At 38.0% G+C, this 72,089-nt stretch overlaps 4 protein-coding genes across 4 annotated transcripts; 2 read left to right on the top strand and 2 right to left on the bottom strand.

The window, feature by feature from the left end:
- Positions 1 to 23,542: 23,542 nt before the first annotated feature.
- LOC143560458 (F-box protein At3g12350-like) lies at positions 23,543 to 28,685 on the top strand. The gene is made up of 2 exons (XM_077048757.1): positions 23,543 to 24,439; positions 27,962 to 28,685. Exons 1-2 carry the CDS (start codon positions 23,555 to 23,557, stop codon positions 28,409 to 28,411), a joined length of 1,335 nt encoding a protein of 444 aa, XP_076904872.1. The 5' UTR covers positions 23,543 to 23,554; the 3' UTR covers positions 28,412 to 28,685.
- A 549-nt stretch (positions 28,686 to 29,234) lies between these two features.
- LOC143560436 (LIM domain-containing protein WLIM1-like) lies at positions 29,235 to 30,391 on the bottom strand. Its single transcript, XM_077048737.1, has 5 exons — positions 30,211 to 30,391; positions 30,005 to 30,101; positions 29,876 to 29,916; positions 29,678 to 29,767; positions 29,235 to 29,591 (listed from the first exon to the last, which is right to left on the bottom strand). The coding sequence occupies exons 1-5, from the start codon at positions 30,343 to 30,345 to the stop codon at positions 29,391 to 29,393; spliced, it is 564 nt and encodes a 187-aa protein (XP_076904852.1). The 5' UTR covers positions 30,346 to 30,391; the 3' UTR covers positions 29,235 to 29,390.
- A 2,912-nt stretch (positions 30,392 to 33,303) lies between these two features.
- LOC143560457 (SCY1-like protein 2 A) lies at positions 33,304 to 54,541 on the bottom strand. The gene is made up of 14 exons (XM_077048756.1): positions 53,914 to 54,541; positions 53,231 to 53,335; positions 53,031 to 53,141; positions 52,760 to 52,942; positions 52,543 to 52,669; positions 52,391 to 52,452; positions 52,210 to 52,296; positions 52,030 to 52,116; positions 51,772 to 51,885; positions 50,434 to 50,562; positions 50,269 to 50,331; positions 50,025 to 50,186; positions 49,810 to 49,928; positions 33,304 to 34,263 (listed from the first exon to the last, which is right to left on the bottom strand). Exons 1-14 carry the CDS (start codon positions 54,397 to 54,399, stop codon positions 33,465 to 33,467), a joined length of 2,634 nt encoding a protein of 877 aa, XP_076904871.1. The 5' UTR covers positions 54,400 to 54,541; the 3' UTR covers positions 33,304 to 33,464.
- Positions 54,542 to 60,716: 6,175 nt separating this feature from the next.
- Positions 60,717 to 63,825, top strand: LOC143560443 (protein FAR1-RELATED SEQUENCE 5-like). Its single transcript, XM_077048744.1, has 6 exons — positions 60,717 to 60,734; positions 60,877 to 60,883; positions 61,299 to 61,976; positions 62,140 to 62,402; positions 63,266 to 63,276; positions 63,501 to 63,825. The coding sequence occupies exons 1-6, from the start codon at positions 60,717 to 60,719 to the stop codon at positions 63,823 to 63,825; spliced, it is 1,302 nt and encodes a 433-aa protein (XP_076904859.1).
- The last annotated feature ends 8,264 nt before the right edge of the window (positions 63,826 to 72,089 follow it).

Below are 72,089 nucleotides of genomic sequence, written 5' to 3'. Positions count from 1 at the left end.
GAATTGAGGTTTAGGCTGGAAGGATTGATTCATCGGTCCTTTTTTTGAATTCGGGTAAGGGTTGAGTGTTACCTTCCGTCTTTCCAGCTGAAATTCGGGTGGTTTCTCCATCCTGGATTGTAGTTGTTGCTGAAAGCGTTGTTTTGTCGAGCGATGAAATCGACTTCTTCCGTGGCCATGATGACTTGTTTGCAGTCACTCGTCTTATGATTTCCTCCACAAGTGTCACAGGTGAGTCTGGTTTTTGATAGCTCGGCTTGAAGTTGTTCAAATTTTTTAGAAAGGGCTTCAAGCTGTGCTGTGACAAGAGTGTTGGAATCAACGTGGTGTATTCCTTTGTGGGTAGGTGTAGGTGGGTTGTAAGCGAAAATCTTCTTTGCGGCCTTCTCCAGGACTTCAAATGCTTCGTTAGGTGATTTGGATCCCAGGTCTCCACCAGCGATCTGGTCGATGGCCTGTTTGTTTTGACTGGATTGTGCGTCAAAGAAAGTTTGAACTTGTAACCATACGCTCAGTCCATGGTGTGGGCATCTTCTTAGAAGACTTTTGTATCTCTCCCATGCTGCGTGTAACGATTCATCATCATCGGTCCGGAATCCGGTAATGCTGGCTCGGTATTTGGCAGTTTTATTGGGCGGAAAATATTTGAGGAGAAACTGTTCAACCATCTGGTCCAAAGTGGTAATGGAACCAGAAGAAAGAGATTCTATCCATTCTAGGTCTTGGCCCCTTAGAGAGAAAGGAAAGAGTTTGAGTTTGATTTGATCTTTTGAACAGTTTTGGATTTTAAAGGTTCCGCAGATTCGTAAGAATCGAGATATGTGAGGAAGAGGGTCTTCGTCGAGGAGACCATGAAATTGAACTGAATTTTCCACCATATGAATGGTGCTTGATTTGATTTCGAAATTTTCGGTGATTTTGGGTGGAGCCACTCCATTGCCGTAGCCTTCAAGAGTTGGCTTGGCATACTGGCTCATGTTCGGCTCATTGTTCTGGGCCGCCATCATTTCTTCGGTTTGATTTTCGCATGATGTGGTGGCGTCTACTGATTCGTCTTTGATTGCTTCGGCGGTTTCTGTTGTCCGTTTACGTGCTCGTCGACGAAAGAGTCGTTCCGGTTCAGAAATTGAAGAAACAAGCTCAGGCTCAAAAGTAGAGGACATACATGGGACTAAATCAAAATTAAACACTAAAGTAAAAGTTAGCTAGGATTAGTCTAAGTTAGTCTAATATTAAACTACAAGTTATGCTACGCTATTTTAAACTAAACTAAGCTAATGTCTAAATTAATTAAGCTAGAGTAAGGTAAGGTAAGTAAAGATAAAAAGTAGGCTAGCCGTAAAATTTATATATTTTAATATTTAATAAAAATAAAGGTAAAACAAAATAAAATAGAAGTTAAAACTTTGTACAATTACAGCCCCGTGTTTCCCAAAATCACAGCCCCGTGTTTCCCAAAAGCACAGCCCCGTGTTTACAAAAGCACAACCCCGTGTTTTCTGAAGCACATCCCCATGTTTCCTGAAGCACAGCCCCATGTTTTGCTGTTTTCTTTGGTTTTTCTTTGTTTTTTTCATTCGTTTCTTCGTTTGAGGCTTGGATTCACCTGAAAATACATTTTAACATGATAAGTAGTTATTTTAACTATATTATACGATAGAAGTTGCAGTTTTTAGAGATTATTTGATGCTAAAAAGATGTATATTTTTATATACATACTCGTCATACATATTTCCTTCGGTGACGGATTCGTGTTGAGCATCGAGAATACGCTTTTCGAGATCATTTTGTACAAGAACACAAGTAAGAAGTATCGATTTGAATGGCTTCTTACGACTGAGAGCGTCGACCACGACATTCGCCTTTCCAGGATGATAGCGAATTTCGCAGTCGTAGTCGCTAAGCAACTTGGCCCATCGACGTTGTCTCATATTGAGTTCTTTTTGGTCAAAAATGTGTTGGAGACTCTTATGATCGGTATACACCACACACTTCGTACCATAGAGATAATGTCTCCAAATTTTCAAGGCAAATACGACAGCACCAAGTTCGAGATCATGCGTCGTATAATTTTTCTCGTGAACCTTGAGTTGTCTCGAAGCGTAAGCGATAACCTTGCCTCGTTGCATGAGAACGCAACCAAGACCATGGTTAGAAGCGTCGCAGAAAACGATAAAATCTTCATTTCCTTCCGGAAGAGCAAGGATAGGAGCATTGCAAAGCATGTCCTTAAGAGTTTCAAAGGCTTCTTTTTGCTTTGACCCCCACACAAAGGTTTCACCTTTGTGTGTTAAAGCGGTGAGGGGCAATGCGATCTTGGAAATGTTATGAATGAAACGACGGTAATAACCCGCCAAACCAAGAAAAGAACGAACTTCGGTGGGAGTCGTAGGCGGATTTCAATTCTTAACAACTTCGATCTTTGCAGGATCAACATGAATACCCTTTTCGTTTACAATGTGGCCCAAAAACTGAACTTCTTTCAACCAAAACTCGCACTTAGAAAACTTGGCATACAATTGCTCCTTTCGAAGCAGATCAAGAATGGTATGGAGATGATTCTTGTGGTCGCTCTCGGATTTAGAATAGATCAAAATGTCATCGATGAAAACAATAACGAACTTGTCCAAATAAGGTTTACAAACACGGTTCATGAGGTCCATAAACACCGCATGTGCGTTTGTCAACCCAAAAGGCATAACACAGAACTCGTAATGACCATAATGAGTACAAAAGGCAGTCTTGGGAATGTCATCATCACTAACTCGGAGTTGATGATAACCCGAACGGAGATCGATCTTCGAGAAGCATGCGGCTCCTTGAAGTTGATTGAAAAGATCGTCGATTCGAGGGAGCGGAAAACGATTCTTAACGGTAAGCTTGTTAAGTTCACGGTAGTCAATGCACATGCGGAATGAACCATCTTTCTTCTTGACAAATAGCACAGGTGCGCCCCACGGAGAAGAACTCGGGCGAATGAAACCCTTGCACGAAAGTTCTTGGAGTTGGCTCGAGAGTTCTTGCATCTCGGAGGGTGCAAGACGGTAAGGGGCTTTAGCTACGGGGTTAGCTCCGGGTATAAGATCAATTCGGAATTCGAGTTGACGAACCGGAGGAAGACCAGTGACATCATCGGGAAAAACGTCAGGAAAATCGCGAACAACCGGGATATCGGATAATTTCTTCTCATTTCGCTCTCTCTCTACCACGAGTGCTAGGAAGGCGACACATTTCTTGCGCAAATAACGTTGAGCTTGAAAGCACGACATGAGGTTAATCTTGGACGTTGGAGTATCACCGAAAACCTTAAGAATACGACCGTTTTTGAGAGGTATACGAATGAACTTATCGAAACAAACAACTTCCGCACGATTAAGAGTTAACCAATCCATCCCTGCGATTACGTCGAAACTACCCATTTGCATCGGAATGAGGTCAATTAGAAACTCGACTTTGTTAAGAACTATGACGCAATCCCTGATTACTGAGTCAATCATAATAGAATTTCCATCGGCTACTTCTACGGAAAAAGGTCTAGACAACTTATCCCGAGGCTTATCAATAATATATGCAAAATCCAAAGAAATAAAACTCTTATCGGCACCCGTATCAAACAAAACCGAAGCATGATGATTATCAATGAGAAACGTACCATTCACCACATCGCTAGAACTCTAAGCTTGATTCACACTCATCATAAACGCACGACCATTGGACCCTTGAGGGGTTTGAGCAACTTGGTTCAAAGGAGGAGCTTGAATTGTAGGAGCTTGTGTTGATGCCGATTGAGGAGCCATGAGCTGACGTACAGGAGGTGCATGGGTTTGGGGTGCATAGGCTTGAGGTTGGTAGGTTTGCACTTGGTAGGCTTGGGCAGTGTAGTACGGTGCATGGTATACTTGGGCTTGTGGTGCAGGCATGACATGGGCTTGGTTAGCATGGGTGAGTAATGGGCAGGCATTACGGAAATGATTAGGGTCTCCGCAGTGGTAGAAAGCTCGGGTATTAGGAACACCGGGCTATGCAGGGTTAGCAACAGGTTTAGCAGTAGGGGGTGCAGACCGGGTTTGGACAACTTGAGAACTAGGCGGTGTACGACAAGTATTGGCAAGGTGGCCGTAACGGTTGCATTGAGTATACAACCTGCAACGGGATTGGACCGGGTGATGGCGGTTACACCTGGCACAAAGGGGATGTGGGCCAAAGTAAGCTTTCTTGTTTGAGGCATTAGGGTCATTTGGGGCTTGGTTGTTGGATTGGTTGACGGAGTAGTTTTGTTAGTTGGGCTTAGGTTTTTGGTGGTTCTTGTTGAAGCGGTTGTTGTTGTTGTTAGAGGGTTTGGCCTCAGCTTTGGCATCGGTAGAGGAGTCGATCTTTGTCTTGTCGGGTGTGGGATTGGAATCCTTGCGGGTCAAGGCTCCATCCCGAACGTGACTATTAGTGAGGGAGGCAGCTAGGTCCATTGCCTCACTGATGGTTAATGGGTTACGACTCATTACGGCATCACGAAAAGCGAGCGGGAGACCGCGAATGTATTTCTGAATTCCGCGGGTTTCGGGAGTTACCAGATGCGGCACAATAAGGCTTAGTTCGCGAAATCGGCTAGAATAAGTGGAGTTATCGCCCCCGATTGCTTAAGATCCCAAAACTCCGATCCAACCTCTGCAGTTCATGTTCTGGGAAAAAATCCTTTTTCATCGCCTCCTTTAGTTCCTCCCAAGGCATAGCCACGACCAAATCCAACCCTTGGTCGTTCCTTAGGGCATTCCACCATACAACAGCTTGAAGCAAATTTGGTCCGTTTGACATCCGGACATTCACAGTGGATAAATATGTTCTCCATTTCTTCAAACCATTGGAGCAAGGCGGTGGCATTTTCCTCACCATGATAAGATGGAGGTTTGGTGCTCAAGAAGTTACGAAAATCATAGTTGTTGGGTGTGGCCGAAGTGGCTGAACCATTAGAATTGAGGCTTTGGATTTGGGTGACAATAGCAGGCATAGCAGCATCAAACTCTCTCGTGATTCTAGCAGCCAGACGGCGATCACGTGAGCCAGATGATCGTTGGTGTTGACGGTGATTTCTGAGTGACGACATTCTACGGGAAAATAAGAGTAAAGATTTATGAGTTGGGGGATCATATGTGTAAATATTTATGGGAAAACAAAGTTAGTTTAAGACATTAAGTTTTTGTTAGGTTAGTTTCACAAAAATATAACGAAATGCATCTAGGGACGTTGGCCTCCCATGAGCTTTCCATGGCAATTTGAATGGCCCAACAATAATTAACGAATAAACATTTGAGTTGGACAGCCCATGAGCGTTACATGGCAATTTGATTGTCCCAACTAATTAACGAATTATCAATGCAATATAGTTTTTCGGCCCAATGGCGTCTTTGACCGACCAAACTAAATAACGAACTATCGAAATAAAATATGGGCAGTCGGAGTATCTTGTGGACCACCACGTTGATGACTCCGACAAAAATACGAAACAAGTTAATAAATGGGTAGTCGGGATTCCCGACTAACCACTTGAAATAACGTAAAAACCATAATCGGAAGGTTACCGAATCTAAGCCACGAACCACCGTGAATTTGGTTTAAAAAAATGTACATAGGAATGCAACCACTAGTGTGGTCACGGTTGACAGCTTAGGGTGTCGGTCACATGGCATTTATGGGTCTCGCTCGGGTTCATAGGGTTGAGTACTGTGGTCAGGTTATCACCCAGGTAAGGATTAGCGTCTTACCTTTGGTTCTTGGAACCGTTTTGCCAGTGCCCAACGCACAGTTTCTCACCCCTTTTCATATGATAGGGACATGCCACATAACCTAGCCCTAAGGAGAATGAGTGAAAACAACATATGGGAATTCTTAAGGAATTTCCCGCAATTAAAAAGCAATCTAATATTGATTTTTAAATTTAAATAAAATTTTAAGTTTTGAGGCGTAGCCTCGGAGCAATGCGTGTATGCATGACAATAATATAATAAGAAAACTTATCAACTAAGGGAAAGCAGTAACAATCAAATAGAACACGTAAGGTAAGCAAATAAGCACGTATAGGGCTCCTAAACATGTGTCTAAGGCAATTTCTAACGACCTATCTTAAACCTTCGTCTCTGATACCAATTTGTCACACCCCAACCTACGGCGGAAATGCCGGGGCGTGGACTGATTGTCACAGCTCGTAAGGTTACTATCATGCAAGTATTTAAAATTCAAATATCTATTTATTTAATTCAAATAACACCATAATTAATTACAAAAAGAAATCCAAAGTAAACAAAACATCAAAAAATTCAAATGAAAAATAATTCAAATGAAAATTTAAAGTCTCAAATAAACTCTTCTAGCATTAAGTCCTTAAAACAATTCTTCTAAGTCCACACTTCACATCAAACGGTAACCTGCATATGCGTGAAAATAATATAGTTTGTCAACACGAGGTTGAGTGAGCAACACACCAGTTCAGTTTACATATATATTAAAATACGTAGCTGCAACGAGTCAAATGAGATTAACAAATCAACCAATGAGCAAATAAAATGAGATGTCGAAAAGCACAAGGCTAAATCGACTAGCGTATGATCATACTATTTTATGAGATTATGCTGGACATCTCCGAATGCGGTTCACATTGAGCACATAAACATATAACAAGTATGACATGAGATTAGTTAACACATAAGACAACAATTGCAGTTTTGATAGATAAAGTGCGAAAATATAATAAGTTACGCATATGTCCCAAAAACAGTATGAAAACAAGTAAAAAGGGGAATGTGGTACTCACCTCAAAGATGAACGAGGATGGTTAAGATGATTAGAATGAGGAAACGAATAACACGCTTAAAGCCTAAGAGACTAAAAAATAATCGGACAAGCTAAGTACGAGATCTAACTAGATAATTAATAACAAAGAAATATTATTTTAATATTTTATTTATAAGGATTATTATTAAGCTATATTTTTTATTAAAGAAAACATTATAAAATATTATTTTTAGTTTTATAACGAAAATTACTTGATTTATATAATTAATAAAACGTTAGTTTTTAAGTAAAAATCTTCTTTATATATTTATGTAATTCCCCTCCCCACACTTGAATTAGTTGAGCAAGCAATTGGTCAAATAACAAAAATTTTGTTATTAGAGAATCTTATAATTAGTTGAGCAAGAAATTGGTCAAGTAATTCCCCTCCCCAAACTTGAATCTCACATTGTCCTCAATGTGAAAAGATTCATAAAAAGATTAATAATAAGATTCATATGAAGTATGGAGGGTAAAATGGAAAGGAACTTCCCTACAGCTAACGAAATTTCGACAGAGCGTCCCCTGTGTTTCGTCCGTTTTCCTGTAGTGTACCTAAGTAGTAAAACTGCAAACAACCAAAAACATCATAATAATACTGAAACTTATTATTATTATTTATTTATTATTATTTTTATTTCTATTTACAGTGCCTAGTTTAATCAGGGTCTTGGCCAGACCCTACTTCCAATATGTTCATCGGTTCTGGTGGAGGATTAGTACCTCCGAGACGGTCTCGAATGGTCCATCGATGTATGGTTTTAATCGATGTCCATTAACTTTGAACTTGTGGCCATCAGAATTTGAAATCTCAACTGCCCCATAGTCAAAAACTGATTCAACTATATGTGGACCTGTCCAACGAGATTTCAATTTTCCTGGGAAAAGACGTAAACATGTGTTATATAACAGTACACAGTCGCCAACTTGAAATTTCGTGTTTCCTTTTAAATGGGCGTCGTGTAAACGTTTAGTCTTTTCTTTGTAAGACCAAGAATTTTCATATGCCAGTGCTCTTAGTTCTTCGAGCTCGTGAATTTGATCTTCTCGGTTTTTATCGGCAGACATTAGATCAAAATTCAATGCTCTCAGAGCCCAATACGCTTTGTGTTTTAGTTCTACGGGTATATGACATGCCTTCCCATAAACAAGTTTGAATGGTGTTGTTCCTATGGGGGTTTTGTATGCCGTCCTGAGGGCCCACAAAGCGTCATCTAACTTTTCTGCCCAATTTTTGCGATTCATTCCTATGTTCTTTCTAGGATCCTTTTAATTCCCCGATTCGAGACTTCTACTTGCCCACTGGTCTGAGGGTGATATGGTGTTGCCAGTCGGTGGTGAACCCCATATTGTGCTAAGACTTTGTCCATCAGAGCGTTACAGAAGTGGGTATCTCTGTCGCTGATTAGGGCTTTCGGAGTACCGAATCGTGAAAATAACTTTTTCAGAAATTGTACAACTACTCGAGCATCGTTAATGGGAAGAGCTTGGGTTCTACCCATTTAGACACGTAGTCGACTGCTACATGGATGTACTTATTTCCGAATGAGTTAGGAAATGGGCCCATGAAATCTATTCCCCATACATCAAAGACCTCACAAAATTGAATGCCTTTTTGAGCCATCTCATTTTTGGCTGAGATGTTTCCGGCTCTTTGACAAGCATCCCATGCTTGGATCAAAGCATGTGTGTCTTTATATATGGTGGGCCAGAAAAATCCTGCATCAAACACTTTTCTGACCGTAGTGGCGGTACCGTGGTGCCCACCAGTAGATCCTTCATGACAGTGTTTGAGAATATCTAAGGCTTCCTTTCCTGATACACACCTACGAACAACCTTATCGGCCCCTATCCTAAACAAGTAAGGGTCTTCCAAGAAGTTGAACTTAAGGTCGGAGAAGAATTTCTTCCGTTGTTGATGAGTTAGCCCTTTTCTTAGGATTCTACAAGCCAGATATTTTGCGAAGTCAACAAACCAAGGACTTTCGTCCTTTTCCTGCATGATCGCTTGGATATGCATGATAACTTCATGTGGAAAATTATCAGTGATAATTTCCTCATGATGTTCCTTTGAAGTTGGGCATTCTAAGCGTGAAAGATGGTCTGCGGCTACATTCTCTGCTCCCTTTTTGTCTTTAACTTCAATGTCGAATTCTTGGAGTAGTAGAATCCATCTGATAAGTCTGGGTTTGGAATCCTGATTGTTGAAGAGGTAACGTATGGCGGCATGGTCGGTGTAAACTATGGTTTTGGAAAGAATTACGTAGGATCTAAATTTTTCAAAGGCAAATACTACAGCTAGTGATGTGTGTATAATGATGCTCTCACAACTAAGCTTTAAATTTATTAAACAAGACTCCTAAAGAAACCACACAAAACCGGCAAGTATACCGATCACTAATTGTATAGACCTAAGGAAGTCCGAGTATCGAACACAAGGATACTTGAAAACGTTAATGATACTTAACCCTAACCAAGACTCACCTAAGAATATTTAAATGATTTTTAACATAATTAACTACTTAACCTAACTTATTTTGACTAAATTAATTAACTTAACTTAACTAAACACTTGAAACTTAGAAACTTAACTGCAATCGGAGAAAACGTCTACCTAGGTAAGAATCATATTGAAGGTATAATAAGGTAATGGATTGAAGACTCTCATGACACCGGTTCTAAAGGATGACACAACTAAGGTTCGCTCAAGAAGGTCAGATCACCTCTCGGTCTCACTAACAAACTCTAACTTATCTTAGTTGATTTTAAGAACAAACCGGGAAACAAATTGTTAAAGTGCTCTAATGCCGACTCACCTCTCGGTCTCACCGACACACTATCCTAATGGAAACGAATACTACGCAACCAAGGATAGAGGAACAATTCAACTTAACTTAAACTAGACCAACTAATCGCTCAAACACCCAAACCCGACAAGAACAAAACCCGCTCTCGCGCGATCTTAATTCTAACAAGTAAAAGTAATGAGACGAGTTTACTTCTTATCACCTCTCGGTCTCTAAGAAGGTGTTTCACAACTGATTTAATCTAATTAATTTACCCACTTATCCCTACGGTTGATCACCCCGCAAACAATCTCTAGACACAAAGTAAAGAGTTCAAACAAGCTAAAATCAATCAAAACCTATTCAATTAATCAAAGCAAGAGGTATATGAGTATAACTAATAAATTCACAGACACTAAACACAACCTAATTCAATGTTAAACCAAACTTTTCATTAACAATTCAAGCCATGATGATCAACAATCCATAAAACTCATTAAAACCTAACAATATTCATCTAACCTAGGTAGAACTAATAAGTTTAGCCAATCATAATCAATGAACAATAGATGAAATAGATATAAATGATAAACATGTTCATATAAATCTGATTACAAAGGGTTTGAATGCTTAAAAACCAAAAACGAACTCACAAACGTTAAAATAGTCAAAACCGACAACCGAAGGATAAAAGATGTAACCGTAAGCTTGTCCTCCTTGGTTTATCCTCTAGAGCAGGTGTGGGATGGCTGGAAACTTGAATAAAATCGTTCATAGGCTTTTAGGGTTTATATATATGTTTAATCACCTCCTTCCTAATATAAAATAGGTTAAAACAAGCCCACTAGGCCCACTAGAAGACAAAATAGACGTGGTAGCTGATTCTTGAACATTCTTGGCAGCCTTGGGACATGTTGGAATCTACCACATGCTTCTTGAATGGTATAACCTGGTCGCGTATCTCGAACATGACATTTTCTGACGTTTTTCGACTTTTAGCTCGTTTATCTTCGTTTTTACGTACCGGCTTCATCCGAGCTCAGTTTTAGCTGATTCTTTTTCCATTTGACTCGTTTTCTCGCTCTCTTCAACATGGAACCTATCACATACACAAACATGTAATTTAATGCAAGAAAAATTTATATTCGTTAACGTTTTACGCATAAAACAACCCAAAAACGGGATAAAAACGCTATGTGTTTTGCAACACATTAGCTAGCAACTCTTTCTCTATTGTGGTGTAATTTTCTTGCGCATCGTTCAGAGTTTTACTTGCATAGTAAATTGGGTGAAAGTGTTTTTCTTTGCGTTGTCCGAGTACGGCTCCAACTGACAATTGTCGGGCAATCTGTTCGATCTGAGTTTCTAGATACTGCAATGATGCTTGTTGACTTTTGAGGTCGGCTTCATTTTTTAACAATACTCCGCTGATATCAACAGCTCTTGAGTCGGCCTTCTTCTCTGCTTCATTTGTTTTGGTTATGAGTTGGATTAACATCTCTTCGATCTTTGAGTAGCTTGGGTTTTGATGGCTACTAGAACTTAGATCTTGGAATTGAGGTTTAGGCTGGAAGGATTGATTCATCGGTCTTTTTTTGAATTCGGGTAAGGGTTGAGTGTTACCTCCGTCTTTCCAGCTGAAATTCGGGTGGTTTCTCCATCCTGGATTGTAGTTGTTGCTGAAAGCGTTGTTTTGTCGAGCGATGAAATTGACTTCTTCCATGGCCATGATGACTTGTTTGCAGTCACCCGTCTTATGATTTCCTCCACAAGTGTCACAGGTGAGTCTGGTTTTTGATAGCTCGGCTTGAAGTTGTTCGAATTTTTTAGATGGGCTTCAAGTTGTGCTGTGACAAGAATGTTGGAATCAACGTGGTGTATTCCTTTGTGGGTAGGTGTAGATCTTGGTGGGTTGTAAGCGAAACTCTTCTTTGCGGCCTTCTCCAGGACTTCAAATGCTTTGTTAGGTGATTTGGATCCCAGGTCTCCACCAGCGATCTGGTCGATGGCCTGTTTGTTTTGACTGGATTGTGCGTCAAAGAAAGTTTGAACTTGTAACCATACGCTCAGTCCATGGTGTGGGCATCTTCTTAGAAGACTTTTGTATCTCTCCCATGCTGCGTGTAAAGATTCATCATCATCGGTCCGGAATCCGGTAATGCTGGCTCGATATTTGGCAGTTTTATTGGGCGGAAAATATTTGAGGAGAAACTGTTCAACCATCTGGTCCAAAGTGGTAATGGAACCAGAAGAAAGAGATTCTATCCATTCTAGGTCTTGGCCCTTAGAGAGAAAGGAAAGAGTTTGAGTTTGATTTGATCTTCTGAACAGTTTTGGATTTTAAAGGTTCCACAGATTCGTAAGAATCGAGATATGTGAGGAAGAGGGTCTTCGTCGAGGAGACCATGAAATTGAACTGATTTTCCACCATATGAATGGTGCTTGATTTGATTTCGAAATTTTCGGTGATTTCGGGTGGAGCCACTCCATTGCCGTAGCCTTCAAGAGTTGGCTTGGCATACTGGCTCATGTTCGGCTCATTGTTCTGGGCCGCCATAATTTTTCGGTTTGATTTTCGCATGATGTGGTGGCGTCTACTGATTCGTCTTTGATTGCTTCGGCGGTTTCTGCTGTCCGTTTACGTTCTCGTCGACGAAAGAGTCGTTCCGGTTCAGAAATTGGAGAAACAAGCTCAGGCTCAAGTAGAGGACATACATGGGACTAAATCAAAATTAAACACTAAAGAAAAGTTAGCTAGGATTAGTCTAAGTTAGTCTAATATTAAACTACAAGTTATACTACGCTATTTTAAACTAAACTAAACTAATGTCTAAGTTAATTAAGCTAGAGTAAGGTAAGGTAAGTAAAGATAAAAAGTAGGCTAGCCGTAAAATTTATATATTTTAATATTTAATAAAAATAAAGGTAAAACGAAATAAAATAGAAGTTAAAACTTTGTAAAATTATAGACAATGATTAAATTAAAACTTGGATCGATCTTAGAAACGTACCGTGTGTCCCCGGCAACGGCGCCAAAAACTTGATGTGCTTGCGCGTGCGGCTTGTAAAATATAAAAGGATGGTAGATTGGATATTTAGCTTTTGCACAAGATCGTGTTTTAAATTTATAAAAGTGATTTCTACAAAGACTAAACACACACAAAATAGGCAAGTGTACCTATCGTATATGTAGAATAGTATTGGTAAGAACCAAGTATCGATCCATGGACACAAAGGTTTCTAATAATAAATCGTTGTTTTACTTTAATCGGAGGTTTTAATCATTTTGGGATTAATTTTTGAACTTTTTATAAAATGTAAATACTTATATATATAATATATAGGTGACCAAGACAAGAGATTCTAAACGAGTTATTCAATTATGCGAAGGTTACCCTCTAATATCTAGAATCCACTCCATTGTTCCTTGATGATTAATAGTTAAACATGTGATAGACTTGTCCTAATAATATATGATAGAATTATGATCCTCATTTTGGAGTGAACATATTCTATGACATAATGAATAATAGCATGCATATTTTCAAGTCCATCCTATGCTTAATAGCATGCTACCCCGAGAATGTCAATTTAAGTAGACAAGCAGTTGGTAAAGTAGAATGATAAGAATTGACTTCGATTTCTCAAATTCCAATTCTAACAACTTGGGGTGGTTGTAGTTAACTCACACAACCTCCCATTGGTTGATTTATGTAGGTTATAATTACACATTCCATTAACATATGACTTCTTTAACTGATTTGATATCCTAAGCAAAGCCATTTTCGGATTACCAAGGTTTAGAGAAATACATCATAACTTATATCTCATCATTTCTAAGTACAATATAAGAATCCATGTTTCGATAATGTATCATAGTGTTTCTATCTTTCAAGAACATGAATCAATCATGAATGATTGCCAATATAATTGACAATCACCAACTTTGAATTAGTATATTAAGATGGTGAAACATTTCTCATCAAAAGATAATTGTAAGATATCCATGTACTTTACCAAACTAAACCACATGTTTTATATAATTATCAAGTAAAACAAAGTTTCTTCATAGATTTTAGATGGTAAATGGAGTTTAGCTCATAATGAGCATGATGATAAACATTAAGATGGATGATAATAACAAATACATGATTAAACTTGGAACAATCTAACCAAATGTAGATGAAGCTTCCATCTTAATGATGATGATGATAGATGATGATGGTTGATGGTGATGACCTCCAAGCCTTCAAACTCTTCACTAAACCTTCTATGTGAGTGTTAGTGTGTGTTTTTATAAGAGAGAATCGGATAGAACTCTTTTCAAGGCACATTCTTCAAATGGCACAAGAGCCTCTATTTATAGGCAATCTGGAGTGAGAAGCACGGCCCCGTGCTTAGTGGGCACGCCTCCGTGCATTTTTATGACATGTGCCAGATTTATTTTGTCGTTTCTGGAAGGTAAGCACGGCCCCGTGCTTCCTGAGGCACGCCCCCGTGCTTTTTAATGACATGTGCCAAATCTTTTTGATGTTTCTGAGAGGGAAGCATGGCCCCGTGCTTCCAAAAGCACGGCCCCATGTCCAGCTGTTCACTATTTTGTCTTTTCTTGTAGATTGTTTTGTCTTTTCGGAAAAGTGACCAGAAGCACGGCCCCGTGCTTCCAAAATCACAGCCCCGTGTTTACAAAAGCACAGCCCCGTGTTTCCAAAAGCACAGCCCCGTGTTTCCAAAAGCACAGCCCCATGTTTCCTGAAAGCACAGCCCGATGTTTCCTGAAGCACAGCCCCATGTTTCCTGAAGCACAGCCCCGTGTTTTGCTGTTTTCTTTGGTTTTTCTTTGTTTTTTTCATTCGTTTCTTCGTTTGAGGCTTGGATTCACCTGAAAATACATTTTAACATGATAAGTAGTTATTTTAACTATATTATACGATAGAAGTTGCAGTTTTTAGAGATTATTTGATGCTAAAAAGATGTATATTTTTATATACATCATCGTCATACATATTTCCTTCGGTGACGGATTCGTGTTGAGCATCGAGAATACGCTTTTCGAGATCATTTTGAACAAGAACACAAGTAAGAAGTATCGATTTGAATGGCTTCTTACGACTGAGAGCGTCGGCCACGACATTCGCCTTTCCAGGATGATAGCGAATTTCACATTCGTAGTTGCTAAGCAACTCGGCCCATCGACGTTGTCTCATATTGAGTTATTTTTGGTCAAAAATGTGTTGGAGACTCTTATGATCGGTATACACCACACACTTCGTACCATAGAGATAATGTCTCCAAATTTTCTAAGTCCACACTTCACATCAAACGGTAACCTGCATATGCGTGAAAATAATATAGTTTGTCAACACGAGGTTGAGTGAGCAACACACCAGTTCAGTTTACATATATATTAAAATACGTAGTTGCAACGAGTCAAATGAGATTAACAAATCAACCAATGAGCAAATAAAATGAGATGTCGAAAAGCACAAGGCTAAATCGACTAGCGTATGATCATACTATTTTATGAGATTATGTTGGACATCTCCGAATGCGGTTCACATTGAGCACATAAACATATAACAAGTATGACATGAGATTAGTTAACACATAAGACAACAATTGCAGTTTTGTGTATAGATAAAGTGCAAAAATATAATAAGTTACGCATATGTCCCCAAAACAGTATGAAAACGAGTAAAAAGGGGGAATGTGGTACTCACCTCAAAGATGAACGAGGATGGTTAAGATGATTAGAATGAGGAAACGAATCACACGCGAATGTTAAAGCCTAAGAGAATAAAAAATAATCGGACATGCTAAGTACGAGATCTAACTAGATAACTAATAACAAAGAAATATTATTTTAATATTTTATTTATAAGGATTATTATTAAGCTATATTTTTGATTAAAGAAAATATAATAAAATATTGTTTTTAGTTTTATAACGAAAATTACTTGATTTATATATTTAATAAAACGTTAGTTTTTAAGTAAAAATCTTCTTTATATATTTATGTATCTTTATATATGAAAAACGTATCTTTATTTATATCTATACATATATATGAATATATATATACATGAAAACGAGTCTTAGAAAATATATGTGAACGAAAACGAATATTAAAAGGTCGGTTTTTAGTTAAACAATCTTGTCTAATCATCATTATTATTATTAAAATGAATCTATTGGTTAAAAAGATTACAAGACCATTTTCCACAAATAATTGGGTGTGGGAGGGTCGAACCCATGACCACCACCCCCAAACCTTCCCGTATTACCCAACAGACCAGATGGTGCCGTGCACTATGAAACCCGTTTGATTAAATATAATCAGAAACTGGTTCGGCCCCCTTTTAGCCAAGAACCCTAGATTTTCAATTACCCCAAAACGTTAACAATTGATTATAACAGATTTAGGGTTAATGATCCCCATGTAAACGCGATCTAAACCATACCTTTAATTGCTTGTAATGATGATCAGACGAGGGAGGACGAAGGTAAAATAGGGCCGGCTGAGTTAAGCGATGAACGGGCCATTAAATGATGATTATAATGTAATTATATAGAGGGTTAATGTCGGCGAGTAAACAAGGAAGATATCTTTACAATTAATTGGAATAATATCAATGATTTCAAGTTCGTCCATGATTTAGGGTGTCGGTTAGGTTAAAGAAAAGGAAAAACGAATCAAAAGATGTTATTACCTTAATCAAATCGTCGGTGATACGCGTTTAACATGTATAAACGATTTCCATATCACCATATTATTTACAAGAATGATTTACTAGCCAAAATTGATGATTCTTTGATTCGGGTCCAAGAAAACCCGATTAACTATAGATATGGGTAAAAGGATTATCTAGTTAAAAATATGGGTTATAACAATATTTGCAGCTAGGACCCTAAGGTTTGATGATGGACACAGTAAGGTTTAAACTTTATATTTTGGGCTAAAACGTCATAATTAAATAGTTTAAATATAAATATAATAATGATTTATAACTCGATAAATGCGGATATTATTAATGATAAAGCCCGGACCCGAAAGTGGGTCGGGTAACGGTTACAAATGAGAAGGTGGAAAAACCCGAAATGTTACAATCCAGTTGCAACAAATTCAAAAAACGATACTAAAGTTGCGTAACTGTACAATGTACGTGTATGAATACGACAACTCTAAATATTTATTATTAGAATTTTACATATGAATGTCTAAATGGATTAAATTCCTCGTCTTGTTAATTATCGTTTTCTTCTAGTGTTTTGCTAGCTTTCATTTTAAAAGCCATTAATAAAAAAACTAGCATACTTGTGTTGTAAAAATGTCAAGTATGAAAATTGATGTCGGTATTGTTAAGAAAATTGTATTAAAAAATACAAGTATGTCAAGTAGGTTTACCCATTCAAAAAGTTCTCATTAAGATTAAACTATCCGGTTGCATCAAATTTAAAAACGATACTAAAGTTGCGTATGTATAATCATTACATGCATGAATATGACAACTTCAATTATTTCTTGTTAGAATTTTACATGCGAATGTCTAAATGGATTAAAATTCCTCTTCTTGTTGGTTATCGTTTTCTTCTAGTGTTTTGCTAGCTTTCATTTTAGAAGCCGTTAAAAAAAACTAGCATACTTGTGTTGTATTAAAAATGAAGTATGAAAATTAATGTCCGTATTGTTCAAAAAAATTGGATTAAAAAATACAAGTATGTCGAGTAGGTTTACCAATTCAAAAAGTTCTCATTAAGATTAAACTACTCTGAAAGCAAATATATAAAAAAAAGTAAGGGTGTGTTTGTTTCACAGAATGGAATGAAATTGGAATTGGAATTTGCATAAGATTTGGAATTAGAAGGAATTGGATTTGGAATCTAAACATTCCTATAGGAATTGGAATTGAAAGGAATTGAAATCCAATTCCATTTTTGATGTGTTCGTTTGACAAATGAATCGAAATTTAGTGTTTTTTTTAAACGAGGATAACGGCGGAAACATTTTAATCTCTTTAGATTTTTTGTTTTTTATTTATATTTTGTGTTATAATTTTTTTATTATTTTTTTGAATTTTTAATGGGTTTTTTATTAAGATCAAAAACCCCTCAAAAAAGTATTAAAAAAAATAATAAAAAATTCATAAATCAAAATATAAATTAAAAACCAAAAAGTAAAAAAGAAAAGTTGAAGATATAATAATGAGGAATATAGCTTGTTTCTTAGTGCATAGTTATTCTTAATACCTTTCTTGTAACCAAATATATTCTTATTAATCCCTATATATGGTGCATTTCTATATGCCAAAACATCAATTATTTTAATTTCATATCCAATATTTTTCTTGAGGAAGAAGTTTCATTTGCATTCATCACGTAAGTCCAATTTTCTTTCATATTTTAGGATCTTATATATGCTTTTTATATATTATTAAAAAAAATATAAGATAGAAATTGTCATAAATATATGTTTTCGAACTCTATGTTAGGTGATTAAAGTGATATGTGCGTATATTCTGGTAGTGATTATCATACGGTGTTCAAGATACAATTCCATATTGTTTCAGTTTTTGCATTTTTGTTTCAAAAAATTAAAGCCTCATGTTTATATATCATTTCCTATGTTATTTATTTTCTTTTTCTCATTGAAAGTACTTATATATAATTGCACTACTAAAAACTTGTCTACTACATGGCTTGACTAATTGAATAAATAAAATTTAAAATAGTTAGTAATAAGATTTAAAAATAACAAACGATATACTGAGATAAGATACGATTGAAATTACATATCTTTCAAACTAATAATTTAATATATCGAAGTCAAATAGATGATACCTCAGATAAATTATTGTATTTAATATATTACACCATCAACAATGCACGACACTAAAAGCAACTACAAACACGTCTAGTCACTTGTCACATTAGAATTTTACAAATACAACATAGGTTACTTTCTTTGCCATGCCATCAAATGCATGGAGCAAATGCCTTCCTTCGGATATGGTATTATGTTTTATTACCGTAGATACAAAATGGTGATATAAGAGTTTTCATTGAGAAAAAGAATCTTCGGCTCACAAAATTACGGCATGTGATGCGATAGGGCCGTCCAAACCGCTCCCCACTCGAACTTGCTTGAAATATTCTCGCTCTTTTTTTCACTCAATTATAAACGAGCCGCTCTGCTTGGTTCGGTTTGTAAACGAGCCAATTAACGAGTAAATGTCTGCTCGGTTCGGTTCAGCTCGAATATGTTTAATTTATTTTATATATAGTTATATATGAACAAATATATAAATATATACACTACACACATAAAATACAAGTATACAATTTTTTAAACCCTTTTAAAAATTTTCTATTCCGTTAATTTTATTGTTACATTAGTTCGATTCAAGTTTTTAGAACATTACAGGTTGGTTTACATGTTCATTATATCTCACTTTAAACCTTTTTCTCCTAAAAATTTACAACATATTACACGTTTGTCTAAAAACTACTAATTATTTAGAAAATATATTATTTACAACATTCAGACTTGTTTCTTACTAAAATTTTTAGAGTGAAAAAAAAATAATGCTCGATGTTCGATCGAAAAATGATCGATTCGTTTGGCTCATCTCGATCTTCGCTCGGTTCGAATTTCAGCCGTTCAGTTCGGTTGTAGACGAGCAAGACATCGCTAGGTTTGGCTTGGCTCGTGAACAACCCGACCATTTCCTTATTTATTAGGTATAAAAGTGAAAATTTTTAATTCTTTGGACGATTAAATAATGAATATGGCAAATAAATGTGCCTTATAATACTGTTGATGCCCTGATGGCTTGATGCTACGGCTTATATTGAGATTCTACCAAGTAGCTACAATGCCTTTTCAAATCTTATTACAAAACAAAAAATTTTGTGGCTACATGACTTTCTTTAACACTTATTTTGTTGAATGTAGTTGCAATGGAGCAACTCAAACACTTTAGTCATGAGCATCTCCTTAGCCTTGTCGAATTGCAATCTGGCCATAATAATGAAGAGCGTCTCCTTAGCCTTGTCGAATTGCAGTCTGACCATAACAATGAAAACTCTAACAACGAAGATGAAGATGACTTTGTTGTCGAAAATCGACATGTTGGCACATGCAAAATGTGCAAGGAAGAAATTTATTCATTTCATCTATGCTACTACTCCTGCAAAGAGTGTGACTACTCCCTGCACAAATTTTGTGCACAACTGCCCATAATCCAACAAAATCACCCATTACATCCCGGCCACAATCTTACATTGTCCGAGGGGTATCAGTATCACATTCACGTTCCCACATTTAGTGATGATGCTGGATGGACATGCACCATTTGCAAACGTAGAAGTAGGCTCTACAATTACTATTGCTTTGTATGCGATTTCAGAGTGGACATAATCTGCGCCACTATGTCCGAACAAAAGATGAACCACCCAAGTCACCCTCACGAACTGCAACGAACTTTCAGCCGGGCGATGTCTCTCTGTTGTGCTTGTGGTAAGGAACATAGTGGAACCTTCTATAACTGTACCACTTGTTCTTGGTTCGGGATCCAATTGGATTGTGCTTTGCTTCCATCCAAGTTATCTATTCAAGAATATACAAACGATAGTTTCAGTCATAGTCACTTACTTAACATTGCTTATTCATTTCCTCTAATTGAGAAAAAGGCTAAGTACTATCCCCGTTGTAGAATTTGTGAAGATGGTTTCAGTACTTACAAGTGGCACTATAGATGCAATAAATGTCAATATTACGTCCATTTTGATTGTGCAACTTCAAGGAGAGAGGCATTTATGTCTATCCTGTTGCGTACAAGTAAGTAATACAACTTTCCTTTCTTTTAATTCTATATATTATGGTTGACAGTTTAGCTTTAACTTTAAATGTGTCATTGATTAGGCCTTGGTAAAACTTCAAAAAACTTCAAAGACGATGATTATCCTAATCTAATCCATTGTCCACTTCCTGATGAAAGTTTCAACCTTTTGAAGCACCTATTTTTAAATAAAGATGAATTTATTACTAAAGGAAAGATTGACGACACCGAAACGTTCAGACATTCCTGTCACCAGCATCCGCTAATTCTTACTGACACACTCCTTAATGAATCGGTTTCTCTTCATGATCCCATGAAAAGAGTGGAACTGTTGTGTGATGGATGTGTGAGACCAATTACAGATTTGCCATTTTACAAGTGTTCCGAACATCATTGTGGTTTTGTGCTTCATGAGTGGTGCACCAGACTACCCTCTGAAATACTAGATCACCATGATCATCCGGTGCATAAGCTTGTTCTCCTGCCAAAGATCCCTAAAAACTCCTTAGGTGTGTTTACTTGTAAAATTTGTTTGTTAGGTTGCAATGGCTTCTCGTATGGGTGTGTGCAATGTGATTATTATTTGGACATCAACTGTGGGTTCATACCTGATGTAATCACACATGAAGCTCACCCTAACCACCTTTTGCTAAGATTTAAAGCTTCAGCTGATTCAAGGAGGTTTTGTAAGGCGTGTAGGTATTCGATGAGAAAAGAATTGGGGTTTTATTGTCCCACTTGTAATTTCTATATACATACATCTTGTGCTTTGTTAATACCTAGAACGATTCAGCACAAGCATGATAAACATCCATTGATTCTAAGATATTATCCAGCTGAGAACTATAGTGGCGAATACTTTTGTGAAATTTGTGAGGAGGAATTTGTTCTATCATTGCAACATGTGCGCCTCGTCTATGCACACTGCTTGTGCCCCCATAAAACTACACTTTGAGCATTCAACGTATTCCAGGATTGCTATTTCTCTCTATGCATTTCTCAGTTTCAAGTTTGGAGGAACATTCGAGATCGATGATCATCCACATTCTGTCACCTTTGCACAAGGCGTTAATGGCCAATGCATTGTCTGTGATGAACAATTGCGGTATCGTGTGATCTATAAGTGCTCCAACTGCAAGTTCGCACGTCATATTTTTTGTGTGAGTAAGAATCCAACCATCCGTGATGTTTAATCCCCCCAATCTAATCGCATTACCATAGTTGTTCAAGTGTTGTGTTTCTGGTCTGCTTACATGTATGTTTTGGTGTTTTTTTATGAAATTCTCTGTATTTTTTTTTAATATTCACAAATTGAATTTACATGGAAATTGAAGATGTTATAAAAAGAAACGGGAAACTAAAACATTGGTAGAATGCACACCAGATAAGCCAAATGAATACTTTATTAGATTATGACTTACTATATAACCTCTATAAGCCAAATGAATACTTTATTCGGGGCCGAATTATTATTGTTATCACACCAGACATCTTTATTGTATTTTTTTTTCTATTTCTAGCTCTCTAAATTCATCCACACGTAATGTTTAAGATAACTTGAACCATTTTATTCTTTACCCAACCATCCGGAACCATTAAATAATGGACCAAATAATGTTTGCAAGGAAAAACTAGACAAAAAGGTGTTCAACCGATTCCAAATGATCACCACAAACCACACATAATTGCGGAGTCAACTAAATGCTACTTCTATGGAGTGCCACCTTTGTTGGGAGTCTATTCAACACCATTCTCCATTTAATACATTCATCTTTTTTTCGAAACCCAATTATTTCACATGTAATTCTAGTCACGATCCCTAATCTGAAACGAGTCGAGCCTTTCACTAATCGACTTGTCGAAAGCCTGTTCTCCAAATCTAATTTCCATTTCCAATTATCGAGCCCCATAAAGATTTTAAATGGGCTTAAAAAATCAAGTATCCAACCATTCCTTTCCTTCGATTCCAAAACTTTAGCGGTTTGCCATAGATCTCTTCTCCATTCAATATCCCACACAAAAGAACCATTAATTAACATTAGTGAAGCAATCCTTGCACAACTTCTATTATTTCAATGCAAAGCTTCTGTTATCAATCTCCATGATTTAAGTTCCAACTTAAAACGCCATCGCCATTTAGCTAACATAGGCGTATTAGTGTGCTTAACACCAATAAATAGATTTCAACGATCCATACATTTGTATCTAATATACCGTCTCATACAACATCGTCTTCTCAAAATAAAAATAAAAAGTAATTAACAACGTATATCAATTAATTAATAAATAGTAAACGAACCGAGCCCGAGCATGAAAAACACTCACGAGCCAATATTAAGTTTTACCGTTTTAGAAAAATGGCTAGAAACAAGTAGAGCTCTCGTTACTCAAAATATGCCGAGCTTGAACCCAAACTCCGCCTGGTTACACCCCTACATTCACCGCTCATAACATATGCAAGTGGGTGTAAAACATAAAACCCATAATTGCCCACGTAACACAAACAAAACCGTTTCACATAGGGGTATGCGAGAAACCCAAAAATCCGTTCCGAAACCGAAAACCCGAACCGAAACAAAAACCGACGACATGGTTTAATATTTTTGTAAAAACCGGACTAACGGGTCGGTTTGGTTTTGCATGTAATAAATACCGAAAAAATCAAACCGAATTCTTAAATTTTTAATTTTTTATTTAAGTAATTTATAAGAATTTAATACATACGTAACTCAAATATTTTTGGTCAAATATATAATATTCTATTAGTTAACAATTAACAATATTATTTATACCTAAATTCATTATTTCCGGCAAACTTTTTTTCTCAGCCTAAAATTATCAACCCCAAATAACAAAAACCGTAACTGAAACAAAAACCAAAATTAAACGATTTCAAAACATCAAAAAACCGAAGTTTTAAACACCAGTTTGATTTTAGCCCGAAACCACACCCATAATTTCACATACAACAACATGATCCAGTCCATGTAATTAGGGAACCAAATTTTAAGGATCCGTACATCTGTATCGAATATCCTGTCTCGAACATCATCGTCTTCAATCTTTCAACCCATCTCACATATCCCAAATCACCACCAACACCACAAAATGTCAACCACCACAATTAACCCTAACTCCGACGACACCACAATCCCATTCTCCGAGTTCCCAGAAGACGTCCAGCTCTGCATATTATCCTTCCTGACCCCACCCCAGCTCTCCTCATTCTCCTGCACATCCAAAAGCTTCTCCACCCTCTGCCTCCAAGACTCCAAGCTCTGGTTCTCCTTATGCCACCGCAGATGGGGCTCCAACACCCACATCCACAAATGGGGCTCCGGATCCATCACCTTCAAACACCTCTACAACACCCTCCAAGATTACGAAAATCTAATCGGATTCTGGCGATTAAGCAAAAGCCAATCACAACCCAGAACACCCAATTCAATACCCAACAACCCTCCGCCTTTGGTCTTGTTTGAATGGGGCCCGTTTTTCATTACCGGGTCTCGGGTTTCGCCTTCCGAAAACGGCAATTACGGCGTCGTAAAGTCGCCGTTTTTAATAATGGGTATTTCGGATAAAGGCGAGATTGTTAACTATCTGCAACCGAATTCGGAGATTCGATTGGATTCGGAAGCGGTTTTGATGGGTGAAAATGGGTTAAATTCGGTGAACGAATTGGTTTCGGTGGATGTGAATCATTTGGGGGAAAGTCATATAATAATTGAGGAGCGGGTCGGTTTTGGTGGGATGAGGAATTCGAATGTGATGAATGAGGATTTGATTGGGGTGGAAAGTGGATCGCCTCCGGATCGGGTGACGTCGGAGATTTATCAGTATTTTGCGAACCGGACGAGTCCGGTGGGAGAGAGGAGGCAGAGGAGAAGGGAGAAAGAGAAGAATGGGAATAAGAAGTGGGAGTCTGAGCATTTTATTAAGATTGTGAATCACTCGCCCACGTCTTCGAGGCCGTTGCAGGGTCTTTGGAAGGTAATTAATCGTTTACGGTGGAGTTTGATAACTATGTACATGGATTCTTAAATATTTAGAGGTGTCAATCGTGTCGGCTTGATTTGTTCAACCTAAGCACGGCCCTTATTTTTATGTGCGTCAAAAGCATCAGTTTTAGCCCGATTGCACTTTAAATTTTGTAACCTGGACATGACTTGTTTAAACGTGTTAAACAGGTTGGCATGTAATAATAAAGTTCTAAACTTGTTAATTGGGTTGGTGGGTTGTAAAAAAGGTGGGTTAAACTGGTCAACCCAAACATGATACATTTTGTGTCAAGAACATCAACCCTAACCCGCACGCACTTAAAATTGTGTACCTTGAACACAGCCATTTAACCCATTTATTTAAACGGGTTGGCGGTAGGGGTGTGGAGGATACAGGTCTGGCCCGTGAAACCCTGTGAACGGCCTACGGTTCTGGTTTAATGGAATCGGTATTAAAAGATCAACAGTCCGTTGAATTTCTTAGGGGCGTGCAGGATATAAAATGAATGCCATGCAAGAATGAGCCCGGAAATATTCTATTTTATGCCACTGTTTTGTATATAGTTGCAAGATGAAGATTGTTTTGATGATTTTGAAGTAGACAGGTCAACATTTTTATAGGTTTTGACTTTTTGGTCAAAAGATGATTATGTTAATATCTTTATTGTTTATGTTGCATAATATAATGTTACATGTTCAGTGTCTATTGTTTTATGTGGCATAATATTATATCAACAGCTATGCAGTTAATGCCAAAAAATAGCGGATATCGGTCAATGACCGATATCTGAGATATCGGTTATTGCGGTGGGATAGCGGTATATATATATATATCATTTAAAAACTCTAAAACAGTTAAGAACTCCTAGGAACTATAAACAACCAAACATTTTTATAATTTTTTTCATATACTAACATTATTTAAAAGTAGTTTTATCATAATTTATATAAAAAATTTTGATTACTTATATTAATCACAAGTTTGCATATGTGTAAATTTATGTACTACCAAATTTACATAGGTGTAAAAACAAAACATAGATATGTATAAAAACTAATTTTCAAAATTGTAATCGTAAATATATATATATATATATATATATAAAATGATAAAACTACACTCAAATAACATCAACATACAAAAATTTTTATAAAAAACGTTAGGTTTTAAGGGTTCCTTCAAGTTCTTAAATAATTTTACAGTTCTGTAATGATACTCATCCTATATATATATATATATATAACACCAAAAGTTATCTAATAATAATACTTAAGTCTTAATACCAAAATCATAAAAGTCAATAGTTCAAAACACAAAGTAACAATATTTTTAATTTAAGACATGATTTAATCACTTAATCGAAAGCCATAAATATATAAGCATCAGCAGCGACTGAAGAAACGGGTATCGGAGATGAGCATCAGCAGTGATTGAGGTATTTTTAGGGCAATAAGCTGATCGTTCAATAATAATCATAATGAAATTGGGCTATGGGCTTACAGTTTGGGCCAAAAAAAGTAACAATTGGGTCAAAAATATTAAACTGATAATCTCACCACTATTTCCGATATATCGGTGGCCAAATATCGGCGAAATAGCGGTAAATAGCGCCGCAAATATCAAAACCGCTATTTGGACCGATATTTCGACCGCTATTTTACCGCCGGACAGATAACCGCTATAGCACTGCTATAGCACCGCTATTGATAGCATATATCAACAGTTACACACATCACTAAGAGTCTAAGTTGTTGTTGCGACTGATCATGTGTGTTTGTAATTGTATTGATGAATAATCAGGTTATATGTGCTTAAAGGCTTAAAGCCCATGCATGCTGAATCTTGTTAACAAACTCGTGAAACCTGCCAACCCATTCCCGCATAACTGGTTTAAATACCCGGACCAACCCATTTGTAATAAGTCTGGTTCCAGGTTTTTTGAAAAGTCATGCAAATCGGCTTCGGTTCCGATCCGGGTCGTACTTGTTGCAGAGCCAAAATATCAACGGAACAAAATGTCTCATTTTTGCATTTACATTTACAGATGATGAATCATATTTTAGTTTGCTAAATATTAATGTTAGTTCAACTCATAAAGAAGAAGAAACATTAATGTTTAAGTCGCCAGTAGAGAATGACAACTAATAAATCCGGTAACTTCAGTAAGATGTTGGCCAGTTAGTTGTCATTCTCCTTTCTTCTTTTTTATGAGCTGGTAAGCAATTAATTCACATTAAATAGCGAATAAATTTGTAACATTAATATTTTGTAAACTAAAGTATGATTCATCATATGTGAAAATTAGACATCTTGTTCTGCTGGGATTAAGGCTGTGCAACGGGTATGACCCGGACCGGAGCTGGTTTGCTTGATTTTTCAAACCTGTAAACGGACTTGTTACAAATGAGTTGGTCAAGGTATTTAAACCGGTTATGTGGGAGCGGGTTTTTTTTTATCAAGATTCAGGATGCAGGAGATATAAGCACATACATAACCTGATAATTCATCAATACAAACACACATGATCAGTTGCAGCAACTTAGACTCTTAGTGATGTGTGTAACTGTTGGTATAATTATTATGCCACATAAAATAGTAGATATTGAACCTGACAACATTATATTATGCAACATAAAGTTATAAACAATAAAGATATTAGCATAATAATCTTTTGATCAAAAAGTCAAAACCTTTAAACATGTTGACCTGTATACTTCAAAATCATGAAAACAATCTGATCTTGCAACTATATACAAAACAGTGGCATAAAATAGAATATTTTTAGGTTCATTCTTGCATGGCAATCATTCTATATCCTGCACACCCCTAAGAAATTTATTGGGCTTTCGATCTTCATGGGTTCGCGGTTCCATCATTCTTGTTCCACCAAGTATGACCCGGACCATCAGCACTGGAATCGTACATGCTTTCAAATATGAATTACCAGTTCCATTAAACCGGTTTCACGTGTCAGATCCATATTCTGCACACCCCTAGTTGGCGGGTAGTAATACATTTGTAAACTTGTTGGCGGACTGTAAAAAAATGGGTCATAAACTGGTTAGCGGATCGACCTATTTAACTGAACATTTTGGCAGGTCGACCTGTTTGACTAAATAGGTCAAACCAAACTTGACCTGGTATAATGAAGCTATAAACTTGGTAATCAGGTTAGTGGGTTGTAAAAAAATGGGTAAATCATAAAGAGGTTTAGTTAGTCAACCTATCTGACTAAACAAGTTGGCGGGTCGATCACTAAACATGTCAGCCCAAACACGTCCCGCCAACCTGTTTTGATAAACGTGTCAAATGGGTTGGCAAGTAATAATAAAGTTGTAAACTTGCTAACTGGGTTGGTAGGTTGTGTAAAAAGGGTTTATATGCGTCATAAATAGTAAACGGATTAGTGGGTCACCCTATTTAATTGAACAGGTTGGCGTTTCGACCTGTTTAACTAACCGGTTAAACAGGTCAACCCGAGCATGGCCCGTTTTTTAAAGTTTCTTGGTGCAGGGTATTTGTGAAGATGCAAAGCTGGACTTTTATCTTGTGGCATATGATGACATTGGTGGTATAGCATGTAGAAAAATCGGGGATTCTTGCAAACCCTTTTCCAGTTGTGCCCCCGTGTTTTGGACTTCCAACACTACGTTTCTTGAATCCCCATTTCCTTCCGAGGAAGAACACATATACGAAACGCGTGAACATCTTCTTCCACCGGGAGAGATTCCATCTTCACAAATGGAATCTGTATCGCGCATGCTTTATATAAATTCAAGCTATGATCTTGTGTTACCGGGACTAGCGGGGCCCACTTCTGTGAATCCTCACCATGTGGAAGGAAGGATTTGGGAGTATGGTGACGGAACATTTGGGTTCGGGTTTCTTTGTGATAATCATATTATTGATCTGAAGCATGTTGCGGTTGATGGATGTCTGTTAGACGCGGTGCAACCGTTGTGATGTTTGGTAATTCTTGGTTAGTGGTAGTTTGCAGATTTGAAGTCAATCTGGGTTACCCTATGAAAGGGGTAATGATTGATTGTTTAGACAAATAAGTTAAAACTTTAATGATCTGTTTAGTTTCAGATCTTTGCAAAATCTGTATTTTTTTCGTTCATGTTTATGTTTATGCATGGTTGAATGCTGATGTACAGATTTTTTGTGTTGTACTTTGTACATGCTCTTATTGGATTATTTTCTTGTTTTTAAAGCACAATATATTGAAATCGTGCAAAATTGTTATATTTTTTTTTGTCACATTTTAGAGTTGTGATGTTCAGGTGCGTATACGTGCCAAGTCAAGCTACAACTTGACAATGCTCGAACTTAGATTGTTCAAATTAAAATTAGGATAGGTCGAGGCTTGTTTAAACCCTATTGTGTAATACTTCTGCTCGTTATGCGACTCATTTTATACTTGAGCTCGTTAGTTGAATCATTTTACACTCCTCAGTCCAGCTCGTTCATCAAATAGGCTAAATGGGTCAAAAGCTGGCTCTTTCGAGCACAAATGCCTGAGTTGTGTTAGACCTAAACGCATCATAGCGTCTCACATTTTTTAAAAATCAAGCTCACCATAGCTAGAGCCTATTTAAATTGTAATTTATATGCATGCAAACGAATTAAGATTTATAGCTCGAACGTTACTTGAGCTTGTTCAACAGTTCAAGTAGAACTACATCAAGTCAATGGCTTCTTACTATAATTTCAGAGCTTACGAATAAACTCGAGATTGAGCTTGCATCAAACCTGTATTAATATTTCAGAATTTTCAACAACAGGAAGCAGAACACTCTTAAATTCCAATCTTCCATTCAAAGTGTCACAAGCAAAACAGAACAGACTCCATATCTTTATCAAGCATACAAATCTCCCAACACCAACAACAAAACACAGGTTGTAAGATCATCATAATTCATAAAAGGTAATCAATTAATAATCAAGGCGCCGCTTCTGCAACCCTAGCAGATCGCTCACCCTCGAGTTGACTCAGGTTACCCTTCTCTTTAATGAGCTGAGTGTGGTGGTGTCTGCAGTACAGATGACCTTCATGTGCAACATAATTCGACGGGCTAATCGTACAACCTCCATGGCTACATTTAAAGCAGCTCTTATGGTATGCAGTCCCATTTACAGAAACCTAATTTCAATTTGTTAAATATTTAGCATATCAAACAATTTACCACATTACCAGTCTGTTTTAAGCTCAACGATGAAAGATCTTACCTTTTCGGTTGGATAGACCGTTTTCTGACAGCCCAAACACTTATCTCGCGTCCCCACGAACATACTCGAGACTTTATTAGCCAAAGGCTTCTGTTAAACAATTCAAGATTCATCAGTTTCAGTTTCAATTTCAACTTCAAAACAAAACAGATCAGATCTAGATCAGTTTATGGTCAGTGTGTTTGATTAAAGTCATACCTCGCCGTCGGTTTTCTGCGGTTTCACAATCTTTGGTGTGCCTGAAAGATAATAAAAAATCAGTGAATTTGATCATGGATTTATGAGTATTGAATTATTAATTATCAGCCATTAATGATGATGGTTTGCCTTCAAAGCTCTTATCTAAGCTTCCAGTTTTCTTGAACAACTGATCAAAGTGTGGTCTGCAATACAGCACACCCTCAAAGGAATTATAGTTACTGAGCTGCAAATAACCCGAATTCGATAAGTTAATACTCACTGAGGCATTAGGTCGAACACCTTATGTGCAGATCTAAAAAAAGTATAAAAATGTATAAAACCAACCAACGAACCTTGAGTGTGCCATTGCAATGGTGGCACCTGAAGCAGGCTTTGTGGAAGACTCTATTGTCAGCAGTGAGTTTGTCAACAAGGTAGACAGTCTTGTCACATGCCATACATTTCTGGGTAGTGCCTGCAAAAGCCATAGTTGGTTTGAGTTGCAGAGGATGTGTGGAGTGGATGGAAGATAATGTTGGGTTGAAAGATGTAGCTAACAAACACATGGTATGATATGATAAGGGGATCCATGACAATGATTTTGTCTGGATTCATAAGTAAGCAATTACCTGTAACCCATGTAACCACTCATTTGAGTTCCAACTAAGCAACTATCTGTCATCTCTTTAATTACTATAGTATGTATGGAGCCCCATTTCATATTATTATTATTATTATTATTAGAGTGAATGGTGGCTTTCGTTCTCTTGGTTTGTTTAAATTTACGGTTTTAGTCTAATAGTATCAAATTTGTGATTTTCGTCTATGTGGTTTCATTTCATTTGCAGTTAAATCCGATCTCACTAACCCCGTTAAGTCTGGTCGTTAAATCAATCAACGTGCTCCTCATGTGAGTAGCAGTTTTGTTCTTTTTCACCCCAAATAAACCTCAACCCTAATTCGCAAGCCCCATCATGAAAGGGTTGGGGTGTATTTGGAGAAATTAAGGACAAAATTGTCCCTCACGTGAGGGGCACACTGATGGGTTTAATGATCAGATTTTACGACGTTAATGTGGTTGGGTTTAATTGCAAGTGAAATGAAACCACATAGATGAAAATCGCAAATTTGAAACTTTTAGACTAAAACTGCATATTTGGACAAAAAACAAAGACGACAACCATAGTTTACTCTTATTATTATATTTTATGCTTATAATGTTGCTATATAGGTTGTTAAAAACTTAAAATGTATATTCTTGTTAAAAACTTGCATGTATTATTATAGTAGGTTAGTTTTAAATGCTGAATGATAAAAAATTATAAGTATTAAAAGTCGTAAGAGAAAAAAAGTGTAGAGATAAACTGTAATTTTGAACAAAGCATGAGGGCGAAAAGATTAGTTGGTATGGAGGTCCATTTTGTTGATTAAGATGTTATTATATTTTATAGTCATAATGTTATTATGTGTGTGTTGTTAAAATGTCAATTCTTGCTAAAAACTTGCATGCAAAATGAAAGTGATATTTTCCATTTAATAACATAAATACATAATGTAGTGGTTAGTTTTAAACACTTAAATAGAGAAATGACAAGAAATGAAAGTAGCTGAGTGTAGTAGCTAGTAAGAAAGAAAAGCGTAGACGAAATTTCAATTTTGAACAAACTATAAATGATTACACTAATTTACTCTGAAAATACTAAGGAAAGATTGTTTTAGTCCCTTTTGTTTATCGAAAATCTTAATTTATTATACTAAATTCTTTTTATTTTTTTTACCCATGACGTCAAGTGGTTGTGGGCATTGTTTATCTAAATAGTAACCAATATTTTTATTAAATTAGCATATTATTGCATAAGTGAACATTCATGAGTATTTGTATCATAGACTAACCAATAATCACTTTTATAAGGTGACATTTCACAAATGGTTAAAGTTATATGAATGTAAAGCACATGTCATGAGTGTGTGGAATTATTATAGAAAAAGTTAGATTTACATGTTAGGTGGATCCATTTAAATAATAATTAACTTGCTTTGTATTCTTATGAATAATGTATATGTATATTATTTAATTTGACTATTTCAAATGATTTACAACAAACATTTATTTCTTAAATGAAGCATATAACATAAAAATATCCCACCCTTGGTCTAAACATATAAATTTTAAATCCAAGATCTGGTACTAGAAGTCAAGAAACCAATGGGAAACGAAGTTGATGATATTGGCATCGTACAATTAGACAAATAAACAAACGATGGCCACACAACCACTTGATGTTTATGTTTATGTTTATGTTTATGGATTCAACTACCTATCTATTCTAAATGGTTACCATTTATATCCACCCATATATATGATTTAATGGTTGGATGGTGGTCCATAAGACTATTGCCTCGAAACCTTATAAATGTTGCAGCTCATCTTTTTGATAGTAGGTTTCGCGTTTTTCAATTTGATATCTTAGAACCTTTTTGAAACGTTTAATTATTTTCAGATTAAGGTATTTCGCCTAAGAAGATAGAAAAATTTCTATAAAAAAATAAGTCGTTCTCCACTGTACAACTTGATGTGCTGAAATTAGGCGAGATGATTTCTTTATATCGATGTCGAACCGTTACAATGGTTGTGCAAACACGTCATAACATTTTGTAAACAATTATGGCAATTAGGGTGTGACCACGACACTTACATTCCACTCGGTAGCATATTTGTTGCTACCGAAGTTCTAAGATTTGGCTGCAGTATAAGATACGAAAACATCTTATTTGCTACTTAGCTCATTGGTTGCTGATAGACAAAATTGTTACTGCTTGAACTAAGGTGCTACTGAGCTGTAGCAACTCCCTAAGTAAGTTTTAGTAATTCATATAAATTTCAACAAACACAATAAGTGAGTTTTAGCTTCATCTACATAAATCTCAACAAACCACACGATATCATAAGTTTTAAGCTTCATTTGTATAAATTTTCATTGTGGAGGGGAGGAAGGTAGAAGCAGACCAAAACTCACTTGAGGGTATGCATCATTTGATAGAGTTATATTGTCCAGGATATGAGTTTGTGGAGACGTTGGATTAGGATTAAAGACCCTTAGGAGAGTGTACACATTACTTGGCTTGCTACTTTCGTTACTAATGTTGTATGTATGTTGTTCTATGATATCATATATGTCATTTCCTTAACTTTTACTAGACATTTTTCGTTAGTGGTAGCCTCCTAATGCTACAGAATGTCATTACCAGCACACTTTAACACTATATATTTTGATACTTTATTTTGTATGAAGGTCAATCTTATCAAGAAAACCATTCAAACTGACATTTCCATTTTGAAACTTAAAACACCAGTCTGCGTTTTACCAACTCACTCCAATATACTCTTACATTATGAATAAAGAATTGTACTTTTGAGCAACTAAACCAGTTGAATCAGAGTACTAATACAAACAACACAAATCAAATATAACATAATATGAAATGCTATATTAATAACAGAAGCAAACTACAAGTATATCAAACTATTAAAAGAAAACAAAACTTGAAAACGTGACGACAATATATGAACACGCATGCATATTCATGCCCATCGTAAGGTTCAAAATTAGAGCAAATCCAATAACGGAGGCTGCTCAGATGACGGTTTTGCATTGGTGGAACGCGATTGACGATTTTGCCCCTGGCCTCTACCACCACCTCTCCCTCTACCAACAGCATTCTGAGGCGGTGGGGCCAGTCTCGGTGCCGCCTGCAAGCCCTTGGTTGATGCAAATATGGAACTAAGATCCGGAGTCTTAGCCCCGGTTGATGTACCATGGTCATTTCTCATGAACCCAATTGAGTTATGGCTAGAACTCCCACCGTTCATACTAATACCAGGAAAGTCAAGGTTGTTGACCCAGTTGGTATTGGTATTACTATTTAGTTGACTTTCTGCACGTGTGGCGGTTCGGTTTACAGACGGGTGTGGGTTTGATAACCCGTTTGAAGCTTGTGGTGCTGCCGGAGGCCAGTTTGCAAACGGGTCTAAATTATCAAAGCTTGCGTTTGAAGCGTTTGAAGACCCGCCTTTTATACTATCACCACCTTGATTGGAGGGTAAGGGCGGGGGCCACTCGAAATCGGCTGCTAGGCACGATGTTGGTGTTTGTTGCACGGATGTAGACATAGACATGATGGGGACATTTTGTGGTGCGTTTATTGATGGTGATTTGGGTTGTGTGGAAGATGGTTTTGGTTGGGTCCAATCTTCGTCCCATGTGGAGTTAGATTTTATGGCGGGTGAAACAGTTGGAACGGTTTTAACAGAAGGCGGTTGTGATAAACTTGCATTTGGTAAAGGGAATGATTTTGTTTCAACTGATGTATCATTCATTGTTACTCCCTTTTTCTCTTCAACTTTCCTGCAATTAAAACAAAAAAATCGTGTGATATAATGTGCTGGAGAGTATAATATAAAATAATTAATCAATTTGGATAATAGAGTGTAGTAACAAGTTATCCCAGCAAGTTGGATAAAGAGTACAGCAGCAAGTTATCTCTGCAAGTGTCTACAATAATTTTGCAACTTGTATAGTATTATATTAAGTTTTCATCTAGTATAAATATGTAATGTATGTTATAGTTCAAAGTGTGAAATATAAGTCTATTTCTCCCAATTCTCTGTTCTAATCTCTGGTTAATATATGTTAGCTGAAATCCATTAACATGGTATCAGAGTCACAACCATCAGAATCAGTCTGTTCTTAACCAGCCAGCTCGTATTCAAGATAAAACATAAAATCTTGTTTTCAAGTCACTGATTCATCTCACCTCCTCCACTATCACCTTCACCTACCTCTGAATTGCAACTCCTAATAATGTCACAGCCAGAAAACAATCCACACGCCACCACCGCCGTCGCCCTACTCGACGGCGCGTGAGGGCGCATCTTGTATCGAACGACCACCTTTCTTTCTGTGTCAATCCAAAACATCCCTGTATTTTTTTTTATTCTGTGTTCATTTCTGTTCTGCACATCAGACCTCTCAACTAACAGATTCTCTTTTATTTCCTATTTTCTGATTGACATTTAACTTAGATTTCTGGTCAAAAATATGACCGACTCTGGTAAAACCAAAAGTGACTCTGAAAATACCACTAGTTATGTTGTTCCTAATCTTGCAGATGTGTCATCTCTACCAACTCGGCTAACTGACAACAAACTCGATGGCACCAATTTCTTCGAATGGAGCAAGACCATTCGTATCTATCTGCGTAGTATAGGGAAAGCCTATCATCTCACCTCTGATCCTCCAACAGATGAAACTCGAGATCAATGGTTGCAAAATGACGCTCGGTTGTTCCTGCAAATCAAGAACTCTATTGATGTGTCTGTTATGTCACTCATCAATCATTGTGAGTATGTCAAAGAACTGATGGACTACTTGGAATTTCTATATTCTGGACAAAGCAATATGTCTAGAATATACAATGTTTGCAAGTCCTACCATAGGAGGGAGCAACTTGATCAATCCCTAACAGCGTATGTGATATGATTCAAGAAAACATACGAGGAACTAAACACACTTTTACCCCTCAGCACAGATGTACGTGTAATGCAAGCCCAACGAGAACAAATAGCAGTGATGAGTTTTCTGACCGGTTTACGACCGGAATTTGATGCTATCCGATCTCAGCTTCTAAATGAATCAACAATTCCATCTCTCCAAGAGACATTTGCTCGAATGCTACGCCATGAAAGCATTCCCTTGCCAAATCCATCAGCTCATAACAGTGCACTGGTAAGTCGAGGGGGATTCAGAGGAGGATTTCGTGGGAGTTCAAGAGGCAGCTATCAAAGTAACTCACGTGGTGGTTACAACAATTATAACCCTGGTCAAAGAGATTTTACTCCCACAAACAATAATGGAAATGTTGAATGCAATTACTGTCATGAGTTTGGGCATACCAAGTACAATTACAAGAAAAGACTAGCTCGAAACGCAAGAAACTATTCTGCTCATCTAGCAGCAAACAATAACAAAGGCAACTCAGAAGATGAGCAAGTTGTTTATCAGCCCAACATGACTTCGCCCAACACAAATCCAACAGCCACATTTGCTAGCCACATTTGCTAAGGCAGGTAAATCTGCTACTACTTCCAAATGGGTCATTGATTCTGGAGCTTCTGAACACATGACTGGTAATCACAAACTCCTTTCAAATTTTCATAATCATTCACAATCATCTCATGTCACCATTGCTGATGGATCAACTCCAAAAGTTCTCGGTTCAGGAAGTGCAAATATTACTCCCTCAATTCATCTGTCATCAGTTTTAAATTTACCCAATTTCCCATTCAATTTACTATCAGTTAGTAAATCACTCGCGACCTGAATTGCATTGCAGTGCTTTATTTTATCCTGGTTTTTGTATTTTTCAGGATCTGTCGACAAAACGGATCATTGGTAAAGGAAGGGAATCAGATGGCTTGTATATACTTGAAACACAAACACCCTACTCTCTAGTTTGCCCAAGTTCATCACCATTACAAGCACACTGCCGGTTAGGTCATCCCTCTATCCAAAGTCTGAAGAAATTATGTCCTCAGTTTTCTAGTTTGTCATCTTTGCAATGTGAGTCGTGTCAGTTTGCTAAACACCAACGTGTACCTCTAAGTCCTCGAGTCAATAAGCGGGTTGCGTCTCCTTTCAAGTTGATTCATTATGATATTTGGGGTCCTTGTCCTATTACTTCTAAACTAGGTTTCAAGTATTTTGTAACGTTTGTTGATGACTATTCTCGTGTAACCTGGATATATTTTATGAAATATCGTTCTGAAGTATTTTCCCATTTTTGCAACTTACATTCTGAAGTTAAAACACAGTTTAATGCATCGATCCGTACATTACGAAGCGATAATGCTAAAGAATATCTATCGGAACAATTTCAATCTTACTTTTTGCGAAATGGGATACTTCATGAAACCTCATGTGTCGATACACCTGCCCAAAACGGAGTGGCTGAACGTAAAAACAGACATCTCCTTGAAGTAACTAGAGCTTTGTTATTTCAAATGAATATTCCAAAATCCTTTTGGGCAGATGCGGTCTCCACGGCATGCTTTCTTATAAATCGCATGCCATCAGTCGTTCTCAATGAGGACATTCCATACTCTGTCCTGTTCCCTACAAAACCTTTGTATCCCGTTCCTCCTAAAATATTCGGAAGCACTTGTTACGTTCGAGATACCCGTCCACATCTTACCAAATTAGATCCAAAATCACTTAGATGTGTCTTTGTTGGCTATAGTCGTTTACAAAAAGGTTACAAATGCTTTTCTCCTGCTCTTCAGCGATACCTAGTATCTCGGGATGTAACGTTTCATGAAAACGTTCCTTTCTTTACCATACCACATAGTTATCCATCCAAGGAAGATGCTATTCTTATTGATGACAGTTTTCTATCCTGAAGAAACACTAAGTGACCCGGTACAGATTATAGATAATCTGGGGGTTAAGTAATGTTTCCCACGGATGAGGTCTAACTGAGAAGGCTGTTCTTCAGGAGACCTGCAAAACAAACACCGTAAGCTCGTCACTGAGAAGGGGGGAGTTCCTCCTTGTGACCACCCTCCGGCGTGAGAATCAGACTAGGTTGCTCTGAATATAAGTGTATATTAAGAGATTGCTAGATAACTGGATATCAGATGATCTTACCATTCCAAGATATTGGAGTATTTATAGCCGAAGGTAGGTTTCCAAGAAGGTACAGCCGGCTGAATAGTATTCCTGTTCAACCAACAGTGGACTATGCACAGGCCATACTGGTTGGTGGGTAGGTTACGGCCAACAGTAACAAAGTCGGCTGCACTATTCCACCAACTGTAGTTTATGCACGTCCCACTTACTGTGGATCGCAGGCCATGCTGGTTGGTGAATAGGTTACGGCCAACAGTAACACTATTCCACCAACTGTAGGCCGCGCATGCTCCTCAGTAAGGGTTGGTGAGTAGGCAGCGGCTAATAGTGACAAACAGTACTAGAGGGTGCTCCTCCTCGCCCTGTTGTCGATGAGCTGTCACCCTGTGATTGGCTCATGGGCTGTTCTGGTCAGATCGTCTGTCCTGTCCATACCTTGGTAGGCATGGTACAAAAGATCTTTCAGAATCAGACTGGCTCATTTAGGCGGGATTGTTCCCGCCTTGCTCATTTCTTCATGTGACTACTGAAGTAGCTAGTGTCTTGTGCGTGTAGCCCTGCTGTCTGCGGGTAGCCTTCCCTGATGGCTTGTATCCGCAACTGCGGGAACAGGCGGGGTACTTCACCATTGGGAGGCTTTCCCTGCTTGTTCAGCTTGTGTACTGCGCGTAAGATCCTATGAGCATGGTGGGTCCTGCGGGAGCAGATGGCCTTTGCGCAGACGTCCCTGTTCAAGGTGAGTCTTGCGGGACCAACTGGTCTCTGCTGGGACCTACCTCTTCAAGTCCCCCCAGTCCAATGTTCTTCTCCTGAATGTTTAATAAAGTGAGGTGAACTTTTGGACTTTAAGCAAGGGGTTTTGAAAAGGGTTTCTAGTTTTAAGGTTCTCCGTGGGGATTCTTCCCGCGGGTTTCCTAATGTCACTAGCAAAAATTCCCGATTTTTTTGCTTGATCTTTGGGTATGATGTGGGTAGGTATGTAACCTTCTCGCAAGTCAGGAGCGTTGAGTCTCACTTGTGTGGATTCTCCTTGAGGTTTTAGTGGTTTTGAACATAGTGATCAATTATGTTTAAACCACCAATTCCATCCTGGAGCCTCAAACAATGTATTTCTCGACGTTCCCGCTATGCGGGGATGTTATTTCCGTTTCCACAAGCATTGCCCAGAAGATCCTTCCTGGTTTCAATTCCCTGCCGGGCGCTAGGTATGTGAAGGGTTTTGCCTTAACACTGTACCCGCGCTCGTCTTACGGTTACTTTACTTTCAAGGTACTCCTGGCGTCAATTCCCTGTGGGTGCTAGGTACGTGAAGGGTTTTGCCTTAACACTGTATCCGCACCCGTCTTATAGTTACTTTGTTGCCGGGGTATTCTTGGCTTCAATTCCCTGCGGGTGCTAGGTATGTGGAAGGTTTTGCCTTAACACTGTACCCGCATCCGTCTTATGGTTACTTGGTTGCCAAGGTAAGGGGTATTTTCCCGCTTACCTTTGAATCTTTTTGAATTTTGAAATTCGAAAGGTTGGTGAGGATAAGAACAGTCCAAACATCTGAAACGTCGTGTGACGGTTTCTTCTGACTGTGTCAGGACGTGCAGGAAGTTATGGTGACGTGACAGAACATGGTCATTCCAGTTGCTTTTTCAAGCGCGTGGGCATGATTTTTCGGGCGCGTGGCCGCGAAATTACTGGCACACGTCCTTTCAACAGCTGTTGCCAGCTTGCTTTTTGCTACGTGTCATAGTTTCATTGCACCTTTGATTTCTCTCTCCTCCGCATTAAATTCACCGCATTAATTGCGATTACTATATAAAGGGGGAGAGGGTTATTTGCAATTCACACTTTTCACTCTTCTTCTTCTTCTTAGTGATTTCCGGCAAATACTCCCCTTTTTCAGGCAAGCATTTTCCCGAAATCACTCTTCTTTCTGCAATAATGTCCTCTCGTGATGCTGAAGCTATAGCTGACGACAGGGGTACTGCTGGTGAGTGCCAGTGTGCTCTGCCCGGCGATCAGTACCGGTATGTTGTCAGGAAGTTCATGCTCGATCATCTCGAGCCTGAGTTTCCTGAATCCCACCAGACCGTGTACGATGCCCCCAGTGGCAAGATCGGGGTTTATGCTGCATTTTTTGTCTATGGGAATCTTAGATTCCCATTGACAAAATTTGTTTACCGTGTCCTTGAGAGGCACGGTGTCCATTTGACCGAGCTGCACCCCATGGCGATCGCCAAGATTCGCCATTTTGAGTGGGTGTGCCGGATTTTGGGCATCGAGCCCCATGTGGACCGCCTGATGACCTTCTATACCTGGAGGTGCATCCAAGGGTGGTACACCCTGACGACCCGTATTAAGGGTCTGAAGATATGCGACACCGAGCGCAGTCTTCGCGCGTGGAAGCAGGAATTCTTCTACATTTCTGCCCGCGCCATCCCCCTTGCCATGAAGTTTAAAAATGGCCAAGCGATACCGAGCCTTCACGCCCCCAACTACCAGGAGGCGGAATGGTTTTCGAAGATATCCCGGATCCAATCTCCGGTTTACCGGTTTGCGGAGTCCGGGATGGTCATGTTAGGGATGAGCCGGGTGTGGAAAGATGCATCTCTGGTTCCCATCCTCCTCGAATACGGTTTGAACTCTATTCCCTATGGTATGTCTTGTTTTTCTTTTTTGATACAAGTTTGTCTTCTAACTGTTTCTTTTTTTTCAGAGGGAAATGATTTGGAGTCGCTTCTGTTTCCGCGGGAAGCCGACGGTCCCGCGCGGATGGGTACTCGTGCTTTGGACGAGGGCGAGTTGCCCATCCTGGAGCAAACAGCGGATCGGTTTGTGGAGGTCTATCCGCTGGGCCACGAGATCCTGAGCCAACGGCGGCCAGGTAAGGCGATATTCCTTCCTCAACCCCTTAATGCTGTACCCGCTGTTGGAATTCTTGACCTGTCTTCTTCTGAGGAATCCTCAGATGCTCCTCCATTGGTGCGGAAGAAGAAAGCTGCTGCCGGCGGGAAAGGGAAGGAGAAGGCCTCCACGGCTGGTCCGGTGGTTCTATCTGACTCGGAGTCAGATAGTGAAGAGGTGGCGGGGAAGCCCGGTGGTGAGGAGACCACTGTTCCGGAGGCTGCGACCGTTACCTCCGGAGAACCAACGAAGACGACGGTGACCGGGACCAAGAGGCCGGCTCCATCGGGTTCCTCCCCGCCCGTCCGTACGTTCAGGGTCAAGAAAACCCGTAAGTACAATCATAATGTCTTTGCAGATTTATTACTTCTTAAATTTAACATTCTTTGTGCAGGCGTGTATGTTGACGCATTCCGGGGTGAAGCGCAGGGGGGGTACCTCCCCGCCAATGACGGTAGGCTCGGTCAGCCTTCCTGAGGCGTCGACCCAGGCGCCTGCGTCTGCATCCGTTGGTCCAGTTGCTCATTCATTTGGGCCAACTGTTCCGGTCGAGATGACGTCATCGCCGGCCGTGAGTGCGATTTTTACAGCATCCTTCACGGAGCCGGCGGTTACTGCTGCTGCTGATGAGGCGGCGACCGCGGCGGCGACCCCAACGGCGACCACAGCGGCTGCCACCATACCCGCGCCACCGGCACCAATGGCCGGACCATCAGGTACGCGCAGGGCTTCCCGCCGATCTTTGCCACCTTCCCGTCTGCCTGACCTGTTGGATGGATTTCCTTTAGGTTCAGGTGATGGGTTTGGCGGTTATCGGCCTGTCATTGACCCTACAGGTGCGTAGGGTTCCTTTCTTTTTCCCTTATGTTTTTTATCATCTTTTCCTTACTGCCTTTGTTTCTTTTGCAGTGACGGATTCCAATGAAGTGTATGTTCCGCGATGGAACATACGCCGAGGAACAACCCTTCGCACACCTGTGGAGTGCGTGGACTGGGTTCGCCACGCTGCTCCCCCGGGTGCGTTGGGGGAAGAAACACTAAAGTAGTTCTAGCTTTTATACACGGATGGCGCCAATGAAGAAACACTAAGTGACCCGGTACAGATTATAGATAATCTGGGGGTTAAGTAATGTTTCCCACGGATGAGGTCTAACTGAGAAGGCTGTTCTTCAGGAGACCTGCAAAACAAACACCGTAAGCTCGTCACTGAGAAGGGGGGAGTTCCTCCTTGTGACCACCCTCCGGCGTGAGAATCAGACTAGGTTGCTCTGAATATAAGTGTATATTAAGAGATTGCTAGATAACTGGATATCAGATGATCTTACCATTCCAAGATATTGGAGTATTTATAGCCGAAGGTAGGTTTCCAAGAAGGTACAGCCGGCTGAATAGTATTCCTGTTCAACCAACAGTGGACTATGCACAGGCCATACTGGTTGGTGGGTAGGTTACGGCCAACAGTAACAAAGTCGGCTGCACTATTCCACCAACTGTAGTTTATGCACGTCCCACTTACTGTGGATTGTACGCAGGCCATGCTGGTTGGTGAATAGGTTACGGCCAACAGTAACACTATTCCACCAACTGTAGGCCGCGCATGCTCCTCAGTAAGGGTTGGTGAGTAGGCAGCGGCTAATAGTGACAAACAGTACTAGAGGGTGCTCCTCCTCGCCCTGTTGTCGATGAGCTGTCACCCTGTGATTGGCTCATGGGCTGTTCTGGTCAGATCGTCTGACCTGTCCATACCTTGGTAGGCATGGTACAAAAGATCTTTCAGAATCAGACTGGCTCATTTAGGCGGGATTGTTCCCGCCTTGCTCATTTCTTCATGTGACTACTGAAGTAGCTAGTGTCTTGTGCGTGTAGCCCTGCTGTCTGCGGGTAGCCTTCCCTGATGGCTTGTATCCGCAACTGCGGGAACAGGCGGGGTACTTCACCATTGGGAGGCTTTCCCTGCTTGTTCAGCTTGTGTACTGCGCGTAAGATCCTATGAGCATGGTGGGTCCTGCGGGAGCAGATGGCCTTTGCGCAGACGTCCCTGTTCAAGGTGAGTCTTGCGGGACCAACTGGTCTCTGCTGGGACCTACCTCTTCATATCCTATCCTCAGACTGTTTTGCCACCATCATTTCAACCAATTAACAGTCCTGCCCAACCAGAGCCTGCTCACTCCCAAACATTCGAGTCTGCCCAATCAGAATCTACTCAGTCTCAAACACCTGAGTTTGTCCAACCAAAATCTGTTCGGCCCCAAACATTCCATTTCCAAAGTGTCGAGCAGCCAACTGTCTCACAACATCCTTCCAAATCAAACCAACCTCCTGTTATTCAAGTATATATCAAAGGCGAAACAAATCAACATCTGATTCTGTTCCCAAACCAACCGATTCAGCGACAGATTCACTAAATGAATCTTCTGAAAGCGAACCCGATACTGATCTTCCAATTGCCCTTCGAAAAGGTAAGCGTACATGTACGTACCCCATTGCTTCATTTGTCTCATATGACAAATTATCTCAAGCCTCCCAGGCATTTGTGGCAACAGTCAATTCCATTTCGACTCCCAAAACTGTAAGTGAAGCACTTACTCATCCTGGATGGCGTATAGCTATGATTGAAGAAATGGAAGCCCTCGAAAGAAACGATACCTGGTCCCTTGTAAATTTACCGGTCAACAAAAAGGCAATTGGCTGCAAATGGGTATATACTGTTAAAGTTAATCCCGATGGTTCTCTTGCACGATTAAAAGCTCGATTAGTAGCAAAAGGCTACGCTCAAACATATGGTTTGGATTATTCAGAAACTTTTTCTCCTGTAGCTAAGTTATCATCTGTTCGTTTGTTCATCTCATTAGCTGCAACATATGATTGGGGATTATATCCGCTTGACGTTAAAAATGCATTCTTACACGGAGATTTAAAGGAAGAAGTCTATATTGAGCAACCACCTGGGTTTGTTGCTCAGGGGGAGTCAGGTAAAGTGTGTAGATTAAAGAAATCTCTGTATGGACTAAAACAGTCTCCTCGTGCGTGGTTTGGAAAGTTCAGTACCGTGGTTACTGAATTTGGGTTAAAGAGAAGTTCATCTGACCACTCGGTGTTCTTTAAATCTTCAAAATCAGGGTGTATTCTTCTAGTGGTATACGTAGACGATATAGTAATCACCGAGAATGATGAAATCGGTATAAAGAAATTGAAAGGCTTCCTTGGAACACGATTTCAAACAAAAGATCTAGGAACACTAAAATACTTTCTAGGGATCGAAGTCTCTCGTTGTAGTAAGGGAATATGCTTAAATCAACGAAAATATTGCTTAGATGTATTAAAAGAAGCCGAAATGATTGAAGCAAAGACTTGTGATGCACCAATGATACCAAATGCAAAGTTGAAAGCAGATGAAGGCGATCTTTTGGCAAATCCCGAGAAGTATAGAAGAATCATCGGTAAGTTAAACTATCTTACTATTACCAGGCCAGATATTGCTTTTCCTGTAAGTGTGGTTAGCCAGTTCATGTCATTCCCTAGAACCACACATGTTAGGTTCGGAGTCACACACAAACACGAATACAATAGTAAAACCGAAAGAATAAATGAAAGAGACACAAGGATTTAAGTGGTTCGGTCACGGTGTATGACCTACGTCCACTGTCGATAACTAGGGTTTTCTTATTATTGAGTGATACCAACTTACAAGTACAGGAGAGAATATATAGACTAGACAATTAGGGTTTAACCCTTTAACTAAACTGGGCCTGATTAGAGCTTTTGGGCTTGGCCAAAACTCAAACAGCTTAATCTCCTAATTCTGTCTATTCGTCTAAACCGGACCCGACCCATGATGGATCGGAGACCACAACATAACAATCTCCCACTTGGGCTTCAAGACATCTTCTCTAAACCACCACTTGGATGCGTCGAACATTTCAACCTGCTCCCATTTGGAGACGTAAAATGTCTTCACCTGCATTGCCTTGTACATGTAAAATAAAACCCATCTGGTTTTGCACCTCCTAGTTACCCTTCGCCTTCTCAACATTATTCCTGAAGGCCTGCTGAAGCTCTGCACAGCTTCAGCTTATCCAGCATCACCGGCTTGGTGAACATATCTGCTGGATTCTTAGCACCTGAGATATTTTTCAAACTGAAAACACCATCACTGATCAAATCTCTGACAAAGTGATATCTCCTCCCGATGTGCTTAGTCTTCGAATGATAGACTGGATTCTTCGCAAGTTTCACTGCACTCTCATTGTCACAATATAAGAAGAACTCTGCCTGTTTCTTTCCCAACTCTTCAAGAAAAGTTCTCAACCATACTAATTCTTTACTTGCTTCGGCTGCTGCCATATATTCTGCCTCAGTGGTTGATAAAGCAACACTTTTCTGAAGTCTGGACATCCAACATACTGCTGTTCCCCCAACTTTGAAAACATAACCAGTAGTGCTTTTAAACGTCTTCTTACATCCACCCAGATCAGCATCTGAATAACCCCTGAGAATTGTATCCTTCCCCTTAAAACATAACCCCAAACTGGAAGTACCCTTTAAGTATCTGAGTAACCATTTCACCGCTTCCCAATGTTCCTTTCCCGGATCCGACATAAAACGACTAACTACCCTGACAACATGAGCAATGTCTGGCCGTGTACAAACCATGGCGTACATGAGACTGCCAACAGCAGATGCATACGGAACTTTAGCCATCTCTGTTCTTTCTTCCTCTGTTCTGGGAGACTGGTCTTTGGTAAGTTTGAAATGACTTCCCAGAGGTGTGTTTCTCGGTTTAGTCTTCTCATCATTCATCCTGAATCTTTCTAACACTTTCCCTATGTATTTCTCTTGGGATAGTGTTATGGAGCCATCTTTCTTTCTGGATATACTCATCCCCAAAATCTGTTTGGCTGGACCAAGATCTTTCATCTCAAATTCATCAGACAACTGTTTCTTCAACTTGCGAATCTCCTTCATATCAGATCCTGCAATTAACATATCATCTACATAAAGAAGTAGAATGATATATGAGCCTTTAAACTTCTTTAAGTAGCAGCAATGGTCGGCCTCGCATTTCTTGTACCCAGTTCTCACCATAAAATCATCAAACTTTAGGTACCATTGCCTAGGTGCCTGCTTCAGACCATACAAGCTTTTCTTCAATTTGCAGACCCATTTTTCTTTCCCGACAACCTGAAATCCCTCAGGTTGTGCCATATAGATCTCCTCGTCAAGATCACCATGTAAAAATGTTGTCTTAACATCTAATTGCTCTAGATGTAAATTTTCTGCAGCAACAATACTTAAGATCAATCTGATGGTGGTCATCTTCACAACTGGAGAGAATATTTCATTATAATCAATTCCCTTCTTTTGCTGGAAACCCTTGACCACTAAACGAGCTTTGTATCGTTTAGACCCATCATGTTCTTCCTTAACTCTATAGACCCATTTATTCTGTAGAACTCTTTTATCTGGTGGAAACTTGGTTAAAACCCATGTCTGGTTTTTACTCAAAGAGTTCATCTCCTCCTTCATAGCATGCTCCCACTGGAGGGAATCTTTCAACTTAAGTGCTTCATAATAACTCTCTGGCTCACCATTTTCAGTTAAAAGGAGATAATTAACTGAAGGTTTGTAACGTACCGGCTGTTTAGAAACTCTGGTGGACCTCCTAACCCAGTGCTGAGGCGGGTCAGGTTCTTGTGGAGACTGTTCATCCTCAGACTCTGAACTCCCACTGTCAGAGACTCCCTCTGACTCTTCATTTCCACCAATAGCATCATCTTCAAATTCAGGAACTGTGGTTTCTTCAGTTTCTGTCTCGGGTTCGGTAGCTGACTCAACTGTCTTTTTCTGAGCATCAATTTCATATTCAACCTGCTCTTTCTGAACCCTTGATTTTGAAGTGTTTCTATCTTTGTATAACTCAGCCTCATTAAAAGTTGCATGCTTGCTTCTGACTACTTTTCTGCTTTCTAAATCCCAAAGCCTGTAGCCCATTTCGTTTGACCCATATCCAATGAAAACATATTTTTTAGCTTTAGCATCAAGCTTGTCATTTTTCACTAGATCATAAGCGCTACACCCAAAGACTTTCAAATGCTTATAATCTGCAGCTTTACCCTTCCACTCTTCTTCTGGTGTCTTGAAACCCAACAGTACTGAGAATCCCCGGTTAATTAAATAAGCTGCAGTGTTAACTGCATCTGCCCAGAACGTCTTTGGAAGCCCGGCATTAAGTCTCATACTTCTTGCCCTTTCATTTAACGTCCTGTTCATTCGTTCTGCCACTCCATTTTGTTGAGGAGTGCCAGGGACTGTAAAGATCATCCGAATACCATACTCTTCACAATAATCACGGAATTCTTTGCTAACGTATTCACCACCGTTATCCTACTTCAAGCATTTCACCTTCAAATCAGTTTCCAATTCAACAGCAGTTTTCCATTTCTTAAAAGTATCAAAAACATCAGATTTATTTTTAAGAAAGTAAACCCATACCTTGCGTGTCGAATCATCAATGAAGGTGACATAATAGTGCGATCCTCCCAAAGAAGAGACTGAAGTTGGTCCATAGACAACAGAGTGAATAAGCTCCAATTTCTGAGCTTTCGGTTGTTTTCCGGTCTTCACAAAAGATACTTTCTTCTTTTTACCGAAAACACATGGTTCACAAAATTCAGATTCAACCTTCTTCAGTTCTGGAATTTTTCCTCTAGTAACGAGCATTTTCATCCCTTTTTCACTCATGTGGCCGAGTCGTTGGTGCCACAAACTAGACTGACTCGGTCCACTGGTCACTGCATTTACCCCATCAGCTGGAATTTCAACCATGTATAAAGTGCCCTTCTTTTTACCTCTGGCGATCACAAGATTCCCTTTCACAACTTTCCATTTACCCCCACCAAACATAACATCATATCCTTGGTCATCTAACTGCCCAACAGAAATTAGCTTTCTTCTAAGGCTAGGAACGACCCGAACATCCTTTAGAGTCCATGAGGTGCCCAATGAAGTTTTTAGTTCAATATCCCCCATCCCCGTGATATCAACAGCATGATTATTAGCCAAACGAACTTTACCAAAATTACCTGTTCAGAGATTCTTCATCTTCTTCGTGCTATAAGTGGCATGAAAAGATGCACCAGAATCCATAATCCATGAATCTGTTGATTCTTCAACACAGCAGATAAGAGTCTTCTGAACCTTCTGAATCATCTGAACCGGTGGCCAAACTTCCTTCTTAGATTCTTTCTTTTCTTTTGAAATTGAGGGGTTAGGGCATTGGTTTCTGAAATGCCCCATTTCTTTGCAATTCCAACACTCAATGTCTTTTCTGGGCTTTGACTGACTTCTTCTTCTAGACTTTGACCTACCCCTGCCATTACATTTCTCTCTTCTCCTACCTCTCCCTTCGGTGCTCAAAATATAGAACTAGATGTCTCACCAGAATTCCTTCTTATGTCCTCCCCTAAAATCAAATCCCGGACTCCTTCAAAAGTAAGCTTAGTATTCCCAGAAGAACTACTAACTGCAGTAACAGTCCCTGACCAACTTTCGGGTAACGAGGATAACAAGAGTAACGCTTGAACTTCATCATCAAACTTGATATCAACAGAAGACAAACGAGAAATAATAGTGTTGAAGTCATTAACATGAGAGGTAACAGATGCCCCTTCCTTCATTCTGGTGTTAACTAGCTGTCTAATCAGAAATACCTTGTTTGATGCAGAAGGCTTTTCATACATATTTGACAAGGCTTTCATAAGACCATACGTGGTAGTTTCATTTACAATATTGAATGCCACATTCTTAGCTAGTGAGAGTCTAATAACAGCTATGGCTTTTCTGTCAAGTACCTTCCACTCATCATCTTTCATACTTTCCGGTTTCCTCTCTTCTAGTGCTTCCATTAAGTCTTTCTGACATAGCAAATCCTCAATTTGCATTTTCCACCATCCAAAATCCTGACCATCAAACTTCTCAATCTTGATCTTTCCGTCCTCAGCCATTATCCAAACTGAGTTTTGATTACAGCAAACAACCAAACTACCCAAGGAATAAAAGGACTGGAAACTGATCAGAAAAAACGAACCAGCAGCTGCGGAACCCTAATCAGCGGCGGCGGAACTGTAGCGGCGGCGGCGGTACTGTAGCGGCGGCGCGGTACTGTAGCGGCGGCGGCGGTACTGTAGCGGCGGCGTACTGTAGCAGCGGCAGCGGTACTGTAGCAGCGGCGGTGGAACTGTAGTAGCGGAGCAGCGGCGGCGGAACTGTGTGTATAATCGAGAACCAGGCTCTGATGCCAATTGTTAGGTTCGGAGTCACACACAAACACGAATACAATAGTAAAACCGAAAGAATAAACGAAAGAGACACAAGGATTTAAGTGGTTCGGTCACGGTGTATGACCTACGTCCACTGTCGATAACTAGGGTTTTCTTATTATTGAGTGATACCAACTTACAAGTACAGGAGAGAATATATAGACTAGACAATTAGGGTTTAACCCTTTAACTAAACTGGGCCTGATTAGAGCTGTTGGGCTTGGCCAAAACTCAAACAGCTTAATCTCCTAATTCTGTCTATTCGTCTAAACCGGACCCGACCCATGATGGATCGGAGACCACAACATAACAACACATTGGGAAGCTATGTGCCACATTCTTAGATATTTGAAGGGCGCACCAGGTCGTGGAATCTTATATCAAAACAATGGTCATCAAACAATAGAAGGATTTACTGATGCTGATTATAATGGTGACCCAACAAGCAGGCGATCCACCACTGGCTATTGTGTTCTTGTGGGAGGTAATCTGGTCTCTTGGAAAAGCAAGAAACAAAGTGTTGTGTCTTGTTCAAGTGCGGAAACAGAATATAGAGCTATGGCACAGACTACTTGTGAACTAGTCTGGGTTCGGAATCTTCTCAGCGAAATTGGGTTTAAGCAAACACAACCAATGAAGCTATGGTGTGATAACCAAGCAGCAATTCATATTGCAAACAATCCAGTATTCCACGAAATAACCAAACATATAGAAAGTGATTGTCACTTTACTCGAGAAAAACTTGAGGATGGAACAATTAAAACCCCCCACGTACGGAGTGGAGATCAGCTAGCAGACGTATTCACCAAAGCCTTACCCGGAAGCAGAATTAACAATATTTGTAACAAGCTAGGCATGATTAACATATATGCTCCAGCTTGAGAGGGAGTGCTGGAGAGTATAATATAAAATAATTAACCAATTTGGATAATAGAGTGTAGTAGCAAGTTATCACAGCAAGTTGGATAAAGAGTACAGCAGCAAGTTATCTCTGCAAGTGTCTCCAATAATTTATTCAAATAAATAATTGCATTTTGCTAGAAAACGGGCATACCTGAGGACGCCTTTAACAAAAGACATGTATTTGGCGAACTGCTGAACGTTTAATTGTTGTGCAAGAAGAAGGGGGATGAGTAATGGAACAACATGTTCAACTGCAAAGTCAACTCCATGCTACATAACAGAATACCAGAAAAAGGGAAATGTGAGTAGTCCATAACAGAATATATAAATAAAAAGAGAGAACAAATAAATAAATAAATGTTAGACCTTTTTCAAAATGGAATTTGCAACACCGAGGGTGCACATAAGAGTAGGGGCAGAACGGTCAACAGCAGTGCAACGTTGAATTGTTTGTAGGATTTCCAAAATTGCTGGCTTATCGAGTACATTAACCATATCACCTAAACATAACAAGGCATTCACTCTCACCTGCCAGATTAGTAGATCAGATAAGGACTTTAAATTTAAGTTTACTGCATCTTTAAATATTATACGAAGAAAGATTACATACCGCAGCAACTGTTGTCTTAAGGGCCAAGCCATGAACACGAGGCAGAATTGATTGTTTTACTAGCTGAATTTTAGTCAAAACACCTGATGTCAGCATAATCTTAAACTAACAATCTAACATTTCCCTTTTATATACAATTAATCAATTAACATAAAACAAACTTACATGAGGATCAAGTTTTGTAGCGAGAGTCACAGTTTTTTTCAACACTTCTTCTTGCATGCGAGCATCAGTGTCATCATAGGCTCGCACAAGCATTGGTAAAACATGAGAAATCAAGTGCTCTTGACTAGCCTGCCATTATAAACATCACTAGATGCAGTTACAAAAATAATCTATCAAAACATTAATTCTAATATTTAACTTTTCATATATTATATGGTCCATATATTTCCCGACTATTATAACTATTTGGTTGTGCTACATTTGTTCCACAATCCATATTTTATTCACGAGAAGGATAAATCTGTACTTTTCTTAGGCTTGTAAACGAACTGAACCAACACAAACAGAGCATGTTCATGTCCGCTTGTTTAACTTAAACAGAACAAACAATCAAACACAAACTAACAAAGAACCCAGGTTTTCTTGTCCGAGCTCGTTCATTAACAATATAAATGAACGGTTCACAAACGCAAACGAACATAACCGAACATAGATGAACGGACATAACTTACCGAACACCAATTAAAGGTAAATATGAAAATCAATCGGTTAGGCTAGAATGCAAAACTACTAGACTAAATTGTAATGGGTGATATATGTTATGTGTCTGGGCCCATGAAGAAAGAACCCGACAAAGATCCCAAGCCCATGAAACATGAGCCCATGCACGAAGAGTAGGCTGTGCATTTATCTTTCATTTGTTTATTTTCTAATTATCAGTATGTTAGGGTTTGAGTTAAATAAAGGGAATTAGGTTCCCATGTTTCAGTTTTTTAGACTAATAGTGTGTTACGTGTGTTCGTGTTTCTTGTATCTCTTTAAAACGGAAAAACCTATGTTGAGAAGGATTATGAATGAAAAGTTAGTCTATGTTCTCTCTAATATTCTAATCTGGAATCTTTCTATTTTCTTTTGGCTAACGATTAAACGTTGGAACCACATCAATATATTGCACAAAATTAATGAACCTAAAAGTAAAATAAATATACAAACGAACAAACTTAAACAAACGTAAGCTAACGAACATAAATGAATGTAAACGAACATTCATAAACACCCGCTCACGAACAATGAACAAGACATGTGCTCATGTTTATTTGTTTGTTTAACTAAATGAACAAACAATGTTGGTGTTTGTTCGTTTATTACATAAACGAACATCCAGATTGACGAATAACACAAGGGTAAGGTGACCCTGCTACTTGTTCGATGAAACTTTTTTAATGGCATATTACTAATTTGTCCATACAAAAAGAAAAATGCAAGTTTCAACTTTCACCAATGGAATGTGCAAAATAGGCATCATAAAGAAGAAGGGTAATAATGTCAATTACTTACCTTATTGACAATTAACTCCGCATGCTTCACAAGAAGCAGTAGGGTCTCACCAGCAGCAGTGGTTAAGACAGGAACAAGAGCAGGTAGTGTTGAAGTCTCAAAATCAACTTTATCCTGCATTACGTCAACACAAATTAGCGTTTTTCAAACGAAATAAATAAACATAATGCAAGTGATTAAACCCATTTCATATACAAACAAATCTACCAACCACCTATTATTTAAATATCTTTTTGCATTAACTTTAAAACAAGATACCTGAGAATCGGCTATCTTTAAAACCATGGGCAGAATCATTGGTTGCATAACCATATTCCTAAGCTCTGCACATAGAGGCGGAAGAACCTACACAAACAGAAACAAAGTTAAACTTGTGAAATTAAACAAACTGTTTATGAATATTTTTTAATAGCCCACAGTTTTAAACAAAGTAATAACCTTGTATCGTAATATGCGAGCATCAAAATCTATCCACATGTCCAACAGTGCTTTTAAAAACTCAGACTTCTGCATGTTATCCCTTTCCTAAAGCAAATAAATATTAACATAAATGTATCTTATAAACACATCATACTAATTCAGAATATTATTATAAATAACTTGAATCCCACGCACGTACAAGCATGTGGTCCAGGAAGCGAAGCGCTCGCAACCTAGTGTCATCACGAAAAAAGGGAGAACCTGAAAAGTAAAAATCATAAGTAACTATAAACTACAAAGTGAAAAGTCAAAACTGCCCTTCACACTGAACACATGCAAGTCACACTTTACCTGTAAAATCTAAAGCGGATGGTCTTAAAGCCTCGTTTGGTGAAAGCATTCGCTTCAAATCAGAAACTAGTTCAGGGGGGATAGATGAAAACGCCTCGCTGGATAAATATGTCAATTTATTCATGTACTGCATCAAAGTACACAAAGTTACCAATAAACAAAATGGAAAACTTGTGTTACGGATTTTAAAAAAAAATTATCCTTCTAAATATAATACCATTTTCACGTTGTTGCGACAGTCAAACAAGGACTTTTTAGCAATTAAGTGATATGCGAGACATGCAAAGCTAAAAATATCAGACGAGCATCCAAATGAAGGAGCCTTGGCCCTGACTAGCTCTGGTGCAGTGTAGTTGAGAGATGGCTGAAGTGGCAACAGTGAATCTTCAACATCATATTCCTAATATAACATAATCATGTGAAACATAAGTCTAGAGAATGGATATTTACATTATTGTTATATAATTTCCACCAATGTTACCACTCACAGAATAATGAAAGGGCGGAACAGTAGACGGATCAGCAGATGATTGATCTGCAGATATTGCAAAACAGAATCCACCAAGCTTCCAAGCTCCACTTGAGTTAATTAGCACAGCCTATAATAACCAATGAAAAAAATGATCAAAGAAAATGCTAACATTGACTACAACGATCAATAAGTAAGATCAAATAAGCTTGTGTATACCTCAGGCGACAGACCGCGATGAACAAGGTGAGCATTATTATGTAGAAAGTCCAAAGATTCTGCTACCTGAAGCAAACCATGTTTTACCTCCAACAATCCCATTTCCTACAAAAGGAGGGTACATTTTAGGGGATATGAAGCAGAGTTATCATTCACAGTCTAGGGATGAGCAATAAACGAAAAGTTAACCAAAACCAAACTGATAGCCGACAAAACCGAACCGAAACTAACCGAAAACCAAATTGCCGAAAATCGGTTATCAGTTTTTTGTGTGCCCACGGTTTACCAAAACAAACCAAACTGAGCCATTCATATTTTCATATATTTCTATCCATTTCATGTATACACACCTCCATTTCATGTACTTGTAAGAAAAAAAAATTTCCAAAGTTTGGTTTTGCTAACTAACTAAACCAACTTGACAACCAACAAACAAAGCGAAATAAGCAATATCGATTTTGGTTATCAGTTTTGGTGGATGATTTTGCAAAAACCGAATTCAGATTTTCGGTGTCAATGTAGTGGAATAACCAGACAAAACTAAGCCAAACCGATATACGCTCAGCCCTCACACTCTATGCTCATAACAATCACTAATTAACATCACAGTTACCAATACATATACACACATTAGTTAAATCAACCAACGCACAATAATCATAACCTCAAAACAAACAACCTACCATTCCTTGCAGCTCACGCGGCACTTTGGCAATATTATCCAACATCCCAACCGCATTCGCCACGGACGCAAACAACGGCTCCGTAACCATGGCCATGGCATTCTTATTCTCATCCAACGCCTGAACCACATGCACCACTCCAGGATGCCTCAGCCTCACCAACCTCGTGGCATCCGCCCTAACAATCTCAAAAAACGAGTCCTCAGCCGCCTTAGACAACCCGGCGCGTGCCCTAGCCTCCGACAACGCGCGCTTATCAAGCACCCAAACACAAACCGTAGGGTACTGCTGCGAGATAACGGTCGAACCGCCACGTGGCTTGGCGGAGTAGAGCTTCCAGACGAGGCCTGGACCGGCGGATCCGATCTGCTCGAGAAGGTCGTAGTCCTGTAGAGGCTTGGGGCCGGTGACGTCTTGTACGGTCTTTTCGATTACGGCAGCGGTTTTTGCAAAGGCCTGGGTTAGGGTTTTCATATTTAGAGACATGATTGGATTGATTGATTGAGGATTTGGTTGCTCCGATCGGATCTAGGTGGTTGTGAGGCGGTTCGGTTGTCGGATTTTGGTGCTCCAATCGGATCTCCGTCGTTCCTCCGGCCAAGTATTGACCGATGAAGGAGATGACACCTAATTTTTTTCTTTCTTTCTTTCACCTCTTTATTTTGTTTTTATTAAAATTTTATATAATATTATAATTAAAAAAGAATGTCTTAGAATGTCTCCAGGCTCCTCATGCTCAAGACTTTTTGACTGTCACCCCAATCGAAAGGTTAGGCCAGCACATGTCAGCAGTGGAGTACCGAGCCATTCTTAAATATCGTTTAATGATCCCACTGTTCCCAGTTGATGAGCCATGCCCGGTGTGTCGTAAGGTTTGTTTAGATAATTTTGGTGAACACGCGATTCATTGCAAAGAACTCCCTGGGTTCAAATATAGACATGATTTGGTCAGAGATGTCCTTTGTGATGTGTTAAAACGGGCGGGAATCTCGGCAAGAAAAGAGGCCCATGTGAATTTTTTGTCGGATCCACGTGAAGGAAGGTCTACTCTCCGACCAGCGGACATTCTTGTGTTTGGATGGGCGGGGGGGAAGCATGCTTGTGTGGACCTTACTGGGGTGTCCCCTCTTGTCGGGCTTAGGGACACCGGGTTTGTTGCTAGGCATACCGTGCTAAAGGCAGAAGCAGGAAAAATTGCTAAGCACGAGAAGGCGTGTGTGGAGAATCAACACGCCTTCATTCCTTTTGCTTTTGACACATTTGTGTCTCTTGCCCCCGATGCTGTTGCGTTTCTAAAAAGAGTTCAACGAGTTGTGCACAGTAACTCATCGACGCCGAAGAACGATAACTTTGTTTTCAGTAGGATCGGTTTTGCCATTCAAAAGGGGATGGCGGCGCAGCTTGTTGTCCGCTTACCTGCCTCTTTATTGTAATTGGAACTATTTTTAAGGCTTTTGCTTCTACTTTTAAAAAAAATTTAAATTATTGGAATTGATCTAAAAAAAAAGAATGTGACTTCAAAGAAAGAATAATATAGGCTATGTGCAGTGGAGGGCTATAAAATGGGGTGTTTTACGTCATGTGATGTCCAGTCAGCAAATGATAGTTTTTAGGATGTAATGGTGTTGTAGCCTAATATATATATATATATATATATATATATATATATATATATATATATATATATATATATATATGGTTAGTATCATTTAAGAACTCTAAAAAAGTTAAGAACTACTAGGAACTCTATACAACCAAACATTTTTTTAATTTTTTTTATATATTAACATTATATAAGAGTAGTTTTATCATATTTTATATAAAAGAAATTTGATTACATATATTAATCACAAGTTTACATATGTGTAAAATTAATGTACAAACAAATTTACATAAGTGTAAAACAAAACATAGATATGTATAAAAACTAATTTTCAAAACTGAACTCGTAAGTATATAGATATAAAATATGATAAAGCTACACTTAAATAACATTAACATACAAAATTTTTTATAAAAAATGTTAGTTTTCAAGGGTTCCTTCAAGTTCTTAAATAATTTAACAGTTCTGTAATGATACTCATCTTATATATATATATATATCGATAATAAAGGATCCAATACAAAAATTGGTTATCGTACATTACGTATGCGAGGTTCCATATCGTTGATTACCAATTTAATTAATTTGGTTACGTAAGTTACCATAAGGGTGTTTTTGTCTTTTTACAGTGTAGCATCACGTAAATTCCGGGCCAAAAATGTCAATTTACAAAGTCAAGGGACCAATTACGCCAATTTTCAAACTTTAGAGACTTAAATGAAAATTCTGATTTTCCTGACCTATCGCAATATGCGATGGCTCAGAGGAGACACCCATCGCGTACCGCGATAGGGTTGTCTGACACAAGTGACACGTGTCATTCGCCACGTGGAGCGGCGCCTGCCACGTGTCGCCACGTGGCAGGTCTACTCACTGATTCAACAAGCCTACATCGCGCTACGCGATGGGCTTGCCAAGGAACCCATCGCGTAGCGCGATGGGGTCTAAAGTCAGATCTATAAATAGCAGCCACGGATTCTTCACAAACTCACACCAAAACTCACACTTTACTCTCTCTCTAGCTTCTCTCTATACCTCGAAGTTCGTACCATCGATCCACCTTGTTTTACGTGTCCCGATTCCTCGATAATCTTGCCTATACTTCAATATTCGTGCCTCTCCCCGACGACGTGTATATCAAGAAGGTGTTGCCCCGACGACCCGACAATTATCTCGAAGTACGTGCCGTGAAGAGTTAGCGTCTCGATAAGCGTGTCAGAGGGTTGATCAAGCGTGTGTTGATAAAGAGAATAAAGTCGAGGTGCTTCCCGAGTGAGTAGGGTATATTAAGCCAAGACAGATAGGCATAATGCCCGAATAAAATAATAATAAAATATTATCGAGCTTAATACCCCAAGTCGAAGTTATTCTCGATTGTAAGGCCCCGTTACCGGTAGCCCTACTTTCGCGTCGGATTTACTCATAAACACAGTTCTTACAAATCAGAGTTCATTAAAACTTTCGCGGAATATAAAAGCTTTCATGAAACGTTACAACAATCTAAAACTTGCCTTAATTAAACATTCTTGTCTTTCAAAATAAACGTCAATTACATTAAAACATCTTGAGTCTTCAAATGCCAGTCTCCTATTCGCCCACCATGTGCCCACTCAAGCTAGTTGTCTCATTCTACTCACCTGCGTGCATACTAAAAGTCAGATACGCTGTGTGAGTTCTAGTTAATCGGACGCCATACAATACATACACATACATACATATCCGAAGATACATATCCATACCTAACTAGTTACCCTTCTGTTCTACATACATACTTACTACCATACATACATACATATCTACAATCACTAACCTCAGTCTACCGAGAGTACGTTCATAGTCCGCCGTCTATACCTGTACTCAAGGTCGTGAACACGTAAAAGGTCCGCAGTCCTTACCTATGTTCACCATTTATGGTACGTGCAAGGTCCGCAGTCCTTCCCTATACCATCCTACATCCACAACACGTACAAGGTCCACAGTCCTTCCCTATGTTGCAACCTAAACCATAGCACGTACGAGGTCCGCAGTCCTCCCCTATGCTACCACAATACAAATACAGCACGTATAAGGTCCACAGTCCTTTCCTATGCTGATGCCTATCTATAATACGTATAAGGTCCGCAGTCCTTAACTACGTTGTCGTCTATTATCTGTAACACGTATAAGGCCCACCGTCCCTATCTACGTTTACATCTATCATCTACTTTACGTATAAGGCCCGCAGTCCTTAACTACGTTGTCGTCTATTATCTGTAACACGTATAAGGCCCACCGTCCCTATCTACGTTTACATCTATCATCTACATTACGTATAAGGCCCGCAGTCCTTAACTACGCCATCACCAGCCGAGTCTATGTCCGACAAAAGCTAGAGGGATTTGCCATCCTAACTTACTATGTCGAACGTAGAACTCACATACCATTCGTGTACCTGTATACACATACTTCACATATACAATAATTACATTATAGCATAAGAACACTCTAGGCGTTCTTTACATCATTCATTTAACAACCATACCTCTTGTTGATACGTGCAATATCCGAAGATCGTTCACGCCCCGACAAGTATTCATTTGTAATGTTCATACATCTTCGATATATAATATTCGTACCTTTATTTTTGACCTGACAGTACGCGCAATATCCGAAGATTGTTCGCGTACCGACAAGCAATCATTCATATCCATCACATATATCACATATGGCATACACTTATCACTTAGGATAAATGTATTAACAACACATCGAGTATGCACACAGCCCCGAAAACATAACACATAAATGGGGCTAGAAACTCACCTGAATCCTGTTACGCTCTCCGTTAATCGTTATTCCCTTCTTGAGCTGTGCACGGCTAACTGTATAATATTTACATGTATCAATTAACTACTACTACTCATGTTGTATTTCTATCTTTATACAACCCACAACGAACGGGGGTCCGGGGGCAGCGCCCCTGGCAGCGGGGTCTAGGGGCGGTAGCCCCTAGCAGGGTCCAAGGGGCAGAGCCCCTAGCTGGGGTCGAGCTGCCAGGTCAGCTTGGAAAAATTTTATTTACATTAACTGTCTTAACACATTTTCCATTAGGTTTTTAATTTATTTTCTAATCGAACTTGACTTTAGGCGAAGTTAAACCTTATGCGAACTTAGCTTTAGGCGAAATTAAACCTTAGGCGAACTTAGCTTTAGGCGAAGTTAAACCTTAGGCGAACTTAGCTTTAGGCGAAGTTAAACCTTATGCGAACTTAGCTTTAGGCGAAGTTAAACCTTAGGCGAACTTGGCCGTAGGCGAAGTTAAGCTTTGAAGGCGAAGTTAAGCTTTGAAGGCGAAGTTAAGCTTTTGCAGGCGAAATTACCCAGTTCGCAGGCGAAGTTGTCCAGTTCGCTACGGGTTTGGTTTTTATCACGCATTTTGGCGATTTTAATACCTTTGTTATGGTTCGACATCACCCACTAACGTTCCCTAACCATTTCGTTCGTATATATATCCCGTATATACTATAAAGCTTGGATCTTTAAGCTTAAGGACATTCAATAAAACATAAACTTTAAAGGTCAAGAACATACCTTTTGTGCTCGTTTGGATCTCGTTTAACTTGTTTAATCACAACTAATCGTTTACTCTCTCTCGGATCTTGCTCGTTTCTCTCCCTCGGCCGCCGGCCGTATATGGCGGTGTGTGGTGTGTGTGTGTTTTGGAGTGTGTAGAGATTATGATGGAAATGAAATGAGGGTTTAGGGTTTTAGGTTGGTTTAGGGGATATTTATATCCCTTAAAGCCCATGGACCTAAAGCCCATTCTCATTTAACCCATCTCAATTAATCTAAATCCATGATCCGTTCTTTACTCGATATTAATTAATTAATAACGCGGAAATCACTAAACGTAACTTTCTTTATTCAACATTATAAATTTTAGGATGTTACATCGATAAACAAAGAAATATATAACGAAGAAAATAAAGAAAAGAAAAATAAGAATATATATGTGTATATGATTATTCTAAAATATATTATTTAAGTATAATGAGTATACTTAAATAATAAAGAAAGAAATACGTTTCTTAAAGAAGAAGAAACATCGGGTTTTATAAATAAACTAAAGGTTTATAAAGAATACTTTTTAACTAAAGGTTTTAAAGTAAAAGAGATATTGAACTAAAGGTTCATCGAGATAAATAAGACTAAAGGTCTTAAGCCGGATCGTGTATCCGACTAACAAAAGTTATACTCGTACTATAGGTGCGAGATAGCAAGAGAAAGACTCAAGAACGGTGTTGGAAGCCGATCTCATTTTAATGGTGAATACGCCCCACTTTTACAAACTTGTTTTCAAACAAACAAACGTGTTATGTGTAAAACTTTACATGAGACTAAGTGTCTCTAAAAACATTATAAATAAGAGTATGAGCCTAGCCCTCAGGCTGGTATACGTTTGTTTGGATCCTTACATATGTGGTATGCGGTGGGCACATCGCACCATGCCTGGTCACAACCTCCAGCCACGATGGGCCGAACCAACGTATGTTCGAGTGAGAATGACATTGTGTATATTTATGGTACTTAAGTACGTCGAAACGCTGCGGTGTTTTGCTGGGGTGACCTAGTGTAGAGACTCGAGTTTATAATGATGTTTTAACTTGATTATTCCTAAGCCAAGATGGGCCGAGGCTTACGTAGTCACGAGGGGTAATTAACTAAATAAAATATTTTTGCGTCAGCATATTCACCAGCATTCATTGCTGACGTATTTTATTAACATTTTGCAGGTAACCAAGAATAGAGCTTGTGAAAGACGAAGAAGCTCAAGAATCCGATGGCTCGGATAATTTTGTGTAAATATTAAAATATGGTGGTTTTGTAAAACTCATAACAAGTAAACTTAAAACGAGACTTTCGTCTCGTATTTTGTAATGTAAATATTTATAAATATGATCCTTATGTTTTACAAGTCTTCCGCTAATATCCGTAACTCCGATTTATTTACAAATATGGTACCAACTATTGATCACACGCCTAGGCCTAAGATGGGGGTGTGACATACAATACTTTTAAAAGTGAATCGCGCCTGTATATTTAGAAACTGTTTTTTATATACCCTGTTTTATTCTATTTGATAATGTATCCAAAAACTGCTTAAGAATTGGCGTTTTTTGTTATTCAATTAACTTTGACGGCCTTCGTTGATTTTAACGTCATGTATTACGATCATCAAGTAAGTAATTGTAGGTTTAGTTTTAATCAATTTTGATGTATTTTAGCTGTATATTGTAGGTTTAATCAACTGATATCTTAATTTTTTCAATTTTTAGGTTAATTTTATTATGAATTTATGATCGATATTTGTGTTTTTATAGGTGTCAAGTAATTGTGATTCGAATAGACTTCAAATTTATGTGTCGTAATAGCAAATCGTGAGTAGGATTGTTTATATTTTGATTTAGAACGTATGGGTTTGGCAAGTAATTGTGATTCAGTTAAAATTTTGATGTATTTAGTTGTATATTTTTCTGATGTATTTTTATGATCGATGTTGTGCTTTTATAGGTGCCAAGTAATTGTGAATCGATTAGACTTTAAATTATGTGTCTTAATATCAAATCGTGAATACGAATGTTTATTTTTTGATTTAGAATGTATTAGAACGTATAGTTTTGGCAAGTAATTGTGATTCGGTTGGACTTCAAATTATGTGTGTTTTCATAGCAAATTGTGAATAGGAGTTGTTTTTTTTATTTTGAACATATTAGAACGTATTAGATTGATTTTTGTTTATCAGATCCTTCATCAGATCTTGTTATACCGCAAGTTAATGCATATTGTAAACCTGTAAAAGGAATGGTTTTCGAATATGTTGATCATGCATATGATTTCTATTGTGAATATGCAAAGAAAGCTGGTTTTTGTGTTCGTAAAAGAGGTTCGTACATGAATGACGGTTTATTAAAGTCTAAATATTTTACCTGTTCGAAAGAAGGTCACAAGCCCGCAAACAGTTATGATTCTATGGCTGAAAAAGATGGTTCCAACAAACCGTATTATAAAAGAAGGAAGAGACCAACAATTCGGTGTGGTTGTCGAGCTCAAATTTTTCTAAAATATGTTGACGATTTGAGGTTTGAAATAAATGATTTTGTCAAAGGACATAATCATGAAATGGTGGATGCAAATGATATGCATTTTGTTCGATCACATAGAAAGTTGACTCATGTACAACAAGATATTATATATGAGATGTCAACATTGAATTTGGGCCCTGTTAAGGCGTTTAATATTAAGAGGACAAAGTATGGAGGATTTGAGGAAATTGGACCTACAAAAGACGATTGTAAGAATTTCAAACATAATTTAACTTGTTATATTGGTGAGTATGATGCTGAAATGGTTGTACAAAGATTAAGTGGGAAGAAAAACTATTGTGATGGTTATTCGTTTGAGTATACAGTTAATACTAACGGTGAGTTAGATCGTTTGTTTTGGGCTGATGATATTTCAAAGAAAAATTATTTGGCTTTTGGAGATATTATATCATTTGATGCCACATTCAAGACCAACAAGTATGTCAATTTAATACATTTGTTTTTTACTTTTTTATATTTTTTACATATTTTTTTAATTAGTTTTATATAATATGGTTTTTGTACCATTTACTGCCATTGATAATCACTGTCGGAATGTTACAGTTATTGATGCGTTATTATCATCCGAATCTATTGAATCTTATTCATGGCTTTTGAAAGTTTTTCTTGATTTTTTCGGTATTGCCCCAAAGGTGGTTGTTACTGATCAAGATTCTGCTATGAAGCAAGCAATCTCCATGGTTTTACCAAATTCGAGATATCGATTATGTATGTGGCACATTATGAAAAAACTTGCTGATAAGGTAACTTTATTTTTACCGTATTAAAGTATTATGCAAATGTCTCAGAACGTGTTATAATGTATAAACATAGTTGCATATATTTCAAAACGTGGTAGAACGTGTAAACATATTAGCATGCATCAGTTTTATTAATTGCATATTTTTATATGTTCTTTGAACGTGTTAGAACGTGTAAACACATTATCATGCATCAGTTTGTATAATTGTGCATCACTAGGCATCAGTTCTGTATCTATTAGAACATATTAGAGCGTATAGACACATTTTTTTACTGAAATTGACCGAATTAACAAATTTTTAATTTTGTAACATCAGGTTGGTGTTGCCCTTTGTAACAATGAAGATTTCAAACGTAAAATATGTGACATTGTTTGGACGGATGCAATTTCTCAATCCGATTTCGAAACGCAATGTAAACTTATAATGAAGGAATCTCGAAACAAATAAATGGTTGTCTGACATGTTTGAAATGAGATATGATTGGATTCCTGCGTATTATATGGATGAACCATTGTCTGGTCTTATGAGAACTACATCGAGATCAGAAAGTGAAAATCAATTCTTTTTGTCAAGTTTCTAACTCACAATTATCACTAGTTGAGTTCTTTAGTCATTTTGATCATTGTATGGAGATTTAAACGCACAATGGTAGGGAAAATGATCATGATACAAGGTACACGCATCCATATCCGGTTAGTTCAAACCCGTTTGAGAGGAAGCAGAACTGATGTATACAAAGGCTATTTTCAATGATTTTCAAGATGAAATGTTTCATATTAGAAGCGGTGTTGCATGCTTCAAATCCACTGAAGAAGAAGATTTTGTGAGGTTTTCTGTATTTGACTTTAATGCATATGTCCCAGGCTGTTTGGAGGTATGAAATAGTTAAACATTTTTTTTTGTAGAATGTTTTAATACATTTCTTGTAAGATATTTGATTTGATAGAATGTTTAAAATATTTATATATTTGTATGTCTGGTTTCGTTTAAGAAGGAAGGTAAGGACGGAATTGATTCGACTATTTCATGTCAATGAAAAAGATTCGAACATTATGGTTTATTATGTCCTCACAACCTTTATATTTTACATTTGTTCAGAGTTACAAGATTTCCAAAAAAATACATGGTGGATAGTTGGAAGATAGATGTTGGTGTTAATCCTAGAACTGCTCCTATTTCAAGTTTTGGTAACGACAAATTTTTAAAAGTTAAAGAGATCTCAAGGGAAATAACGTCTGGTGAATATCTCATAAATAGCTATGTAACTGATGTTGATGAGTTAATTAAAGTCAGGGATCAAATTAATATAATGGTCAAAAAAGCCGATGAGACAAAATACAAAAGAACTCATTTATCAAAAAGGGATATGTTTGCTGCTATTCTAGGGTATGATCAATCATCATCCGTGTGCCTAGTGGTATAAAAACAAGGGTTGCAGGTCACATAAACGGATTAAATCCCAGAAAGAGATAGATATAAGTCTATATGGGAAGAAATATAGGGAGTGCAAAGTTTGTCATCAACAGGGTCATAAATGCCGAACTTGTCCCCAACTTCGAGAAGAATAATTTTTTTAGTGTTCTTGTTTTATTTATATTTTTCTTTTTTAAACTTTTATGTTTTTATTTTTTCTGGAACGTGTAAGCTGGGTGAATAATACTTACTAAACTGATATTAAACTGATGTTATATTAAACCAGGTTCGAAAAGAGGTTACAAAAGAGGATCAAATCAAAAGACTTTCAAATAACCTATTCACAAACTTATTATAAACTACCACACCACCACACCAGCAGTCATCCCGAACCCTAGTTGTTGTCAAGGATCTCTTGGGCCTCTTCACGCTTGACTCTCTTATTCACCGTCACCTTGTGAGCTGTTTTCTCCAGAACATCATGAAGCTGGCCATATCATGAAGCTTGCTTTTCCAGGTAGGTTGTTGCCTCTTTCTTGAACGTGCTATCAGGTTGCTTTAGAACTTCTTGGTACATAACATCGTTTTTTGTTGCTTCATCTTTCACACTCCCTTTTATATCTTCAATGAATCGTAGACGATTGCAGTCTCTCTCAAACTCAATGTTGATTCTTGCTCTGAAAATGCTTCACAATAACATTCCCAGAATCCATTTTTTTCAATTTTGTGTGTGTGTGTGTTTTGTGTGTTGTGTTTGCTCTCTTTTTATAGACTTTTTAGATTTTTGGTTGGTGAATGAAGTTATTACAAATATATGAATTGAGTATAATTATATCTAGGTATATTAACACCTTAGTATGCATGATTGCAATACCATTTTTTTCAATTTGAGTAGTTGAACGTAATAATGGAATTTGTAATCAATTTCTTTTCTCTTGGTATTTTAATTGGTTGGAGATTTAACATATAGCATAATTAAGTTAAAATCTGACGAAAGTTTATAATTACAAACACCTGTCATTTCAGTAGGGTTATTTTGTGACCAATTTTTCAAACTGTCATTGATAGAACGTCTAAATAGAACGTGTAAGTGTATTCATAGTTGTCAGATATTTAAATTATTAAACACATTGTTGATATTTGAAAGATTCTCACTTTCCCCAATAATTTATTTTACTGTAGTTTTTTTGTCTTATATATCTTTATTTTTATCTATTTAATTGCAACCACTCCTTTCACTTCACCACACAAAAATCATTTCACAAGATATGGATTGTGAGGGTTCCTCATCTTCATCGTCTTCTTCATCAGCTAAGGATTTGTTGTTGAAACAGATTCAAGCGCTGATCCGTGAAGATATAAAGAATCGTGTTGCTTTACATGATGAGTTTATCATGACCGCTGGTGTGAATATGGATATGAGGGATGAAATTACAAATTTGCTAGCAAACATGCCCGGTAGTACTATTAACTATTTGTGTGCTTTGTTTTTGGTTAACACAGGGAAAAAGGAAGTGGATGAGTTGAAATATTTGTGTAAGACGATAAAACTTCTCAACTGCTCTCTTGAATTAAAGACCGAGTTTCTTAAATCTATCATGTAATAAATGGAATTAGGCTGTGTTTTCTGATTACCCAATAATTGTTGTCTGTTCTTTTTTGACTTTTTTTAATGTGTTATGTGTTGTGATAACTTTCTATGTTTTTATGTTATTGTTATTTATATGTTTATGTTTAATGTGTTATGTGTTGTGATAACTTTCTATGTTTTAATATATTTCTATCTTATAACCAATTACATATAAGCAAAAATAAGATATAACATATAAGCAAAACCAAATTAAACTCCATCCTATTTTCATACAAGGTATGATAACTAGAACGTACAAGCAAAAAACAAGTTAGATGTGTTTTTAGTAGAACGTATAAGCAAAATCTAATTAAACTCTATCATATGTCCATACAAGTTATGACTACTAGAACGTATAAGCACAAACTAATTAAAAGGTCATTTCCATACAAAATATAATAAACATACCAAGTTTTCCCAATCTTTCTCACATGTTAGTTTTATTCGTCATGCCTCTCATCAATCTTAGCAGTTAAAATGTTGTTACTGAACAGTTTCTTGTCAGATAATGCATCATATTCCTTTGCTAGTCTAACTAAATCGGATTTGGCTTTGTTGATATCAGATAGTAACACCTTTGACATGTATTTTATCCTCAAATCGTTTAGTTGTCGTTTCTGTCTTGGATGCTCTTTAAAAAATCCGGATGTCCATGGATACTTCCCTTTGTAAGTTTCCATGTGTCTTATGGCGAAGACACCACAATCGAGTTTGTTGTTTTTTGTTCTCCAATCCATTTGCAGCCTCTTGATTTCTGATATTTCCAACCTTGGTGCAATCGAGTGCTTCTTTCTCAATAAGTACATGCAAAAAATATCCCTCTGCGGGCAACCAACGTATTTTTTTTAATATATTCATTAAATCAGTTTACAGAATGTTTAAATATTTACCAGTTTTTCTGGGACACCCTTGTATCTTACTTCCAAAACTTTTTTTTTGTAGCATTTGCTTGTAACATCCTAAAATATTATAACGTTAAACAAAGAAAGTTACGTTTAGTGATTTCGCGTTATTAATTAATTAATATCGAGTAAAGAACGGATCATGGACTTAGATTAATTAAGGTGGATTAAGTGGTAATGGGCTTTAGGTCCATGGGCTTCATGAGGTATAAATACCCTCTTAAACCAACCTAAAACCCTAAACCCTCATTTCTTTCCATCCTAATCTCTACACGCACCCAAAACACACACAACCCGAACCAAGATCCAAAGGCGAGGACCCGAGCTTGTTGGTGCTAGATCGTCGTGACGAACCAAAGCAACATCAAAGACCAGCTCGTGTTCGTAGATCGACTCATTTACGGTACGTTTATATCGAGAACTTGTTCGTTTAGGTTTGGATTAGTATAGAAATGATAGATCTGTGTTTGTATGGTAAAAACGAATCCAACAAAGCTAAACTTACTAAAAATGGTTATGATTTGATGGGTTAATCGATTGATAAAAGAACCCGTAACCTATATGCCTAAATCGCACCCTTTAAACATCGATGTTAGGCCGATTTGATGGTTGGGGTTTGTAGGCGCTGGTCAGACGATTCCGTTGATACCTAAATCGAGTTATTTGGTTAAGAAACGAAGAGGATTAAGGGATTTAAGAACGAACAGTAGCTGCAGCTATCAACTTCGCCTGCAAAGCTAAGTTCGCCTGATGACAACTTCGCCTGCAAAGCTAAGTTCGCCTGATGACAACTTCGCCTTCAAAGCTAAGTTCGCCTGATGACAACTTCGCCTGCAAAGCTAAGTTCGCCTGATGACAACTTCGCCTGCAAAGCTAAGTTCGCTTAAGGTTAAGTTCGCTTAACACTAAGTTCGCTTACAGTAAGTTCGCTTAATGTTAAGTTCGCTTAATGATAAGTTCGCTGGAGTGAGCAAATTGGAAAATAAATTAAAAACCTAATGGAAAATGTGTTAAGACAGTTAATGGAAATAAAAATTTTCCAAGCTGACCTGGCAGCTCGACCCCAGCCAGGGGCTCTGCCCCTTGGACCTTGCTAGGGGCCGCCACCCCTAGAACCCCGCTGCCAGGGGCGCTGCCCCCGGACCCCCGTTCGTTGTGGGTTATATAAAGATAGAAATACAACATGAGTAGCAGTAGTTAATTGATACATGTAAATATTATACAGTTAGCCGTGCACAACTCAAGAAGGGAATAACGATTAACGAAGAGCGTAACAAGATTCAGGTGAGTTTCTAGCCCCATTTCTTGTTATGTTTTCCGGGCTGTGTGCATACTCGATGTGATTAGTTAATACACTTACCTTAAGTGGTAAGTGTATGCCATATATAATATATGCGATAGATATGAATGATTGATTGTCGGTATGCGAACGATCTTCGGATAGTGCGCGTACTGTCAGGTTGTAAATAAAGATATGAATGTTATAAATGGATGATGTATGATCGTTATGAATGCATGCTTTTCGGGGCGTGAACGATCTTCGGATATTGCACGGACCGACAAGAAGTACGATAAATGAATGAGGTGAAGAACGCCTAGAGTGTTCTTATGCTATAATGTAATTATTGTATATATGAAGTATGCGTATACAGGTACACGAATGGTATGTGAGTTCTACGTTCGACATAGTAAGTTAGGATGGCAAATCCCTCTAGCTTTTGTTGGACATAGACTTGGCAGGTGAGGGCGTAGTTAAGGACTGCGGGCCTTATACGTGATATAGGTGATGGATGTAAACGTAGATAGGGACGGTGGGCCTTATACGTGTTACAGATAATAGACGACAACGTAGTTAAGGACTGCGGACCATATACGTATTATAGATAAGCAGCAGCATAGGAAAGGACTGCTGACCTTATACGTGCTGTAATTGTATTGTGGCAGCATAGGGGAGGACTGTGGACCTCGTACGTGCTATGAATTAGGTTGCAACATAGGGAAGGACTGTGGACCTTGTACGTGTTGTGGACGTAAGATGGTATAGAGAAGGACTGCGGACCTTGCACGTACCATAAATGGTGAACATAGGTAAGGACTGCGGACCTTTTACGTGTTCACGACCTTGAGTACAGGTATAGATGGCGGACTATGAACGTACTCTCGGTAGACTGAGGTTAGTGATTGTAGATATGTATGTATGTATGGTAGTAGGGTAACGGATTAGGTATGGATATGTATCTTCGGATATGTATGAGAGTATGATATGTGTATGTATTGTATGGCGCCTGATTAACTAGAACTCACTCAGCGTAGCTGACTTTTAGTAAGAACGCAGGTGAGCTGATTGTAGAGTTAGCATGAGGATGGCACATGGCATGGATTGAACGGCTGGCATCTGAAGAAAGAAGAAAAGATGTTTTAAATATAAAGTTTTGTGTTATGGTATCAAAGAAAAGATTTAATGTTTGGTAACAAATGATTGATGTTTTGTATTCCGCGAAAGTTTTAATTAACTCTGATTTGTAAGAACTGTGTTTATGAGTAAATCCGACGCTAAAGTAGGGCTACCGGGTTCGGGGCCTTACATTGCTTTTTCTTGAGCTGATTTAAAAGTAGCAGTTTTTGATATATCACTTTTGCCATGTTGTCTATCAGCACGATTGTACATGTTTTCAAATTGAAAACAACCACATAGATATGGTATTCATAAAGTACTGGCACAACAAACAGCGTAACAGTTTCAAGTGACTTGTATTTATGTAAAGCCATTATCTTGTCAAGGTTGTCCGTGAAAACTTCCGGTATTTTATAATTGCTGACGTTAGCTTCCTTTAAATAGTAATCAATTGGCTTCATGTATCAACAACAAAATTTGATATAATTAATATGTATATACATTTTGTTAACGTATAAATTAAGGTGTAATACTTACTATAATTGTTGATGAAGTAAAAAACCTTAATGGGGATAATTTTTCATCTCTCTTCTTCTCTTCATGATTCAACAACTCTGTGTAAATGTCCATAGCACCAGCCGAGATGTATATATCCGGACAAAAGCATTCAAACACAAACTTGAAAGCAGTGACGAATTCTGACTTGTAAATCACTTCCATTTTATTTTTATCAGAAAGATCACCAATAACAAATCGTGAAACAATCTGCTCATCAATTGTTATGTTTTCAGTCATTCCAATTTCCCGATTCAGGTAAGGTGATTTCAAGGCTGGTGCTAGTCTTTTTTCTCTTTCTTCTCGTTGTAGTTTATCAATTTTATGATAACTTGCAGCTGGTATAGGAGATGCAGCAACAAGGGTCAATTGTTTTTATTTAGATTCAGGAGTTCTAAATTGTGTTGTTTGATTGAAAAACGGTGTGTTCATTATCACTGAATCCAAGTCTTCACTGTCGTATTCATAATTTTCTTCGACATTAACATCAACCAGCCCTATAGTAAGACTAAGTTATAACATGCGTTTTTTTTGTGTGTTTTGTGATTGTATATATAAAACTTTTTAATACCTTGAGTAGAGTTATTGATATTTTTTCTCTCACCAATTTCTGCATTTAATTCTTTCACTTCTGTAACTGCATACCGTTTTTTGTTTTTTAATTTTTTTGTTAGTATATTATCAAAATACTATTTTAAAATAACATGTTTTTAAATTGATTACCTCGAATCCCGTTTGTCTTTCAGCATATTCTTGGGTTGTTGTACCTCTATTCTCAAAATCAAGTGTCTCAGTTCCTACTTTCTCATCTCCTTCAATAAAGATTATTAAAATTTTGAACGTTTTACATATTTATAAACAAATATTGCTATTAAGTCATAAAGAAATTTTGTGTACCTTAACTATATCTCTTTTCTTCATTCATTTCTTTAACTTCTGTCACTGCAATTTTTTATAAGATTTTTCACTTTTAGTTTACCATAATCAATAGCTTTTTAAAAAAATTACCTTTAATTATATCATTTGTTTGTATCATACCATCATCATTATCAAATCCCTTGGCAACCACATCAGTCATTGGAACTTTTTCTGTAATTTGAAATATTTGGTTTTTATACTAGAACGTGTTAGAACGTTATTATCATTTTTATTGATAAAAAACAATTAAAAATTAGGAGATAATCTTAGAACGTATTAGAACGTCTTTACCTTCTAGTATTTTCTTTGAAATTTTCTTGAAATTCTCCTCAACTTCCTTTTTGCTAAAGGAATCAACAATCTCATAGTCTATTCCATGATCAATCAAGAAGCCACACTTCCCACTAAATCTTTTATATAATTCAGTGGTTCGTTCCTGATCGTCAATAAACTTTAATTTCATTCTCTGCTTCTCTTTTTCCTGAATTTCTTCTTTTGTAGTCTTCTACATTTTTTCCAAGTCTTCAATGATCATGTGATTCAGTTCTCTTTGTCAGAGAAGTTGTTCACCTTGAGATATCTACGATACGTTTGTTTGAGTCTCTCTCTTTTTTTCCGTTAGCTTTCTTATCTCTTCTCTTTTATTTTCAAACAAACAATCCAGTTCTTCATCAGTCATCGTAGCCAATTTGTCAAAATCTAATCCATGTCCCATCAAAACAATGATCCTGGGATCTGCCCTTTTTATTTCATCAGTCAATTTATCTTTTTTGATATTATCATCTTCAAACAATTCAAGAAACACAGTATTAGAAATCTGATAATAGCATACCTTATTATTATGGTTGAATCCGGTTACTCCAACTTCATTCTCAACATCTTTTGAATTCTCATGGTCTTGGCTCACATCTTCTTTCCTCACATCATCTTTGTCATTTACATACATAATAAATACAAAAATTTAAAATGTAGAGGAATAGAATGTATAAGAACGTTTTTATAGCAGATTGTTTTTACCTTGATTCTTAACATCTTTTTCTACCTCATTGGCTAAGGGTTTTGGATTCTCATGTTCTTGGCTTACATCTTCTTTGCTCACATCATCATTATCATTTTTGTTTACATCATCTTTTTGATATATTTACATAATAAATAAAAACAATTAAAATTTAATGGTCTAAATCGTATTAGAACGTATAAACCAGATGTTTTACCTGTATATTGCTCTTTCTCATTTTCTTTTCCCCACCGATTCTCCACATCTTTCTGCTTCTCATGGTCTTGTTTCACAACAACTTTTTTTATTAGAATGTATTATAACGTGTTATAATTGTTAGATTGTTTTTAGAATGCATTAGAATGTATTAGAACGTATAAAGAAGATGGTTTTTACCTTGATTTATTCCTTGCTTCTTGATTACTCCAACTTCATTTTCAACATCTTTTTCTACCTCATTGGCTACGGTTTTTGGATTTTCATGTTCCTGGCTCACATGTTCTTTGCTCACATCAGCTTTTTCGTTTAAGATACTTAATAAATACAAAAGTTCTAGACTGTAAAACGTATTAGAACGTATATACTAGATGTTTTACCTTTATTTTGCTCTTTGACATTTTTTTCTCCCAACTGATTATCCATATCTTTCTGCTTTTCTTGGTCTTGTTTCATATCATCTTTTTTTATTAGAATGTACTAGAACGTGATATAATTGTTTAGATTGTTTCTTTGAATGTATTAGAACGTACCTTCATTGGCTTCCTTGTTGGCATACCATGAATCCACACCAGAGTTGCTTTGATTTATTGAAAGATCAACTGCTGCAACTATAATTTTATACAGGGGGGTTTGGTTAGGTATTGTAGTATACAATTAA

Source organism: Bidens hawaiensis, unplaced genomic scaffold (genome assembly GCF_021521415.1).
Source record: "Bidens hawaiensis isolate Kalapana, Puna unplaced genomic scaffold, B.hawaiensis_p1.1 tig00020332_1, whole genome shotgun sequence".
In the NCBI taxonomy this organism is placed as follows: Eukaryota; Viridiplantae; Streptophyta; class Magnoliopsida; order Asterales; family Asteraceae; genus Bidens; species Bidens hawaiensis.
Note: the sequence above shows the minus strand (reverse complement) of the source record. Positions and strands in the feature narration are given on the sequence as shown.

Excerpts from the sequence above, each read along its gene's own strand:
- LOC143560458 (XM_077048757.1), top strand. The coding sequence starts at position 23,555 with ATGTCAACCACCACAATTAACCCTAACTCCGACGACACCACAATCCCA. Across the intron at positions 24,440-27,961 it reads CGTTGCAGGGTCTTTGGAAG|GGTATTTGTGAAGATGCAAA; the intron begins GTAATTAATCGT and ends TTCTTGGTGCAG.
- LOC143560436 (XM_077048737.1), bottom strand. The coding sequence starts at position 30,345 with ATGGCTTTTGCAGGCACTACCCAGAAATGTATGGCATGTGACAAGACT. Across the intron at positions 29,917-30,004 it reads CTTAGATAAGAGCTTTGAAG|GCACACCAAAGATTGTGAAA; the intron begins GCAAACCATCAT and ends ATTATCTTTCAG. Across the intron at positions 29,592-29,677 it reads CGGTCTATCCAACCGAAAAG|GTTTCTGTAAATGGGACTGC; the intron begins GTAAGATCTTTC and ends AATTGAAATTAG.
- LOC143560457 (XM_077048756.1), bottom strand. The coding sequence starts at position 54,399 with ATGTCTCTAAATATGAAAACCCTAACCCAGGCCTTTGCAAAAACCGCT. Across the intron at positions 52,670-52,759 it reads GTCGCAACAACGTGAAAATG|TACATGAATAAATTGACATA; the intron begins GTATTATATTTA and ends ACTTTGATGCAG. Across the intron at positions 50,332-50,433 it reads CTACAAAACTTGATCCTCAT|CTAGTAAAACAATCAATTCT; the intron begins GTAAGTTTGTTT and ends ACTAAAATTCAG.
- LOC143560443 (XM_077048744.1), top strand. Across the intron at positions 61,977-62,139 it reads GTATACAGTTAATACTAACG|TTTTATATAATATGGTTTTT; the intron begins GTGAGTTAGATC and ends TTTTTTAATTAG.